Genomic DNA, 72,089 nt, shown 5'->3' with positions numbered 1-72,089 from the left:
ACATATTAGTCTTAACCACTGGCATTAAAACCACTGCATTTATAACTATTTATAAGGTGCTGCTTCAGCTGTTTGTTACATTGTTTAAAGTCAAGGATGAAGGTAATCTCTGAAGGAAGGCTGGTCTGCAATAGTTCACACCTCTAACTACAATATTCAAACAGTATTATTCAGCACATGTGTTACACTATCCTGCCTACAGTCGTGCAAATGAGATGCTTACAGTTGCACAACAGTTGATACACACAAATATGTCTGAAGCCATGAGATGTACACCATTTATCTCACTGATTTTTCACCTACTGAGTCATGGTGACTGATGCAGATGACAATGCTGCTTTTAAAGCACAAAGGTGATGTGTGGTGGGAACTTAAGATTTTTCCTTCACCTACTACTCCAGGACTATAGCTGGAGGTTCATTCAGGAGGGCTGTAAAAATCTTCAGTGCAAAGCTGAGGCCTAGAATAGCTCAAGCCAGACAGTGACACATGCCATTGGGATCCCCCACACAAGGCAAGAAAACAGTGTCTTCACCACTACAGTGACCTAAAAGGCATCATCATGACCTCCAGGGCCAACAGGAAACTTAGGTCAGGGTTCATCCACCACCGATGTTCTGTAAGTAATCTGTGTCTTACCTCCACATGCAACCTACCAGTATGTGCCATCCACATATCTAAAATACTCCCCATTTCTCTTTCCATAGCCACAGAATGTACTGCAGAGAATGTGGATCGGTGCAGGAGTTAGTTAGAGCACCTTACAGATTGTGGGGGTGAGAACACCTGTTACATACAGTTGAATTATAATACCAGTGGGTTCTATTCCCCACTCTCAGTAGACTATATTGACATCATTGTTAGTTTGGGCTTGGTGTTTGCTGTAGTTTTAGTACAAGATATACAACATTTATTATTATTATTATCATACAAGGCCATGTCAAACCCAGAGCTGTTGGACATGCTGCACTTAAAGAAACCCCAATCCCTCAGAGCCACACGCTCCAGGGATCTAAACCTTGTCATCACAATATACAAAACATGCTGAAGGGATAGGTTCCTGACTCAGAGACTCCCCAGACTCTGGAACAAACTGCCTATACATGTCAAGCAGAGAGCCTTTTTGGACCTCTTCAAAAGGAACCTTGATGATTGGATGGGAGAAAAAAAATTCACTCCAGGGATCACGTCAGTCACCCTGCTAGGCAAGGGTCCAGGGAAGTAAATAGTGTGGGAAGAAATAGCCAGGGTATTGTTATGGCTAGCCTTGTATAGGCCCTAGTGCCGATAGCCTAGTACCAACCTATGAACCTATTTCCTGACAAAATACGTATGAGATGCAGTTTTCTATTGCACGGGTACATTTCTATCACATCTCTGCTTTCTCCATATGCTGGGTCTGATGACATTATTGTACGTTTAACTGCCTCATTCAGTCATGCTGTACAAGTGATTTAATTTCTTTTTTGCTAGCATATGCCAATGGCTGCGGGTTCACTTCCCCACCCATGATTGTCTCTTTTGCTATCAATAGCAAGTGCACATGGATGTTTGCTGTCATTCTGAATAATGTGCCCACAATGCTGTCATGTAAACACTGGTGTAAGCTGTATGTTTCCTCTTTATTTGTTCACTGTTGTGGCACAAACTATTGCTGTGCTTTGACTAAACACGTCACTTGCATTGTATAAGTAGCAGTAATAGTCATCATCATCTTCATCCTCCTTATCATCGACCCCCTTTTACCCATTTCTATAAGTGGTTGGGGAGTCACATTAGCATTTGTCTTTTGGTTTGCACGTAATTGTGACTGTGCATTCAATTCTCACTTCAGTTGTTTGTTGTGCAATCATTGAGCTTGGTGATTGTTACTCTTCTAACTGCAGTACCTTTAACATTGCAAGTCAAATTTACATCAAAACTGCATTTTTTTTTCATATCTGTGGACTTCTGTCATACACCATTACTGTGTGTTTGACTGCAGCCTGCTTGGAACAAGTAACAACACCTCTTAAACTTTATCTTTCTGGACTGTATGTGTTGATAGTTGTAGGTTCAATTCCCCCCATGGGTTATCTAATGCAACAAAATGTGTTACTTTTGGAACAAATGTGTCTTCTTCGTTCAGTTGTAGTACTTGTAACATAGTCAGATTAAGGAGCTGTTTTAGCTGCATTTTTTCATTGTGTCAGTACTTTTCTCTCTCTCCCACCTTCTTTCTCACTATGCTTTTTATTATGTACATTTTTTATTTCTATATGTTACAGCAGCAAGAACTGAACCCCTCCCTCCTCAAGGCCTGTCAACTCACCAACAACATCACAACCATCACCAACACCCACAATATCTGGATTCCAGGCTCTTCACCTGCCTTCATACTTCCTGTAGCACCTGCATCAGACATTGTAAACAGTCCAGCATGAGACAATGCAACTCTTCACCCCACTGGTAGCAGTGCCAGTGGAAGTGACAGGTCAGCTGGAAGGCATAGCAGGAGGCTAAATGATGGGGGCAGAGTACCCAATCAGGCCGATTGGCGACCCTCCTCTAATAACTGATTGAGTTGTACCCCTGTCCTGTGCTGTCTCTACCTTCTGACTGAAGGCCTAGTGGTGAGGTAGCCCAGAGTAGTGAATAAACTCCCACTTGGTTTCAGCTAGCGGGGACTGCAGCTACACAAACCCACCCTATACCCCTTCCTGGTGTTCTCTTCTCCCTTGTGTAAATGTCCACTCCTGCTTGTCCAATCCTCTACATCACTGTTGTCTTCCTGTGCTTGTCTGATGTCTCCTTCTCTATTATGCACCCGTTCCCTCATTGTGTCAACACACCCCGTCAGTTTTCTCTGTCTTCTATGTTTGTTTGAGTGCCCTTGTTACATAACCTAACCATCTTACTTTCCTCTTACTTCCCTTACTACCTTCCCTAATTTACCTTCTTTTTGTGTGTGTGTATATTGTGCACATCACCCACAAAAAAAAAAAAAAATCCTACCTCCCTCCTGCTCATCCCCTAGGTTTTCACCATATATTCCACACTCTCCTTTTCATCACTTTCTTATATTCCGATTTCCAGCCTTTATTTTCGTTAAAAAATAGATCAGCACACACAATTTACGTCCCTTCAAAGCTATCACATTACTTCTCCATTTTGCTATTTCTTAGTGCATGGGATCATGCAAAACCTCATCAAGGCACATGCACAAGGAGTGAGCACTGCTTGGGCTTCGATTTCCTTGTTGCCACAACGAAGTACTATGTGTTCTTCCTGCAGTACCAGCTGCAACTGTGAATGGGATGTTTAATAAGCCTACTTCCTCACACTGTTTACCCCTCATTGCACAAGCAAGGCAAACCTCCCTGTGTGTCATCAGTGAAATACTTGCATGTACAGTGCCACGTGAATCATATAAATATATTGGGTTAGAGTTCAGAACCTTACATATGCAGAAAGAAAACAGCTACTAACAACAGCTAAGCAAAGATCTTGTAGCGTCTTTAAGACTACAGAAGGTTCACAGCTATATTAATCGGATCAATTTACCAGTCAAATATATCAAATGTGAATTATATCATTGTGCAATGAAAGGAAAGCTCTGCCACAAATGTTATCCATAAATTCTGTGATAGGCAATGCTACAGAGAGCAAATGAATATTAAATGCATCTCAGCTGTGTATGATCTATATTAACAAATACTTTACATTCTTACTAACCTAACATATCATCATAACACCTATAACTTTCAACACCTGCCCTCTCCTCTTAGAGTGGACTTGCATTTTTTTATTTTTATTTCCTAACATAGTAGACTATAGTTCTTCTCCTTTTGTATGGCTGGCACAGTGCTGCAGCAGTTAATGTTACCTCACACTAAGAGATTCGCTGGTTTGATTCTCCACTGGGGTGCCTTCTGTGCAGAGTCTACATGTCCTCCTGTGTTCATGTGGGTTTCCTCAACATTCCAAAGACATATATCGGGAGTGTTTCTCCCCAGGCATCTGCTGAAAATAGGCTTTGTCCTAGATGGACTTTCCTGGTCAACAAATGTTAAATAAATATTACTGATTATCATAATTAATTGTCATTTTTTATTTCTTTTTAGTTTTTACATCACTGGTGTCTCCTCATGCTTTATTGTAGCCTATGTATTCCACTATCAAACTGTATGTATAGATGCTTTTTTTTAATTACATTTGTACTATCCAACTTTAAGCCTAACAAAGTGAGCATGTTACCACATAAAAGGTTTGGCAGGGTTACATGTGGTGATTGTACATGAATTTTGGTATGGAGAAGATAGATTTATGTTAGAAACATAGAAAGTACACTGCCAATGACTGGCTGCATCCTTACAGATACCCACAGAAACCAACACATGGACTTCACAGTAACTGTACTGATCCTTTTATTAGAAAAATGTTTCTAGTTATTACAGATTGGTTGGACCTGAGCCTTGCACCTACAATGCCTGTGTTTGCAACTATACATAACTTAAAAGATGGGCTTAAGTATCTATGTAATACCATAAATTATATCAGGGAAAGCAGCATAGGTTATGCAAAATACCACTCTCAAAGGTAGTAAGTTATAAATTAGTAATCTAGTCATCTGAGTAAAAAGATTTCAACACAGGTTTGATTAACAGAGCAAAATCTTGAATAACTAACATGTTGGGTTTACCATTAAGGTTAGACAAGCATTCAGAACAGTGCATATAACCTAATACTTTTAAATTAGCTACCTATCCATTGGTAAGAAAGACTTAGTTAAACAGAAATGGAAACAAAAGAGATGGAAACATGCTAAGAATGAAGTTGGACACTAGAGGGAGGCAGAATATCATGAAATACAGTAAACGTACCCACTAAAAATGAAAATTCATAAGCGTTATGTGATAACATAAATCTGTGTGCACATTTACATTATGCAGGTAAGTATATTATCAGTAAGAATATACTGAATGTAAAGGGAATGAATTAATTAAATAGTTAATAATTTAGCCATTATTGCTTTATTTCATCCTGAGTTCATTGTTCATACCATTAGACTGCAGTGTCTTATTGTTAAAAGTCAATTACGCTTACAGTTTAGCAAGGTATTGTAATAGCTGTCATGAGTCCAGTGTGTACAAAATCTTTTTACCTAGCGAAAATCCTCAATGACTGGGTGCAAAATCATGCATCTAATATAAACTCTTAGTGACTGAGAATCCCATCCTTGTGATATATATATTTATATACATACATCACTTTTTTTCGCATTTTTCACATATGTGGCCAGGGTGTCACTTCATGAATGACAATCATCTAGAGCCAAGATTCACACCACCAGGCGGCCAGCCCTACCACAGTTGCTCTTTCATACCACAGCTTCACCTGCATATTGAAACCTGTGGCTAATTTAGAGTATGCAGTACACCTACTGCATGTCTTTGGAATGTGGAAGGAAACCAGCGCACCAGGAGAAAACGCATGCAAACACAGGGAGGACATGCAGACTCCGCACAGAAGACATCCCAACTAAGAAGTGAACTGGGGAACCTCCTGCAGTGAAGTGACAATGCTATATGGTATGGCACTGTGTCACCCATAGACTTGTTCCAGCATTATATCTGATATCTCTAAATACTTTCTGTGTTCTGATTTATACCTTTAGGGTGGTCTGTTTCAAGTGGGCTATAAAACATGAACAATTTAGAGCATATACTCTCTGTTGATGTGACAGCCCACTTCCATGTACAAAAATGGGAAGGGGGGGGTTGATGCTGATGCTAACACTGTTCTTTTTAATTAGAAATGTCTTACTGTTAACAAAATAAATAAGAAGTTTCTCATTCAAGTGGGAAACTGGACATGTAGAGCAATGTTCCATGTCAGGATCCACCTCCTGAGTCCACACAGAAATGCCAGACATTACAAGTCTACCAGCTACACTGTGTGAGCTCCTACTGGCTAATCTAGGTGTCATTCCCAAAACATTGCAAGAAAAAAAATTGAAGAATACGTCTTGGTGTCAGCATTCAGTACATGAAAGAAAAGCTGGTGCACATTGTGCCTCCTTGGTAACTGATCTGTATCAGCTGTAAACTCTCTTTCTTGCTCTCTGTGCAATAACTGGCCTGAGAGTGGGAAGCCTGCTGCACTCAGCCTCACTATGCTTGGCTTCAAAACCCTTCCCAGCACGTACACAACCCTCCTTACTCTACCGTTATACTTCCAAGACACACATATCACTCCCTATACCTTCCCAAACAACTCTACTACTATCATACAAACACTCCTGTTTCTAGTCTTCTCTTTCCTACTTACAATCAAACTTTTAGCATCATTTACAACTGCCATATTCCTTTGCACTATGTTCTCTCCTACTCAGATACCTCCCCAACTGGACCTCCTTCATTCCTGAGTAAAACTCCATCTTCCTTTCCTCCTGCAATCTCCTGTCATGTACTACAATGGGACTGAAGTTTCTCTCTCATTTCTTGCACTACAGTATGTGTCAGCTTCCCCTTACCTCTCGGCATTGCTTCTTTACTACCCTTCCTTGCCATATCTAATATACAATGATAACACACTCCTCAGCATATGCAGTCATCCTCATTCATATCAATGTTTCCTCATACCAACCTATCAACCCTATACCTGCCTATCAGTCCCTATACCTATCTATGAATTCCTACACCTTCCTATCAGTCCCTATACCTATCGAAGAATTCCTATACCTTCCTATCAGTCCCTGTGCCTTTCTATGAATTTCTGCACCTTCCTATCAGTCCCTATGCTTCTATCAATCCCATCTATCAATCCCTATACCTTCCTATCAATTGCACTTATCAATCTCTATACATCTTACTTTATTCCTCCCATTAATATGTGCTATCTGTAACTGCACCCCATCACTCCTCCCACCTTACACTATCAACTGTCCATATAGCCTTCCAAATCCTAAATATGTCACTACCTTACCTTCTATCACTAGCATTTCTCACTATACTCACTATGTGTTACTATACAGGTACATTAGCATGCTGTTATTGACTTTAGTTTGGGATTAAACACAGTTATTCCACAACAGCTAATCGAGAAACTTGTCCATCTAGACATCAGTAACCACATGTGCAACTGGATACTGGACATTTTGACCTTAAGACAACAAAAAGTATGTGTGGACAAGAATTCATCAAGAAACATCACAATTAACACAGGCGTACCCCAGGGATATGTGCTGAGTCTGTTATTGTTTACCATACTAAATCACAACTGTATAGCCAGATTTAACACCAGTCACATCATCAAATTTGCAGATGACACCACATAGGTTCATAGGTTCATAGGTAAGTACTAGGCTATCTGCCCGAGGGCATATGTAAGCCTAGCCAGAATGTGTTGGCTTTTGCCACCCCCCCTAGATTAGTTCCCTTTGCCTCTGTCCAACAGAGCCATTAGTTCCCTGTGCCTCTGTCCAGCAGAGCTACTGCAGTGATCCCCAGGGTCAATTTTCTGTTTCCCATCCACTCGTCAAGGTTTCTCTTGAAGAGTGTTAGTGAGGGGCTCTGCCTAATGTAGATTGGAATCCTATTCCAAAACATGGGGAGTCTCTGGGACATGAATCTATTGCTCCAGCAAATCCTATTTATCATTATGGTGAGGTTTAGATCCCTTGAGTGTGTGGCTCTTGGGGATTTGTTTTTTTTTTTAGGTGGAGCATGTCCATCAATTCTGGGTTGGACATGGCCTTGTATGTCAGGCAGAAGTCACCTCTGAGTAGGCGGTATGCAACCGAGCACAGCTGGAGTTTCTTCAGTCGGGCTGCATAGGGCATCTGTTTGAGGCCAGTAATCCTCTTGGTGAGGTACTTCTGTGGTCTTTCCAGCTGTTGCAGGTGTCTTGTAAGGTACATCCCAAATGAGGCATTATTCTCTATGATGGGTCTGATGAGTGATGAGTAGAGGGGCACAATAACCTCTTTTATTCTAGATGCGAACCCTTTTGTGATTAGGTGGGCCACATAGAAGGATTTTCTAACCACCTTGGCAATATGATTATCAAAAGAGAGATTACTAACTACTTGGGTCCCCAGATCCCTTATTTCATTTTCTGTATTTAGGGGACTACTGTGTATGTGGTAGTTCGCAGGTACTTTGTTTTTTTCCAAAGGAGATGACTATGCACTTTTTGGCATTTAGCTTGAGGCCATGATTTTGACACCAGGTATCTGTCTCAGTTAGACCCTTCTGGAGGATGTCTGTATCAGCCGGAGAGTCAGTTATGGCCCCCAGTTTGCAGTCATCTGTGAACTTGGTCAGCCATGGTCCTCCTGTGCTTGCCTGTACCTCTGAGAAGTATATACTGAACAGGAGGGGTCCCAGGACTGAGCCCTGGGGGACACCACTTGTAACCAGTTTAGAGTCGGACCTAGAGCCTGCAACTCTCACCGTTTGGGTTCTATCCATGAGCCAATTGGCAACCCATTTCATGACGTAGGGGTTTATGTTCAGGCTGGTGAGCTTGTCTATAATACCAGAATGGGGAATGGTGTTGAAAGCCTTTGTGAGGTCTAGGTAGGCTGTGTTTACCTCCTTTCCCTTGTCTAAAGCATTGGTAACTGTCTCAAAGAAGTCCACCAGGTTTAGGAGGCATGATCTGCCCTTAACAAAGCCAAACTGAGTAGTGTCCAATGTTTGGAAGTTCCTAATGTCTCTGTTAATGAGTTTCATAATGACACACTCCATAGCCTTGCAGACCAGGCTAGTTAGGCTTATAAGGGTCTGTTGTGGCTCCACCTTTGTTCGTGGGCCTCATCAGTAATGAAGATGAAGGAGCATACAGGGAAGAAGTGACTTTACTAATTGACCAGTGTGCTAGGTACAACCTTGATCTCAGCATCACCAAAACCAAGGAGATCATAATAGACTTCAGGAGAACCCTTCCCACTCTCTCTCCACTCATGATTAATGGAGAGAGGGTAGAAATAGTAAGTAACACAAATTTCCTGGGAGTCCACATTGTGGGGGCCTTATCCTGGTCACTAAACACCAGTCACATAGTCAAGAAAGCCCACCAATGCCTGCATTTTCTGTGGAGGTTAAAGAAAGTTAATCTACCACTCTCTATCATTATCACATTCTACAAGTGTGCTGTAGAAAGCATCCTAATGAGCAACTTCATGGTGTGGTACAGGGGGTGTTCAGCTGCAGATCAAAATACCCTTCAGAGAGTGGTGAAGGTCGCTGAGGGAATAACAGGCTTCAACTTCCCAGTGATACATGGTCCATATATGAGACGTTGCTACAACAGCGAAAACTTCACTGGCCCTGTTCAAGACAAATATTGACAAGTGGATGGGTAACAGAAAGTTCATCCCAGGGATCATTCCAGTTGCCCTACTGTATAGGGGCACTGTGAACTAACATCGGGTGGCACGGTGCCTGGACAATTTTTTGGGCTAGGCTTGTAAAGCCTCCAGGGCCATTAGCCTAGTACACACCTATGAACCTATGAAGGTATGAACAGGGTCACAAAAATAGCCAGTGATCCTACACACCTTGCTTATGGTCTGTTTACAAGCTTGTTGCCTGGCAGATGATATGCAGATTGCGCTGGAAAACAACCAGGTTCAGGAACAGTTTCTTCTCAGGTTCTTGAACTCTGGAAGTAATCTCAGGAAAGTTAATCATTGACATGGTCTTTTGTCAATCAAACCATTATGGCACAGTAGAAATTATGACAGGCTCACACATAGTTATCTGTTTACAATGCCAATCAAATGCAATATTTATCTGCTAGCCATTCTAACATATCAGAAAATAAGTATGCAATAAATAAATGTGCAATAATCAATCACTCAGCTGCTAAAAACTGTAGCCATAGTAATTTATAGTAGTCTGTAGTAAAATATCAGTCTAACTTAATGTTATGTATGTTGCATGTGCTACATGTAATTTGTATGTGTGTAAATGCATGTTGCATGTGCTATATGTAATTTGCATGTGTGTAAATGCATGTTGCATGTGCTATATGTAATTTGTATGTGTGTAAATGCATGTTGCATGTGCTATATGTAATTTACTTGTGTGTAAATACATGTTGCATGTGTTATATATAATTTGTATGTGTGTAATTGTCCTCTCAGCATTGAGCCTGATGCATGCAATTTCATTTAGGTTACCCTTGTGAAGTCTAAATGACAATAAAGTTCACTTTGACTTTGACTATAGTCACATTCACAGCCAGTTGGTACAACCTGACTCCCACTGTTACTTACTTACTTACCTACACCCACTAAACAATACTTAATCCAGAATACCACAACACATTTTATTAATATCTCGGCCAGCCTACTCGATGTTAATTACATTAGAACCCTGAAATACAAGTGAGCAGCACATGCTCCACCGTTACCCAAAATAATGTATAAACTCAAGCCCAAACAGAAGTGGTTCTTCAATAGCCACATCGCTAACTGGACAATAATACTGAGAGGAGGCATACATCCTAATCAAGGACACATTCATCTAACCCCAGACCCCACCAAACCAGCCCTCACACATCCCGAAAAAGCAACAGGCTACAACTCCAGCCATTTAAGACCTAAAACGCTGCACAATAGCCTAGGAAGTCTATAACAAAATTACAGAGTTCATGTCTGTATAGACCACTATTCCCCTGATTGCTTCATAGCCTCAGAAACTGGGTTAAAGCCAGTTACCAAAGATATAGAAATACTCCCACCAGGTGATAATATACTCAGAGTTGCTGTTTTCTACAGAAATATTTTAAATCTCTTCACCTACTGTGACACTGCACCCTCTTTCAACATTGCTAAACTTCTCATCTCACTCCTCATACTGAATATTCACAAATCTCTAGCCATCATACCAGTTACAAGTTACAAGTAGAACTTATTTGTCATTCAGACCATACAGGAAGAGCACAGCTGAATTAAAGCTCATGTGCAAAAAACTTTTTTTAAACATACAAATAAAAACAAACACATAATAGCAATAGCAACAACAGCAACCACAGCACAGCAACAGCAAAGTCCGATCAAAGTTGCAAATAATGATTCTGTAACTGCGGCCATCCTTCCATCCCCCACCATCCACACTGTCGCCAACTCCAACAAATGTTCCAAAGTCTCTATACAGTCTTCAGTGATCATGTCAATCTTCTCCATCAGAACACTGCTACCTTAAGCCCGAATGATTTACAGTGCCACAACAGTCCTTTCCTTCTACACCATCCTCACTGAGATTGTCAACTCCATCCACCAACACAAGCAACATTTCAAAGACCCAACCAAGGGGTGGGAGGGTGGCCTGATGGTTAAGGTGTTTGTCTGACAAATGCAAGGTGCAGGGTTTGAGTCTCACAAGGGATAATTGGCTAGGCTTAAAATGGCTCACAAGGGCAGTTAGCTTAGTACTAACCTATGTATGTATTTCCTATGTATGTAATCCTTGGCCCAACAGAACCAACCAGAGTCCAAAATCCACAAACCAGGCTCCAATTCCTACACTCGACACAACCGCCATCCTGAAGGCCTGAGAGGAACATGGCCAGCTCAGTGGTCACTGAAGAATCAACAATCCAAAACAAGGCAAATCCACCACAGCCATGCAGAAAAACACCACTACTGCATTCGCCACTCACCTAACAACAAAACGGTTTACAAAAACGGACTATATACCAACAGAAACTACATAAATATGAAAAAAAACATGAAACGCACAATAGGGAGCCAGAGTAGCCGCTGCCAATCAGGGCGCCGCCATCCTGGATTAGATCATAGGTCTATACATTCCACTTAGTAACAACATTTCCATCCTAACAGATCCTGCCCTGGATTTTGGCCAGAATAAGACTGGAAACCATCTTGCTAGTAGACAGTAACATAGGCTAGCAAAAGACATCCCACAAAATCCAACAAATTCAATTAATCTAAGTTGCTTTTCTCAGTTGACTAAGACTCCAGGCTAGAATTACCATAGCCACATCTAAAAAATCCACCCTAGACTGGATTCTAACATCCACCCCAAACAATGTTGCCCCAAGTGGCACCCTACCTGACAGCATGTGACACTCAGCTAACCTACATACTCAGATGTCACAAACAGCCCCACCAGGTTAATCACCCAAACCTCCATCAGAAAATTCAGTAACTTTAATAAACAAATATTTTCTTCCAGCCTGCTTCAGATCAACAAGGCTCACTTAATCTCTTCCCCTTCATGAAGCAGTAGACACATTTACTACAATAATTCTAAATATCCTGACAGAGCAAGCACCATTAAGAACCAAAAGAGTTAAAAACAAACCAGCTTGTTGATTAACTGAAAAAAAGAAAAGTATCTCATGCAAATTAGAGATAAAGCCAGGAAGTCACGGCTACAAACCATGTCCCAGGGTATCCCTGCAACAATATAGATACATAATGCATAAAACAGGGAAAAGAAAGCTTATCATAGCAACACCCAAAATTCTTCATCAAGCGATCCAAAAAAATGTCTAAAAATCCATAAATAGATAGCTGAATCCTGGAAAAGCAAACCAACCCAGCCCAACCCCAGCCAATAACCCTCAAAGCATTGCTTCACAGCTTAACTCAAATTTTACAAATACAATAACCTGCCTCCTGTAATGCAAATCTACTACAAATCCGGCCATCCTACCCCAATCAATAAAGCCAAAACAGACCTTCACACTTACTCCACTGCCAACATGTACAATATGTACCCACTGCCACTTACCAACTTCCACCTGAATACATCAAACTCACAGCAGATACCCTTCTCTTTATTCTAGTAAACTGCTCGATCTAAGAAAAGTATGTCCCCACCTTATGGAGAGACGAGTAAAGAAGTAAGATGCCTTACTTGTACCTTGAAGGTATTCACTGGGAAATTAACTAGTTCAGATAAAAGTATTTCCTGACTATTCTAGAAACATGATGGCTGAATCAGAGAGAGAGTTCTGTCCACATAAGTACCCAGGTGTCTTCATGGGTTCATAGGTGTGTACTAGGCTAATGGCCATGGAGCCTTTATAAGCCTAGACCATAGAAGTGTCCTGACATTGTGCCATCCGACATTAGTTCCCAGTGCCTCTATCAAGTAGAGCCACTGGAGTGATCCTCGGGGTGAACATTCTATTTCCCATCCACTCATCAAGATTTCTCTTGAAGAGGCCAGTGAGGTGCTTTGTTTGACATGTATGAGGAGACTATTCCAGAGCATGGGCAGTCTCTGGGTTATGAACCTGTACCTCCAGCATGTTCTGTTGATTGTGGTAATGAGGTTGAGGTCTCTGGAGCATGTGTTGTGGAGGGATTGGGATTTATTTAGATGTAGCATTTCTAACAGAGCTGGGTCAGACATGGCTTTGTAAGTCAAGCAGAGATCACCTCTTAGCAGATGATATGTGACAAAGAATAGCTGGAGTTTTTTGAGTCTGTCCATGTAGGATATGTGATTAAGGCCTAGGATCCTCTTCGTGAGGTAAGTTTGTGGCCTCTCCAGCTGTTGCAGGTGTCTAGTGAGGTGCATGCCAAATGGGGCATTAATCTCGAAGATTGGCCTAATGAGGGAAGAGTAGAGAGAGATGATGACCTCTTTCTTCCTGGATGCAAAACCCTTGGTAATGAGATGTGCCACATAAAATGACTTTCGGACCACAGTGGCAATGTGGTGATCGAAGAAGAGGTTGCTGTCAACCTGTGTCCCCAGATCTCTTATAACGCCTTCGATATTCAATGGGTTCCCATCGATGTGGCAATTAGTGGGAAATGAGTTTTTCCCAAAGGGGATGACGATGCATTTTTTGGCATTAAGCTTACGGCCATGGTTTTGACACCAGTCATTTGTCTCAGTGAGGCCTTTCTGTGGGATGTCTGCATCACTTGGGGAGTTAATAATGGTTCCTAGCTTGCAGTCGTCTGCAAACTTGGTCAGCCAGAGTCCCTCTGTGTTGGGCTGGTCTTCTGAGAAGTAGATGCCAAACATGAGAGGACCCAGGACCAATCCCTGTGGGACTCCACTGGTGACTGGTCGGCTATCTGACTTGGAGTCCGCTACTTTCACACTGTGGGTTCTGTCTGTGAGCCAATTTACAATTCACCTAGTGATATAGGGGTTGATGCCTAATTTGGTGTGTTTATCAATAATTACTGAGTAGGGAATGTTATCAAAAGCCTTGGCCAGATCGAGGTAGGCTGTATGAACTGCCTTGCCCTCACCCACAGCTCTGGTGACTAACTCAAAGAAGTCAACCAGGTTGAGCAGGCATGATCTACATTTCACAAAAACAAATTGCGTGGGATATAGAGTTTGGCGATTTCCTATAGCCTTGTTAGTTAGGTCCATGATGATGCGTTCCATAGCCTTACATATCAGACTTGACTCGTCAGGCTAATGGGGTGAAAATTCCCAGAGTCTGTAGTTGCTCCCCCTTTATGGAGTGGGATGACTGTAGCAGTGCGCCATTTGGTAGGGACAAAGCCTGAGGTGAGGCTGTGATTGAACAGGGCACACAGATGTATTGCCAGTTCACTTTGTAGCTCATGTAGAACACATCCAGGGATATTGTTGGGTCCCATGGAATCTGTATTCTTGGCCTTGGACAATGCAGCTTTAACCTGTGCTGCAGTAATGCTGGGTGCCTGGCAATCCCCTGGTATTGTGATTGGTTCTTTAGGAGGGAAAGGAGGGGTAATGTTGGCAGTGAATCTGTAAGCCAGTATGTTGGCAATATCTGTTGGCTCAGTATAGGAGGTACCATTGTGCAGTAACTCAGACCAAACCTGGGCATTGCCGTGGGGATTCTTGATATAACTAGAGAAGACTTTGTGGTTGGTTTTAGTGTCTGCTGCACCTCTGCCTTCATAGCTTGCTTTAGAGGTTTTGATGAGGGATCTTAACTTTTTATTGAGGCTAGTAAGGGAGTTTTTCCAGTCTTGGGACTTCACCTTTTTTTGAAACAGTTTCTTCTTTCTGTTGTAGAGTTTATTAATGGCAGGAGACCACCGGATTGGCTTCCTTTTTGTTGGAGGACAGCGTCTTGGTTCTGTTGGGTATGGCTAGTTCCATCCATTTATGTACATGTTTGTACAGTGCATTAGTGTATGATTTGGCAGTCTTGCATCTATTTTCCATTCACATGAGTGCTGTGAAGTTAGCCACCTCTGGTTTTAGGAGCCCAAAGTCAGCTTTGGAGAAGTTTTTCATGGAGGTTACCTTTGCAGGGGGTGTGGATGAGATGTGGATTTCCATGGTGATTACTTTGTGGTCGGATCGAACCAGAGAGGAGTTGACTATTGGTGTAGAGCAATGTTTGCCCATGTTTGTAATAACCAGGTCAAGGATGATGCTTCCTCTAGTGGGGGTAAGAATGAGCTGGTCCAGGGCATTAGAACTGATGAATTCCAAGAAGTGCTGGGCCAACGTACTGGTGCATGAGTAGTTTTCCCAGTTGATGGAGGGGTAGTTGAATTCACCTAGTATGAGAGTGTTGGGTTGGTCCCCTAACAGTTTCCAGGGTGCTTAGGAACATAGAATGAGAGTCTTGGGACATGGGTGGGGACCTATAGCAGGCTACAACCTGAATTGCTGTTTTACCCAATGTTAGTTGTACCTGCAGTATCTTAGATGCATTTTACTGGTCTACTTGTCTGGAGGTGTGCATATCCTTTATGAATATGGAGACACCACCACCTTTGGAGCTTCAGTCCATGTTCTGGGGCTGAAAGGTATGGAATGAGTTATAGCTTGGTAGTGCACGGGTGCTTTCTACTGCTTTAATCCAGGTCTCTGTTACAGCACAGATGTCGATGTTCTCCATTTTGAGGAGTGCTTCAAGCAAGTGCATCTTGAGATTTAGACTTATGGCATTGAGCAGCATGACCCTCAGATGGCATTTATTTATAGCTGTTATAGTGATAATTTGGTCTTTGGAACAGTGCCTAAAAAGGGCATGCTAGGGGTGACAAGAGCCTTAGCTAGTATCCAGAAACCCTGGGCTGACAAATGCAGGCCATCTCTGGCAAAGCATAAAGGTCTGTCAATCATGTCATCCCAAGCAGACAGATATGGGATTCCCTTAGAATGACACCAGAAACTTAGCTAATTTTTGAAGTCAGTCATTTTCTGCTTGTACTGCGGTATCATTCTGGGTGATGGCAGGATGCTGCTCAGGGCTAGGGTCACACCTACCTGGGCCACATAATCCGAGATCTCCTCCATGTCTCTTTTCATGTAGTCCAGGGAGGTGCATCTCAGGTCATTCACACCCACATGGACAGTGACAGAGTCATACTTGTACTTGTTGTGGAATGACCTGAGTGCACGTGTTATGTGTAAGATTCTGGCACCTGACACCTAACTGTTACCTTCTCCTTATTCAACCTAGTGAGTGGGACATCAGTGTGCCTCACTATCAAGTCACCTATAATTAATGTATTGGGCAAGCTGTTTTGCCTTAGGGGCTTGGGTTGAGGGGTACACTGTGTAGGTGAGCTATGTGTCTTGTTGTTTGTGCTGTGTTGTGGTGGTCAAGTGCATCTCTGTCTTGGAGGTCTCTGCTATTTGGGTAGATTTCTATTGAGAGCCTCCATGAAGGTGGGTGTGTGGTTTGTGTTTTTATGTGAGAGCTGTGAAGGTGGGTGTTCTGGAGGGCTATTTGTTGCATGTGGTGTGGTGCAGGTGTTAACCTTCTTCTCTTGACCAACTATTCCGGTCTTGGCTTGAGAGGGCATGGCTTCCAATTTGGATATATAAGTGCATGTCTCACAAGTCTGAGTGTTGGAAGATAAGAGGAGAGGGTTGTTTGTGTAAATGAGGAAGTTGCTACGCTACCTCAGAATGCCCAAGTTCACCAAGTTAATAAGAGAAAGCACAGAGAACTGGCCTTTAGACATGCCAGGAGGGATGGTCATTATTACTAAGTACTGGAGCTGTTTCCTTATATATTCCTTTTACAGGAAAAAGGTCACTCAAGGTGTCTGAGTCTGTACAGAGCACTGCCAAACAATTGAGGGGAAAATTAATACATAGACCCTGAAAATTTAAGGATGAAGTATTTAGACAGATATTCTGAAGTTAGAAAGTAATCAAGCAGTACTTACTGAAAAATAAAGAATTAGTTTGTCAAGAATGATGAAAAGATGGGAGTCGCATGAATGTCTACTGCCTGGCTACTACTAATGCTGGTCTCAGCACAGCTTCACTCTGCTGCGATACAATACTCCTTTGCTTCTTCTCTCACTAGAAGCAAAATGTTAGCACCAATCCCAAGAAGAGAAGCAGGCCACAGCCTGTTTGGCGATCCACAGTCTTGTCCCAGATGGTGCAAGGGTCTGCAGGCTTGAAGCCTTTTTCTGGTAGATGCCTCAAATAGCAACCAGACCAATCAAGTACATGAAGCACAGACGCTCACTCTCCAACCAGAAAGAGTCAGGAATCAATGCACTCTGCTCCTACTCTCACCAGGATCAGAACATAAGGACAGATTCCAAGCTGTCACCTATAAAGCAGTTATTAAGCTTTCTGGTGATCAGCAGTCTCCAGGAAATAATGTAACTGCATGCCTTCTCTCACCAGGAGAAAACAGAAGCATTAATCCCAAGATGACTACAGAGAGGCAGAATGTGGGCTCACCTATAACTGCTGGTCTTGCAATAGATGCTTAAAGGTAAGATGAAAAAAATTGTTTATCCTAAACACTGCAGTGTGTACTAGATGAGTTAGATGTGAAAGTAAGTAACTTAAGTTTTACCTGTCTAAAAAGTTAAGTTTTAGTGTAGAGTCACTATTTCTAAAAAAGCAAGATAGATTGAAAGGGGGTGGTCACTTTCGTATTCTGGTACTATGGAATACAGTAGGATGGCCAATACATTTAAATAGTTGAAGGGGAGTGATTCCACAAAATGATAATATTATACTTACTCACACTAGTTTGTCAAGAATGATGAAAAGATGGGAGTCGCATGAATGTCTACTGCCTGGCTACTACTAATGCTGGTCTCAGCACAGCTTCACTCTGCTGCGATACAATACTCCTTTGCTTCTTCTCTCACTAGAAGCAAAATGTTAGCACCAATCCCAAGAAGAGAAGCAGGCCACAGCCTGTTTGGCGATCCACAGTCTTGTCCCAGATGGTGCAAGGGTCTGCAGGCTTGTAGCCTTTTTCTGGTAGATGCCTCAAATAGCAACCAGACCAATCAAGTACATGAAGCACAGACGCTCACTCTCCAACCAGAAAGAGTCAGGAATCAATGCACTCTGCTCCTACTCTCACCAGGATCAGAACATAAGGACAGATTCCAAGCTGTCACCTATAAAGCAGTTATTAAGCTTTCTGGTGATCAGCAGTCTCCAGGAAATAATGTAACTGCATGCCTTCTCTCACCAGGAGAAAACAGAAGCATTAATCCCAAGATGACTACAGAGAGGCAGAATGTGGGCTCACCTATAACTGCTGGTCTTGCAATAGATGCTTAAAGGTAAGATGAAAAAAATTGTTTATCCTAAACACTGCAGTGTGTACTAGATGAGTTAGATGTGAAAGTAAGTAACTTAAGTTTTACCTGTCTAAAAAGTTAAGTTTTAGTGTAGAGTCACTATTTCTAAAAAAGCAAGATAGATTGAAAGGGGGTGGTCACTTTCGTATTCTGGTACTATGGAATACAGTAGGATGGCCAATACATTTAAATAGTTGAAGGGGAGTGATTCCACAAAATGATAATATTATACTTACTCACACTAGCCAGTAAAAGCAGAGAGGAAATGAGATATATGGTCAATTTAACATAAGGGGCAGGCAGTTAGAAAGACAGTTGTGTTTAAGAACACAACAGTAACCAGGTGGGAGGGTGGCAAAAATTTCTGTCTGACTCACAAGAGACAGAGATGTCATTTCTTTTCAAGCTTTAATACGCAGTTAAAAGCAGAACACAAGTAAAACACAGTATAAAGAAAACAAATCACAGTAGACAAAATAGAAAAAGGCAATAAAGTAATAAAAATACAACGAATAAAAAGCAAACTATCCTTTCCCTCACAGCAAACTGTAGCAGAGTCTGGATGAACCTTTCCAGTAAAGCTTATGAACATATATGTTTGAACAGGAGTCCCATCTGTAACACATGAGGTGGGAACACCATTTTTGTCAATTTTTTTTTCCATTTAGCTTGAGACACTTTTTGGTAACTGCATATTCTAGCCCTTACCAGACCTCTTTACAATCAGTGTATGAGCCGATAACAGTGCGCTGAGTACAGCCATTGGCAGATATACTAGTAAATTTGTCTCCTACTCATCCAGGGGTTAGGGACCTACCAATCCAGTGAGTTTTGTCTGTTTTCCAGTGTAGATATAGACCCCTTGTATGGGTGTTTGTTAAGCAACCGATTTGTGAACCAATGGTAAAGCTACATCTGTCAAAAGAACTCACAGAAACAAAACAATCTCATTTTATTTATTTAACATTTGTTTACTAGGAAAGTAGGATGCAGACTCACACAGAATGTACCCCAGCTGAGAATCAAACCAGAGAACCTCTTGCTGTGAGGCAACAACACTAACCACTGCGGTGCCCACTCATTATTTAGTATTATTGCTGTTCCTAGAAAGCAAAGTCCATTTCCACTCCATAACTAGTTGTTTCCTGGAAAAAGACTGAACTAGTTTTTCCCTTCTTCCACCACCAGCATACTTTGACCTAGTTCAGGCAGAAGGAATTAGTAAAATCTATGTCTTAGACAGAGATCAAATATATATTTTGCCTAAGCTATATTATCTAGTCATCTCTATTCCAGGCATTCAGAGTCATCTCCGTGAACTGCAATGCATGAATACTTTATCTATTGACAATGTTCTATTTCAGCTTGTTATAACTGTCCATGTATTTGCACTATGTATGTATTGGTTCACAATGTATGAAATGAAGCTGAGTTTTTCTTAGTTTATATGTCATTTTTCCATTCTAGACTTTTTAATAACTTTATTTAACTGTAATCATATTATATAAATGTAGAGTTTTTCTCCCTGGGCCCATAAACAAATGTCAAATAAATAAATAAAAGACAAGTTGTGATAATTTCTTGCATTATCATTATTATTAGGGTTTACCACATGTGCACTGACAGATGATGTGGAAACCATTTCTGGCTTCATGTCAGTAACATTAACCTTCACATCAAGCACTTAAACTTGCCCACAAATCATGGATTTAGATCCTTGTTTATGCGGGAAAAGCATATAAGAATAAAGGTGGCAAGGAAGTAATAAAGCATTTTGATAGTATTGATGTAGAGAAAGAATATATGTGATGGGAAGGAGGGTAGTATTGAGGAATTTGATCAACATAATACATGAGAGTATATAGATTTAATGTAATAGACAAGATGTAACATTGAAAAGATGTTTAATAAGGGGGTTATTTGAGAAGAACTGATAGGGAAAATGCTGGTGGGAGGAGTGCAAAGGATAGCAAAGAGTAGATAGGAGCTATGCTGTGGGACATTGTTGTATTAGCAGTGATGTGTAACAGTTCAGCAGAACATGAACTGGAAGGAAAGAAGAGAAGAACCAATTTTATGTCTAATCAGTGCAAGAGAAGTTATCTGTAAGGATTTATAACTGAGGAGAGGAAGTCATAAGGGGGAGGGATAAGTTATATGGATGTGTGAAGGCTGCAAGCCCAGCTAGTTAGAATTTTGTAAATAATTCTATGTCATTTGTGAATAGTAATATGATTTGTATGCTTGAACTACAAATGTAAGAAAACTGTATATTAAGTGCTGAGCATAAAGAATATAACCACAGTGTACCCTTCTGGAAAAGAACAGAGTTAACTTGCAAAACTCTAAGAAAATAAGTTGACAAGTAAAGAGTTTTATGACTGTGTTTACCACAGCTAGAAGACAGAATGTCTGCAGCTAGAAATTCTTTATATTGTCTGGAAACAAAAATAAATTACAGATTTCAAGAGTAAAATTATTTAACTGGTTTTACAACTTCCAGTTCCAGGCAACTTATGATAAATAAGTATTTTTAACACATCAGTGTTATATTTTAAGTTCCTATTAGCCTGGGAACTAAAGGCAGATGTGACAAGAATGATGTAATCTGAGATAACCCAAGCAGAAATGTTTGATAGCAGTTTAATAACTATCTTAGAGAGTGAGTCTGTGCATTTTGTATTTTTCTGTGGACCTAGAAACATCCATTCAGCACGTGTATGTGCCTTGCTAATAGTAAGTACTAGATTACAGTATCTCTCTTAGAGATAGATAGGAATATAGTAAGATTAGTTTAGATGTTTTCTACATTTATGTGAGACTGTCCTGAAATGTTGTTTTAAACTATTTCTAGTAATTCTGAACTCTGTTGTCACTGTATTGAGTCATTGTATGTTGTCTTGCTCTTTTATTATTTATTATTAAATATATTTAAACCTTTTAATTGTGGATGGTTTTGTTTTGAGATATTTAAGCTCTTAAAACACTTGCATATGTATTTGGGGACACTGTGCAGGCCATTATTGAATAGCCTTAGTTTGGTCACACTTTCCATTTGGATAATAGTAACATTGCACAGTAGAATTGGTCACCCTTTGGGAAGGGGCTTATAGTAGCTGATAAGTAAGAGCTGGTTGGTGGCAATTATTTCTACCTTATAGTCTGGGCAGAAGGGGCATAGCTAGTAAACCTGTGCCAGCCTTCCCCAGGAGTGTCTGTGTTTGTATATAAATCAAATATCAAAGTGTGTATGTGTCAGCTACTTGGTCAAGGACATGAAGCACTGGTTGGACAGAGAGGGTGCTGGAGGTTTTGGCTTGACCACTCAGCTGAGATCTTAACCCTATAGCTGTGCCAGTGGGGATCTTTAGAGAGAAGGAGAAACCAGCCCCATACTGCCTGTGATCTCTGTGCTCTTAAGGGAAATTGTACTTTACTGTGTTTGTGCTTGTTATCCTCCCAATGTGCACATCCCTCACTGGTGTCAATGAGAGGCTGCAGAGATGGAATTGCTGCCAGACTGAAAACAAACTCTCACAGGCTTGCACTTCCCTCAGTTCTGTTACCAGATGTATGCTCATTAGACAACAAATGGACTTTTTCAGGGTATAGCTCACCACCACAAACAAGGTGAGAAATTCCTGTCTGTTAATCCTCACAGAGACTTAGTTAAATAACAGGATTACTGATAGTGTTGTAATCCTGGATGATTTCACTTTGTTCAGAGCTGATAGGAACCTAGCTCTGTGTGGAAAAGCTAAGGGAGGCGGAGTGTGCATTTTTTTTGAATGATAGCTGGTGCAAAAACTGTAACATCGTGAATCAACATTCCTGTGGAAATTCTGATACTGAAATGCAGAACGTTTTTATGTTCCCAAAGAACTAAATTTTGTCTATGTAGCACCTGTATATGTACCACTGAGTGCTAACATCACTGATGAAGCACTAAATATACTGCACAATACTATATGTGAGCTGCAATGCTAGAATTCTGACTGCACATTTATGATAGCTGGTGATTTCAACAAAGCAAATCTCAGGGACCTGCTACCCAATTACTACCAAATTGTGGATTTTCCCACAAGAGGAGCAAATACTCTGGACAAGGCTTACATTAATGTAAAAGGGGCATACGGAGCTGTACAGCAACAACCAAACCTGCGTGGCTCTGATTACATCTCCATAAAACTAATACTAGCTGTGAAGGCTGCCAGCCTAGCCAGATAGAATTGTGCTGATAATTCTGTAATTTGTAAATATAAATGTTGAAATACAGGCTTGTTTTCTTAAATGAAAGAATATGCTGTGAAATGTTGAACTTAAAACAATGTAGCAACATTGCCCTCTACTGTAAGAAAGCTAAGCCAAGCATTTCATGACTGTCTTTTATGTTTATAATTTGGCTCCAGCTGGGCTACATGAAGTCTTCCTGCCTATTGTTTTAAGGCTAAAATTAATTACCAGAATTTGCATGCATAAATGTCCTTTATTGCTCAGGTTTCTACCTAGGTGTAAAATAATGTAGATGCAGTTTCTGTTGGCCTGGGAACCTCAGGAAGGGTGAAGAATGATGTAATATTTATCAGAACTGCAATTTCAATTTAAACAGAGAGAATCAGAAGGCATTAGGCATTTTTTGTCTTGATCATCCAACTCACAACACTGTCTTGTTCATATGTAAGTTATCTTAGACTTGTGTTTTTTTTAGAAATAGCTAGGAACTAGAAAGATTAGACTAAGTGTTTTCCTGTGATGTCAGAACTGTACTACTGAATTATTTTAAGTATTTCTGTGTGATCTGGGACTCATAAGTGGTGATGATAAGAGTGGGTATAGGAATGAGGTCAACTCCCTGATGGAATGGTGCAATAACAATTTGGACTGAACTTCAATAAAACAAAATAAATTATTACTGACTTCAGAAAGAATTCTGCCATGCATCTGCCCCTTAAGATCGATGTTGAAGAAGTGGAGAGAGTCTAAACTACAAAGTTCCTGGGGGTACATATATCAGAGGATCTTTCCTGGAGTACAAACACAGGCCAGCTAATTAAAAAAGCCCATCAGCAACTACACTTGCTAAGTAGGCTGAGAAAAGCAAAGCTCTCTTTGAATGCTCTAAATACCTTCTACAGAGGAGCCATTGAGAGCATTATCACCTGCAACCGTACTGTATAATTTGGTATCAGCACAATGGCTGAAAGGAAGAAGCTGCAAAGAATAATAAGAACAGCAGAAAAGATTGTGGGCACTAGTCTTCCTACCTTACAGGAGCTCTTTGAAATGAGATATAAAAAGAGGTCCTGCAAAATTCTGAGTGACACTTCTCATCCAGTGTATGGCTGGTTCACTAAACTTGCATCTGGTAGAAGGTTATGGAGTATCCGCTGCAGGCCCTTCAGATTCATGAACAGTTTTTATCCAACTGCAATGAGACTCATAAATGCAGATGTTAATCTGGATGTATCAAAACTATAATAAGCTGTTACTCTCTCATTATTTTTCTTTTTTTCCATACAGTAATTATATTTATTTATTGCATACTAAAATTAATATATTCTCATTCAAGTGCAATTCCAGTCACTTCCTTATGTGCAGTATCACCCAATTGCATCTCTATGTATAGTGCACTTTTCTTTTCATGTGTTAATCATCCAGTAGTCAGTGTTGTCCAGTGTATATAAATAGTGTACAAGTATGTGCGTCAGCTACTAGATATTTTCTTGTGTACTATAGTTATTGTTTATTCTTTAATACCTATCATGTTTGTCTTTTTGTGTTTGTTTTCTTCTGTAAAAGAGCTGACACTCGAAATTTCATCTAGGTAGCATTTGTTTCCTAAATGGCAATAAAGCTTTTTTGAATCTTTGAATTCTTTGTATCTGTGGCTGTGGTCTTTGTTTGTGACTAGGTGGACACTACTGCCATGATCTTTACCACTCAGTCACAGTCTGGAACACAGACATTTGTGGCTGTGGTCATTGTTTGTGACTATGTGGACACTACTGCCATGACCATTAACACACAGTCGCAGTCCATAACGCAGACATCTGTGGCTATGGTCATTGTTTGTGACTAGGTAGACACTACTGCCAGGACATTACCACTCAGTTATAGGAGAATAACCGTGATGGTGGTTTGAATTTCCCATAAGGCAGCATTCTTAGCAGGCCAGTGAGAAAAGCAGAGGCGGAGACAGGTCTTGCTTGCTGGCCTAAAGTCTGATAAATTTAAGACCACCTGTATATCTTAGAACAACATAATGCTTACTATTTCTACCATAATAAAACCTCAGTATTGTAGATGTGTAAAATGTTGATCAAAATGTAAAGGGAATAAAGATGTCAAATGATATTTAGTAAACAAAATGAGAGTGATTAATTTAAAACAATACATACTTTGTCTGCCTCATTTAAAACAATGCTTAACTTGTTACAGATGTATACAGGCATCTAGAACCACAACTACCAAGTCTGTTTCTACTTTTGTAGTTGTCCCAATGCTAAGCTAGTTGTCTGGATAAAAAGTTGAACTTTAAATCTGTCTCTTGAAATGATGTTTCATGTGTGGAACCTTGAATCCCTCTCATTTGACAACCTTGCCATTAGATGGTTTACTTCTTATCTGAGTAACAGACAGCAAGCTGTTCTTTGGGATAACCATATCTCTTCATTACTACCCATCTCCATCGGAGTCCCTCAAGGCTCCATTCTTGGCCCACTTCTTTTCTCCCTCTATATTAATGATCTTCACACTGTAATCCCTCAAGATACCTGTATTCAATACGCTGACGACTCTACCATTATTTGTTCAGCTTCTTCCTCCTCAGATTTAATCTCACTAACTCAAAATATTTTTAATACAGTACAAACATGGTTTACTAGATGGTACCTCCTTCTGAATGCTAAAAAAAACAAACTTCTCCTCTTCTCCCCTACCACTCGAACCTCTCCACCAAACTTCACCATTTTATCTAACAACGCCACTGTCATCTCTCCTGACTCTACAACTAAACTGTTAGGAATAACCATCGATAATAATCTCACTTTTGATCAACACATCAACAACACCATCAAATCAGTTAACAGAAAAATAGGATCCTTATACCGAATTAAACCTTTTTTAACCCCAACTACCAGAGCTACCATTGCACACTCCCATCTGTTATCCACTTTCTTCTATGCCTCACCAATCTTAACCAACCTTAAGAAAACTAACCTAAACAAACTAGCCACCTGCTATAATAACATCGCCCGCTTCGCCACTAATAACCCCTTCAGAACCCATCACTGCCATAACCTGAAACTTCTAGGCTGGCTTGAACTACAAAACTACCTTGCAACCTCACAACTCACTATTGCCCACAAAATACAGCACCAACCTGATAACACCCCTATACTCTCACAACTTTTAATCCCCTATAGCAATCTTACCTCCCTTCGATCCTCCTGTAAACTCTTGGCCAGTTCTATTAAGTCTAACAACTCAGCTGGCGACTCTTTATTCACTAATTCTGTAGGTAGAACTTGGAATCTCTTACCCAGGGAAATTACTCAGATTACTTCCTTACCCCTCTTCAAACAAAAACTTAAACAGTACTTCCAAAACCACTGGCTCTGTTCTTGTAGCTCACCAGACTAACTTCTCCTCTCCTTATTCTCCCTCTTTTCACCCACCACTATGTTTTTCGTAGTCTCACTAGCAAACACCTCTAACACTTGACCCTTGAACTTTCTTCTTTCCTCTCACTAACCATTTCCTTCTTTCCCCTCCCCCTTTTTCTCTTTGCCTTCTCTTCTCTCCCCCCCCCATCTTCTGCCTTACCTCCTCTTCCTCTCTTCCCACTTGTGTGTCACCCATCTTCCTTTTGTCCTTTTACCCTTTTTCTCTCTCTATATTTTAATACTCTTTTTATTTTTATCCTCTCTAATTGACTTGGTATTTTTTGTTATTATACAATTGTACAGCTTGTCTATTTCTGGTTTATCTTTTGATTTTATCGATTAATTAGTTTTTTTATTATCCTGTTATTTTATTGTATTTTGTGTGGAGCTTTTCTCCCCGGGCCTCTACTGAAAATGGAAATATATCCAGCTAGACTAGCCCGGTCAACAAATGTAAAATAAATGTAAAATAAAAATAAAATAAATAAATGTTGATGGCACTAAACTTGAAAATCTGGATGTCCCTTCAAAGCCTAGTATTACATATATGGCTTAGGGATGGATGGATAGACAGATTGTTTCCAAGTCCTGTAGAGGCTTATCTACATTTCACTGCTGATAACGCAAAACAAAATAACTTTTGGAACAGTTAAGTTGTCCATCATGTGAGCCATATGTCTTCTGGCTGTATTTCATTATAAGAGATTAAAAGCAGAGAAGGCTTAAAATGGGTAGTTCCCTTAATGCATTGTAACAGTAAGTTTGCAACACATTGAAAGGAATTGTAGTGAATAAAGTCAAATCATTTCACTTAAAATCCATACAACTAGTAACTATTAAACTTCTTAGAAATAAAGAAATACCCACTTAAGCAGAAGAATTCTTCAGTTAACTCAGATGTCTTGCAGTACTAAATTATTCACTCTACAAGATATCTTTCTCAAAAAGCAAATATTATCTGTACTAATTATTTTTACCCTTTTAGTATATCATTTAAAAAATGCATGTAACATTACAGGTATGCATGCCAAATGATCTTGATTGTGACTGGTACCAGTTGCTGTAAAGCATGTGAGCTTGGAACGTCTTTTTAGCCTTTGACTCATACTCAGCTAGCACAATCACTTTGGGAAACAAATACTGCAGGCTCTAAGAATAACAAATGCAACTATTGGTTGGGATGAAGATTCTAAAAGATGACTGTAAGGTCATATGAAAATTTACCGCATCCTTCAGCAACGGCAAGTCACAGCTCGTTTTTCACATTGCATTAGTAAAAACATGTTTCACACTTTGCACTAATTAAAAATCTGAACTTCCAATTTCATTTAATTTAAATTCTAAGTTCAGTGCTCCCATCGCTGAGTTTCATTTTGTGAAGTAATTTGCCAGAAAACTGGAAACTATGGATTTAGAAGTGGGACCTGTATGTCACTGTAAATGAAGCCACAGAGAAATCACAGTGCCTCACAATCATTTTGTACAATAATTATGACAAAGCTAAAATAATGCGGGAGGCAAAGGTCCAAAGTCAAGACAGATTTTAAATATTGCACTTAGAAAGCTGCTGGTATAGCAGTTTTTGCATAAGTATGTATTATTTGCTGGAGGGTATAAAGTCTGAAATTCAAATGTCTGTCATAATTCTGTGACTTTGATCCTGAACAATTTGCAGGAAAATCACAAATTTATGAGGATGAGGAACAGTCAAAATATGTGGCAAAAATTTGGACATCCTGCCAAATTCAGGACAGTTGAGAAGTATAGACAAGGGACAGTGTACAACATCTGACATGCCACAGGAGAAGCCATAAAAATGTAATACTTCCTTTCACAAAGAAAAGTTGAAGCCTGTGTTATTTGTTATGAGAGAGACGTATAGGAAATAGTGTGAAGTGAAGAAAAAATGTCATTTGTCAGACATTTATTTTTCACAAGTAAATAGCATTCACATGACATCATTGATACTATGTAACGGAGTTCAAAAATCAAGGAAGATACTATGAATTTGGTAACGTTCAGTCAGAGACAGGATGATCCATGCTATCAAAATGACTGTTTAAGAGACAGGTTGTTCTTGACAGGAAAAGATTTTTGGCTAAAGTACTAGATATGTTCAGAGTGAGCCAAATTTCTAGTACTGCCTCTATGAGTCTGTCACTTGTGTGCCTGCATTAGTTTTTCCCACATACAACAACACAATGTGGGAGGCCAACATTCATTATCTCTGATTTTAAGGCGATCACTCCATGGTTTAAACTTTTGTAAGGTGTTTCAAAGTGCCATTGTTCCACAGCCCAAACCTTTATAGACATAATTGTCCTCCTCCCATATACCTGTAGTGAGAGCATTAACTCCAGGTGGGATGAGCCATGATAATGTGTCTTTATAGCCATCCATCCATCCATCCATCCATCCATCCATCCATCCATCCATCCGTCCATCCATCCATCCATCCATCGATCCAGCCATCCATCCATCCATCCATCCATCCATCCATCCATCCATCCATCCATCCATCCATCCATCCATCCATCCATCCATCCATCCAGCCATCTATCCAGCCATCTGTCCAATTTCTGATTTACTCTACATGGGGCGGGTCACAGAAGCAGAAGATGAGCAAGACAGACCAGATGTCTTTATCCCAGTGACACTCTCCAGCTAATCCGCTAGGATACCTAGGTGTTCTCAGGCAAGCTGAGACATAAAATTTCTGCAATGCATCACAGATTTACACAGAGGCCTAATGAGTCTTATGCAGAATATCTCCAATGAGATATGCCCAGACAACATCCTCACAATGTACCATAACCACCTCACCTGCCTGCTCCCCTCACCCTCTCAAGAATATAACCTGCTATCCAAGACTGGCAATCCAGAGAGTACCGTCTCATTCCTTCAGGCAGCATTAAGGACCGTTTCATTCCTTCAGGCAGCATTAAGGACCGTCTCATTTCTTTAGGCAGCATTAAGGACCATCTCATTCCTTCAGGCAGCATTAAGGACCGTCTCATTCCTTCAGGCAGCATTAAGGACCGTCTCTTTCCTTCAGGCAGCATTAAGGCCTGTCTCATTCCTTCAGGCAGCATTAAGGACTGTCTCATTCCTTCAGGCAGCATTAAGGACCGTCTCATTCCTTCAGGCAGCATTAAGGACCATCTCATTCCTTCAGGCAGCATTAAGGACCGTCTCATTCCTTCAGGCAGCATTAAGGACCGTCTCATTCCTTCAGGCAGCATTAAGGACCGTCTCTTTCCTTCAGGCAGCATTAAGGCCTGTCTCATTCCTTCAGGCAGCATTAAGGACTGTCTCATTCCTACAGGCAGCATTAAGGACTGTCTCATTCCTTCAGGCAGCATTAAGGACCATCTCATTCCTTCAGGCAGCATTAAGGACCGTCTCATTCCTTCAGGCAGCATTAAGGACCGTCTCATTCCTTCAGGCAGCATTAAGGACTGTCTCATTCCTTCAGGCAGCATTAAGGACGGTCTCATTCCTTCAGGCAGCATTAAGGACCATCTCATTCCTTCAGGCAGCATTAAGGTATGACACCTAAACTGCATGCATTACCTTTTAATATTTTTATTTAGACCTTATTCACTCCCATAGCCTTGTCGCCATGAATTTGTTTAATTACCACAGTTACTGCATGCAGAAAAATGGATTCAGCCCAACCATGTACATCTGGTACTGCCTCCTCAGAGGATTGCACACCAATTGGATTAAGGAATATATCAACATGTCCCTTTCCACCTCTCCACCTTTCCACAGAACCTCTGAGTAAGGCAGTGTTCCTCAACCTTTTCGGAGAATAGACTGGGCAATGTTTCACCTTCCCCCCTTGTGTCATTGGGTGGACTGAGGGAACCTCTTTGAGATCATCTTTAAGTTATTGCATACGGCCTTGAAAGTATCTTCCAACATATGTGTCTTTGCTGCAGAAATTGTTTCAGCTGCTATTTTTCAGGATTGTACCTACCTGGAAATCTGAGCAGCCTCACTGCTAGCACTGTATGGAAGGCCTCTTTCCTTTACCTGACTAGTTTCCTTAGTGTTGATATATACTAGACAGTCCTATTAGGTGTACCACTATTACAAGCACTAACCACTTTCGTCCATAGATCATTGTTGCCTTTCAATGGTCCATTCAGACTACACTGCTTCTCTTCTCTTCTCTTCTCTTCTCTTCATTCTCTTCTCTTCTCTCCTCTTCTTTCCTCTCTTCTCTTCTCTTCTCTTCTCTTCTCTTCTCTCCTCTCCTCTCTTCTCTTCTCTTCTCTTCTCTTCTCTTCATTCTCTTCTCTTCTCTCCTCTCCTCTCCTCTCCTCTCTTCTCCTCTCTTCTCTTCTCTTCTCTTCTCTTCTCTTCTCTTCTCTTCTCTCCACTTCCCTTCTCTTCAGTGCTGTTAACTACATGCCTCTGATGCTGTTTTTTTTACTTCAGTGAATGGATAAAGTAACTGCTTAGGCAATGGATATGAGATTCTTCACCTATCCGACTTCTCAGTGAGCATGTTTAATGCCAAGTAAAGTATGTGCATAATTAATTGTATTTGAATTTGTATGTTTAGCAGAATGATGACTGGAGTAGCTTCAGCATCTTTTGTCTTAGAGATTTTCCAGTCAATGCAGTGCCGTCTGTCACTGTCTGGGAATTGAAGTGTAGGCACTAATGGGTATCCTTTATACTGCAGTTGTGTTATCTTGGGCTACACTCGCAAACTCCGTGTGTTTTGGCAAATCCCCTAGTGCTCCCAGTGGATCTATGCTTAAACAAAGAAGTCTACAAAACTAACATACAGTGGCCAATCAAAAGTTGTTTTTAATTAATAAAAGTGTTTTGTAGAAGGGCAGGTCACCCTGTATCCCCAGCATTGCAACTGCAAGACTGAGTAGCGTTGGAGCTAATGAGAAAGTTCCTTACTTCTACATACTCCTTCCCTGTGGGCTTGGAGGTCTTTCTTATTTACTGTTTGATGTAGGGAGGATGTGTTTTCTTGTTCCTTCCTTCTGTGCCTCTGGGGGATGTGCTTCAGGAGATATTTCTCCAACTAACAGTTTAGTGCAGTTCTTTGGGGAGGGCATTTAGCTTTGTTTCTTCTTGTGTCATTGGGAGCTTCGCTGCATGAGGCCAAATCCAGAAGCTTGGTCTCTTCCATATTCAGATTGTTGCAGGGCAGGCAAGTACACTCAGATTTCCACCTTATTTCTCATCCCTGTTTCCACAGGGAGTGGGTCATACCCACCCTCTCCCCCAGCACTGGATTGCACCAGAAGTTACTTCCACAGTCACATAAAATACAGGAAGAATATTTAATCAAAACATGGGGAGTCAACTAAAACATCTATTTCCATTTTACCAGAAAAATACAGTTGTGTAAGTCCTACTTGCTTGTAACAGTAGATGTTCCAGTGACAGCTGTAGGCTTTCCTCTCAAGATATGGTCAAGCAATCAGCTGTTACATGGAGGGAGAGGGAAGGGAGTATGGACTTTTAAAAGCTGGGCAGTGCTGGGTTACCTTGGCAGATGAACCAAAATGCTATAGACGCAGTGGGAATGATGAACATAGGATATAAGATTTAGCAGATATCATCTCAATGATCAGATCTGCAAACAGTTTTAGCAAGTGGACACACCTTGTTAATGAATGAATAAAAGAATTAAAAATATTGATCACAAATAGTTTAGCCATTATCATGCTACGGACTTGTCCACAAGCTCCTGAAAGAGGTGTACTGCTTAAGAATCTCTTTTCAAGTCCAGAAAAGCATGATTTTCTCAAACACTGTCTTATTTTTCATTGCTTTTTCACATAAAGCACTATGGTACAAACAGGGGATGATGATGATGATGATGATGATGATGATGGTAAAAAGGTCAGGGAGCAACTGGAAGGGAAAGGGACCACACAAAGACTTCTTCTTTTTCTTTTGGCCTCTCCCATCAGGGGTCGCCACAGTGAATCATCTGTCTCCATTTCTTCCTATTCTCTGCATCTTGCTCTGTCACACCAACCACCTGCATGTCCTCTCTCACCACATCCATAAACCTTATCTTAGGCCTTCCTCTTTTCATCTTACCTAGCAGCTCCATCCTTAGCATCCTTTTTTCCAATATACCCAGCATCCCCTCTCAGGAAATGTCCAAACCAATGCAATCTCGCCTCTCTGGCTTTGTCTCCAAACCACCCTGTCTGACCCTCTAATATACTCATTGATAATCCTGTCCATCCTCATCACACTCAGTGCAAATCTTAACATCTTTAACTGTGCCACCTCCAGCTTTGACTCCTGTCTTTTTTGTCAATGCCACCGTCTCCAATCTGTATAACATATCTGGTATCACTACCATCTTGAAGACCTTCCCTTTCACTCTTACTGGTATTCATCTGTCACAAATCACTCCTGACACTCTTCTCCATCCACTTCACCCTGGCTACACTCTCTTCTTCACCTCTCATCCACACTCACCATTACTCTGAACTGCTAATCCTAAGTACGTAAACTCATCCACCTTTGCCAACTCTGCTCCCTGCATCCTCACCATTCCTCTGTCCTCCCTCTCATTTACACACATATATTCTGTCTTAGTCATGCTAACCTTCATTCTTCTTCTCTCTAGAGCATATCTCCACATCCCATTACAGATCACAATGTCATCCGCAAACATCATAGTCCACGGGGACTCCTTTCTGATCTTGTCTGTCAACCTATCCATCACTATTGTAAATAAGAAAGGACTCGGAGCTGATCCTTGATGTAATCCCACCTGGAATGCATTCATCACTCCGCCACAGACCTCACTACACAAAGACTACCTGTGGCTGTATAGCTGACACTAAGGCCAGTGGTCATTAGCTCATAACTGATGGGGAGCATATTCTGATCCCTTTTCAGGGGCAGAAGTTATCCTATGAATTTCATAGCAAAAGTTTGGAATGGTGGATAGCACCAGTGTGCTGCACTAAGTGTTTCATTCCTGGATCGGATGCCTTCTGTGTGAAGTTTGGTGGCTTCCCTTCCTCCTCCTGGACTTTTTCCCCAAGGGCACCAGTTTCCTTACATATCATGAAGAGACCCTTCATTGGTAGTGGCAGTGCCAAAAACAGTGGGAATGCCAAGTTGTGTGATGACTATAGGAAACTAAACAGTCACAAACTCAGATACTTGTACAGTTCCTAAATACAGACAAAGTATTAGATCAGTGAGTAAGAGTTACGCATCTGACTACCATTTACCTGACTATGGGTTACTGGCAAGTACCAGTGACTCCCTCAACAAGGGATAGGTCAACGTTTTCATGTTTTTTTGGATTGTGTGAATCTACCAAATGCCTTTTGGGATAAGAAATGTGCCAAAACGTTACATAAGCTGTTAGACTGCATCCTGACATGAGCTGAAGAGCTCTTTCTTATAAATATGATAGCACAATCTATAGTCAGTCATGGAGGAACAGGTTCTAATTTTAAAAAGATTTAGTGCAAATTAAAAAGGTCAGGGTTAGCTATCAAAACAAAGATAATACACATGGGAATGAAAGAAAACGTCAGGATTAACTATCAAGGCAAAGAAATTATAGGGGGAATAAGAGAAGTTTGTTAACCTCATCATCAGGTGAGTGGTGGCAAATTCTGGCCAGAGCTTGCCAACATGAAGACTGTTCAGAAATGGCCTATGTTTGTTACCAAGAAGCAGGTGAGGACATTCCTTGGGACAGGGGAGTATTATAGCAAGTTCACACCTATAAATTAGCATCACAGGATCATAATATCATAGGAAATGCAAGATACAGAGTCATAAGACCATTTGCATCTTGCCAATGCCCTCCTTCATTTAACCGTCTTCTACAGACCACTTTTTACAGGGTTAGTTCCTGTGGTATTGAATGAGGGGGAATTTTAAAATAACTCCTTAGAATAAAAAGCAGCTGTGACTGGCATCAGATATTGTGATGTTGCAAGTGATCTTAATAGCTCATCATACAGGTTGAGAAATTGTGTACCTCTGAAATCTTGGATTCAGAATTGTTCACTAAAGGGGTTTGGGAAATTTTCAGGTTATAAGTTTATTCTTAGACATAACCAGGATGGAGAAACTAGAAGGGTGGTACATGTAGAACTATATTAGTCAGGGCCAGGTTAAAAATATTATGTCCCCTTGTTGAGTTGTTAACTATATTTTGCAAAGAATGAAATCTCTGGCATACACAACTTTTGAGGTATAACTGCTCCAGGTTATTGTAGGGTAATTGAAATCTCCCATTGTAAAGGCATTTTGGTAACAGGTAATTAGTCAAGGACACTTGGGAATCTTACATGGTTGTCAAGGAACATGCAAGGTGTCCCATAGCAGGGCTATAAACTGATATATTGCCTTGTTCAGGGTAAGGTGGAGTTCAAATAGTTCAGCCTGTGGGAATCTGGGAATATGTCTAAAGGTGATGTGGTCCTTCACAAATATGAAAAGACCACTGTGGTTTCCATAAGGTCTTTATGCTCGTACATGTAAAACCACAGTACGGAGAGAGTCCAATCTCTGCAATGAAACCAAACTTTGGTAACTACGCAAACATGCATGAGTTAAAGATGCAGACAAGCCTTAAGATCAGGCAATTTGTTGTTAAGACTTCTGGCATTCAGAAGAACCACATTAATATGGTCCAGTTTAGGGATGAAAGTGTTTCTAGTAATATTTGCTGAGTTGGGATGTCCATTAGCCGGACTCAGTTTTAAAAAAACACCACAGGATAGCACAAGCTTTAACGAGTATGTGGAAACCATAGGATGAGAGGTGATAGACATCATGGGCAAAGCACGTTGGGCTATCAATCATCTCATCCCATGCTGACTCATACTGAATCCTCCTAGAATGGCACAAACTACTAAGCCATTTATTGAAACCAATCAACTTTCTTTGTCTAAAGGGATCATTCTTGGTAAAGAAAGGATACTACTCCAGAGGAGTGTCATGCCTGTATTGGACATGTATGGGAGATCTAACTTATCTGTATGTTCCTCAGGGTTATGCACCTCAGGCTATTCACATCCACATAGAATACCATTGAGTCGTAATCATGTTTGCCTGGTAAGAGGGAATTTAGACCCCTTGTAATGTCATGGATTCTGGCAGCAGAATGACAACTAATTGTCCAGTCTTTTCAGTGTGGAATGAGTTTGCCTAACAATAGAATAACTAATTCCTAAGACATTAATGCTTTTACTCCTTGAATTTGAGGTATTCGAGAGTTTGCAGACTAACTTCTGGTGGCCCTTTATTCAGTCTGAGCATGGGGCTTACGTGATGGCGGTAGTTTCTTGAGGTGAAATCTTTTCCTTCCTAGGAGGCTTCAGTAGTGACTTTTTAACAGTGTCAGTATAAGTCCGTTCAGTTTTGTAGTGATGAGATGTCAGTGGTAATGTTTGATGCTACAGACCAGTTTATAAGATGAGAGAGATATCCATAGAATGCATAGATATTTTCATCACTCTCACAGACATCAGCTGAAAGAAAAGGCTAGTCAGGGTTATTTAGGTACTGTCCTGCTAGGCATTCCAAAATCTCAAAAAGGCCTTGAGTGGGTCTTATGTACTAACCAGTCTAATTACTGTCAAATCTTTATTGGACAGGTCTGTGTTTCAAACCATGGCCTGGTGTTGATGTACTTAGCCATGTCTCTTCAAAGAGTGAGGAGCACCTAATAATATATCTCAATCTTAGACTTCAGCATTGTGAGGTAATTGTGGCAGAGAGAAGGTATGGAAATCCTTTGACCCTATCTGTGTGGTAGAAAAATCACAACAGCTGCAGATCTTAGTCCTTTAAAGTGGTTACAAAAGAAATGGAGCTTTGGATTCCAGGCCTACAACATTATAATCCAGCACAGGAGTAAGAGTCAGAAATGCAAATATAGTTGGTTTGTCAGGCCAGAGAATGGATAATATTATTAATATAAAACACGTACTACTGAAGCAACATTTCTAGGGAATGCCAAAAGAAAACTTGCTTGAATTCTAGGAAAACAGGGAATAAATGTGAAGAGCTGTATAAAACCGGTATTTTTTCAATGTAAAACTATTTTATACACACACACACACACACACACACACACACACACACACACACACACACACACACACACACACACACGCACACACATGCTAGCATAATGTAGAGCTAATTTGACTATTACCTTCTGTCAAAAATGTTATGGGGTTATTTAATTAGAACTTTATGGTTATCTAAGCAAATTTGAATTGGAGGATGTTAGTTGTATTCAAAATTTTGACTCGGCAGGAAAGGAAAGCCAGAATGCTTTGCCATAGGCCTAACTGGGATTATCTGTCTGAAAGAAGAGTACTAATTAAACCCACATTTGCAAGGTTTTTGTGCTAGTATACAGCTCAGCAAGCTCCTGCCTGGTGCCCTGCAGAGTTCTGCAGCAGCAGAGAGACAAAAGAGATACTTTGGAGTGATTAAGTATCATTTTTCTGTATTTTCTTGCTGCCTTTAGCTAATTCCGCCTAAAATGTATATTTTCTAGAGTTTCTGTGACTTAAAAAGCTTGTTTCAGCTACATATTGTACTTATTTTACTGCCTGCACTTTAACAAAATCATTTTTGTGTTTAAATTACCTGTTTAACTGTTGTAGGCTACACACTCAAGTGTGATAGCCATTTCTGTGCATTTAAAGTGTTTTTTTTTTTATTGTATCTGCTTTATTTTCTAAAAAAAAATATACTTGTTTTCCCACCTTTCTAAGCTAGTTTAGTCCAGTTTTCAGGTTAGCACTGAATTCAGGGCTGTGTTACAAGTTTCTGTGTTTGCCCATACCTTACTTGGATAGAAGGCACCTTCTCTGTTCACTGTGAGAGAGGGAGCTTTGAGCAGCCTATCTGTTCCAGGAGGAGTGGTTTCAGCCCAGTAATTAGTAGTTTATTGGCCATTTTGGGCTAATTTTTATCTCTTTCATTTCCCTGCTATAAAACCCGCATTTGCGTGGTTTTGTACGCCGCGCAGTGCCGGTTAGCTAGGGTATAACTATTCCCGGCTCCGCAAAGTCTACTCTTCAGTTTTTTCCCTTGGAACTAGACAAACTTTCAACTTAAGCACTCAAATCATTCACTTCTCATCCCTGCACTTGCCGAAAACTCATAGCAAGCACTAATAAACCTTAGCACTAGACCCCCCTATACTGTAGAAAAGAAAAAGGCTCTCTATTCGACCTTACTGCCAATCTGTAAAACAGTTCACTGTACCTATCCAGGCATGTCCAAAGGGCAGTTTCAGGTGTACTCTCCAGTCCAACTGGTGAATCTGGGCATTTGAGGCAATGTTACAATTGCCTCATGTACACAGACAACCCTCTCTTCCTTCCACCAAACACTAATACATGCGAGAGATGCAATTATACAGCCAGACTGGAGGCCAAGCTTTCGTAACTTAAGACTGGACCAGGCAGTCAAGAGGAGAAGGGAATTACTTGCATCACACCACCAGTGTCACACAGACCTATGAAACCAGCACTGGCAAAAAACACACATAAAAACACAAAAACATACTCGGAGGCTCTAAATAAAAATCTGCAAAAGCAACAGAGACCTCCAAAGCAGACATCCAAGCAACCCCACCCCCCAACACAAACCATGAAACACATACTTCACAAAACCAGTGTGCCACACAATTACAGCCCTTAAGGCAAAATAACATACCCAACACACTAGTAATAGGTGACTCTATAGTCAGGCATACTGACATCCCACTCACTAGGCTGAACAAGGAGAAGTTTACTATTAGTTGCCTGACGGGTGCCAGGATCCGCCACATAACACAAGCACTCAGGTTACTCTATAACAAGTACAAATATGACTCTGTCATTGTCCATGTTGGTGTGAATGACCTGAGCCGTACCTCCTTGGACTACATGAAAAGAGACATGGAGGAGCTCTCTGATCACGTAGCCCAGGCTGGTATGACCCTGACCCTGAGTAGCATCCTGCCCTCACCAAGAATGATACCACAGTATAGAGAAACAATTATCAATTTCAACAACTGGCTAAGCTTCTGGTGTCATTCAAGTCAGCCTGGGATGACATGCTCGACAAGCCACGCTGCTTTGCTAGAGATGGCTTGCACCTGTCACCCTTAGGCTTTCGAATATTGGCCAAGGCTCTTGCCACCCCCATAGTGCCTTTTTTAGGCAAGGCTCAAAAGACAAACCCACCGCTGTAAATAGCACAAGTAACAAAAAACTGAGGGTAATGCTGCTCAATGCCAGAAGTCTAAACCTCAAAATGCACGCACTCGAGGCACTCCTCAGTATGGAGAAAATCAATATATGTGCAGTAACAGAAACCTGGTTTAAGGCTCCAGAGAGCACCCCAGCACTACTAGGCTACAACTCATAACATACACTTCGGCCACAAAACCCAGACCGAAATAAAAAAGGCGGGGGAGTATCCATATTCATCAAGGATACCCACACCTCCAGGTTAGTGGCACAGCACGATGCTTCAGAGATCATCCACGTGCAACTAACAATGGGCAAAACTGCTATTCATATTATAGTTTGCTACAGATCACCCACCATGTCCCAGGACCCCGACTCCACATTCCTGGAAACACTGGGAAACATAAAGGTCCTATCAAAACCCTGATATTGGGTGATTTCAATTATCCAAACATTAACTGGGAGAACTATCAAGTATGAACTCCCTGGCCCAACATTTCCTAGAATTTATAAACTCAAATGCCCTGGATCAACTGGTTAACACCTCCACCAGAGGTGACAACATATTGGACCTGGTCATCACCAACATGGGCGACCAGTGTTCCACACCGGAGGTCAACCCTTTGCTGGTTAGATCTGACCATAAACTAATCACTCTGGATATCCACATTCCGCCATCACCCCCGGTCAAAGAAACCACCATGAAAAACTTTTCAAAAGCAAACTTCACGTTACTTAAGACCAAGGTGGGAAGTTTCAAAGCCCCCATGCTAAAGGATAATGCTGTCCAAGCTGCAAAGTTCTTTACTAATGCACTCTACGGGCACCTACAAGAATGCATGGATCGAGCTATCCCAAACAAAACCAAGACTCACTCCTCCAAGAAAAGGAAACCAGTCTGGTGGACCCCTGCCATAAACAAGCTATACAATAGAAGGAGGAAATTAGTACAGAAAAGAGTAAAATCCCAAGAAGGGAAGACATCCCTGATCAGTATCAGTAAGAAGCTACGTTCCCTCATAAAATCATCCAAGGCTAGCTTCGAAAGAAAAATTGCCATGGACTCCAAAAATAACCACAAGGCATTCTTTAGCTATGTCAAGAATCTAAGTGGAAATTCTCAGATCTGCTGGGAGTTAGTGCAGAATGGCACAAAATACACTGAACCAACCGATATAGCCAACATTCTGGCAGACAGGTTCAGTACAAATTTCATCCCCTTCTCACCCCCAAAAGGGCCCATAACTATACCAGAAGAATGTAGTGCCCCTGAAATCACAGACACTCAGGTTAAAACAGCCCTTTCCAAAGCCAAAAATGCAGCATCAATGGGACCGGATGGTGTCACAGGCTGCGTCCTACATGAGCTCAAAGATGAACTAACCCTTCACCTAAACACGCTGTTTAAACTCAGCCTCTCAACAGGCTATGTACCCACAGAGTGGGGCACAGCAACGGTTAGTTCAACTATCGCCCTATAAAGCCTGACTAGCTTGGTCTGCAAAGCTATGGAGCGCATCATAATGGAACTCATTAACAGAGACATTGGAAACCTCCAAATACTGGACTGAACCTAGTTCGGCTTTGTTAAGGGCAGATCATGCCTCCTAAACCTGGTGGACATCTTTGAGACAGTTACCAAGGCTATAGATGAGGGAAAGGTGGTCCACACAGCCTACCTAGACCTCACAAAGGCCTTTGACACTATTCCCCACTCAGGTATTATAGACAAGCTCACCAGCCTGAACATAAACCCCTATGTCATGAGATGGGTTGCCAACTGGCTCACGGGCAGAACCCACATGGTAAGAGTTGGAGGAGCTAGGTCTGACCTGTTACAAGTGGCGTTCCCCAGGGCTCAGTCCATATATTGGCATATATTTCTCAAAGGTACAGGCAAGCAGAAGAGGACTATGGCTCACCAAGTTCGCAGACGACTGCAAACTAGGGGTCATAATTGACTCTCCAGCTGACACAGACATCCTCCAAAAGGGTCTCACTGAGACAGACACCTGGTGTCAAAACCATGGTCTCAAGCTAAATGCCAAAAAGTGCATAGTCATCCCCTTTGGAAAAAACAAAGTACCCACAAAGTACCACATAGGTGTTAGCCCCCTAAATACGGAAGACGTAATAAGGGATCTGGGGACCCAAGTAGATAGTAACCTCTCCTTTAATAATCACATTGCCAAAGTGGTTAGAAAATCCTTCTATGTGGCCCACTTAATCACAAAAGGGTTTGCATCCAGATCAAAAGAGGTCATTGGGCCCCTCTACGCATCACTCCTCAGACTCATCATAGAGTACAATGCCCCATTTGGGATGTACCTTACAAGACACCTGCAACAACTGAAAAGATGACAGAAGTTCTTCACCAAGAGGATTGCTGGCCTCAAGCAGATGCCCTATGCAACTCAACTGAAGAAACTCCAGCTGTACTCAGTTGCATACCGCCTACTCAGAGGTGATCTCTGCCTGACATACAAGGCCATGTCCAACCCAGAATTGATGGACATGCTCCACCTAAAGAAAACCTTATCCCCTCAAGCCACATGCTCTATGGATCTAAATCTCACCACAACAATAAATAGGACATGCTGGAGGGATAGATTCCTGTCCAAGAGACTTCCCATGCTCTGGAACAAGATTCCAATCTACATTAGGCAGAGCTCCTCGCTAACCCTCTTCAAGAGAAACCTTGATGAGTGGATGGGAAACAGAAAGTTTACCCAGGGGATCACTTCAATGGCTCTGCTGGGCAGAGGCACAGGGAACTAATCTAAGGAAGCGGCGAAAGCCAACACATTCCAGCTAGGTTTATAAATGCCTTCTGGCAGATAGCCTAGTACTTACCTATGAACCTATGAACCTATTTCCCAGTATTCCCGCATTCTAGGGCACTATTTTACTTGTATTTGTCAACCAGGGTTGAACACTGATTCACATGGATCTCTTTTAGTCTCAGCTGGGGACACCATTGGGTTAAGTGACTTGTTAATACCCACCTGATAGATAAATGGAGGCTGAGGAGGTTCATGCTGATTGCCAAAAGTTTAATGCAGCAGCATTTAATCAAGTCTCTGTATCCCACCTGGTGTACTCATTAGCTTTTATGGAATGATTGGAATGAAAGGAAAATATGATTGAGGGATGTGACATGAGAAGAGAGACAATCTGCTGACAGAATCAGTAAGCGTATGCCTATTAACTTTGTAAGACTTTTTGCAATGACTAACTTTTCCTGAAAGGTCTAACAGTACATGTGTTGGTTCAGGATTCATAAATTTAGTCTAACCTTCTTAGCATGCCCCCTGGTGGTTTTATAGTGTATCACTATGTAATATACTCTGTCTAGTTCACCTTTCCCAGCATGCCTTTCTAACTATGACATACCTGTGCTGCCTATCCTAAGTATCCATAATAATGGAAAGGTCAACAGAATACTTCAGATCCCAGAACACATCCTTTCTGCCACTGGTCGACACAAACAGCAGCCTGTCTGTGTTATTAGTTCCCTTAAAATCTTATACTTGAAGCATAGAGTTTCCATGCAGCAGGCCAGTGGAGTCCCACATTTCCCTAACAACAGGATCTTATCAATCTGCGTCTATTGCCCACCACCCCAAATATCATTGACCAGAATCCACAGTCATCATCAATTACCATTCTTGCATGTGTAGCCTAGCTGTTCCTGCCCCCTCCCAATAAAACTTTGGGTCTCCTGTCATCTGTTCCACCTCCTTGTTCCACCCATCAGTAACTAGAGCACCTTTTCAGTGTTCCATCAGGGAGTGGTGCAGCCCCTAGCTTGTACTCCTTGTGGCAATGATCAGCAAAACCTCCTTATTTCTACAATACTGCTGTGGAAAATCAGAGCAGCTGCCCCTGATACCTCCTGGCATGTAAGTCATGCTTGGAGTCCTTCTGTTACCGCAGATAAAATGGCATCATAAACTCAGTATCACCTTTCACTGTGCCAGTAAATTTTGTTTAAAAATGTAGTTCACTTGTATCATTGTGTGACCAGTTCACTGTATCATTCGATGCACCCCAGATGTATCACCTTCTCCAGTGTCACTCTATATCTCCCTTCAGTCCTGTGAGTCCCCCTCCCTAGGCTGTAAGACAGAACTATGTCACCAACCTACACTGATCTGTCTAGCTGGAAATATGTCTTCATGGATGTCCTCCTTGGTCTTTGCTTCCAGCAACATATTGGAATGAAAAAAAAAATCAAGCATATGATGCGGTCATGCCACGTCAGTTAATCAAAGTACAATGAGCACATATCATGACTCAGGATTTCATGTGAGCCACTCATAATTTTTAAATCAGTATTTCTGACCTTCTGCTTGTAAGGCAGTGGAAATAATGTGGTTTTTAGGTTAGCATAATTCGATGTTTCTGTTTTCGAAATCACTGTGTTGTCATCAGGTGGTCTCTTTGCTTTTATTGTTTTAATTTTTAACTGCTTCTACGTTTAATTTGCTAGGTATTGACAAACCATAGAGCAGTCTAGACTATCGTGTTCATTAATAAAATCTATTTTCATATATTTCATTGGCTTGGTAAACTAGCTTAGGGGTTGTTTGTCACAGAGCAGCGTCATGCCCCTGGATCTCACACTGGAGCTTATAGGTACGGTACATGAAAAGGCATCCAGTTCCTTCATGAAGCTGTTTACTAACAGGCTGAGTTTAATTGAGAGACAAGTTTATTTCATTAGTATTGGAGTCTTTAACTTTTGAAATTGCGATATACCATTCATATTCATTTTTGTTGAGGTTGTGTATCTTCTTGTACTGGGTACTTAGGCTACTCAATGCAAAGAGTTTAAACTAGTAAACAGTCATTTAATTCTCTGTTTGTTAGGCATGGGTCACCAACAACATAAAATACTGAGAGAAGAGAAAGCTGCTTTATTCTCTAGCTGTAAGATATGTATTGAAGCCTTTCATTTCTGTTTGTGAGGAATCCTTGTACATTCTCCAACTGTACCATATTTCCGCCATTTTATCTTATCTAACTATATACATAAAGCAGAATATTAAGTGCAAAGAAAATCAAACTGATTTAAATACATAACAGAATATTCCGTGCAAATCCAAATACTGACCAATAAGCATTTCATAGAAAATTACATTTTATTTTGGTACACTATAAAACTGAATTTCTGAAGTTACATTGTATGTATTTATTTTGTCTGAGAAAAGTTGCTCTGCATTTATCTTGTTTGTTTAAGAGTGGCTGGAATGTAGATATTGATTTCTGAAGTCTGTGATTTTAGAGTTTTAGGTCTGCTAAGCGCTTGAAAGCTTCGAGGAACTCTGAAAATGAACAAAAATATATTGTTAGACAAATTCAAAGAATGTGCACAAGTCTTGTGTTTTGCATGTAGTATCACAACTGTTGCATTCCCCTTGGATTTCTTCAAGCATTTAGTCTAGAAGATACAATATTTCTTCATCATTATTTGCAATGGAAGTTCAGTTAATGCTATCCAATATTGTTCACCCACAACAGATTTCAATATATTTAGAATTAAATGTCATTATATCTGCAAGAAATACAATGTAATATACAAAGTGCATCTTCTATTCAATAGGGAATGCATTCAGGCCACTTACCTGTGTTGTAATAATCTCCTTTTTGTTGTCTAAAGGGGGTTGTGTTTTTCTTGCTGTTGTCTGCATACACATCATACAGCATAATTCATCGGGTACCTAACAGTTTACCGTGTAATTATGTCAGACATTAATTATCGTCCTTGTAATGAATTGTTCTGATGTTCTTTTGCTAAATTAACAGAATGCTTGCTGTAAGTTACTGAAAGTTCAGGAGTTTACTGCCCAGGACTGTGCTCCTCAGTTTTGTGTGTAATGCTTATGACTGCAAACCTAGAAGTATACGCCACATCTTTTAGTATCACAGGATGGTCAGTTTCATTGCAATCCTGTTGACTTAACCTTAAGATCTTGAGAAAGATCTGGCAGTTCTAGTTACAACTTCATGTAGTAATTTAAATAAATTAAAATGTGATATGTAATGGCTGAACACCTTTGTAAAGGTGTGATATACTATCTAAAACAGAAGAAAGTCTCCCTGTAGCATTGCAGAGCATTGCTTTGTGCCTGCACAGTTGGGCAAACTGTCAAGGAGTGTAAATGGTGGATAAGTAAAACAGAACCCTAGTCTAATTTCATTAAAATTTCAGTGACTTGGAAAGGGCAGTTGCAGTGTGCATGCTATTAATAGTGAACAATGCTGCTATTGTTGGTTATAATTTGCAAGTTAGCTGCTGCCACAGTTATCTTATAATAAGTTAGGAGTGAGACAGTTACTTTTGTTCCTTATGGCTTTGCAGCATAGCAGTCAAAATATTTTATTTGTTTATTTAAATTTGTTTACCACATAAGTGCACTTGTCCAAGGACCCTTTTCACTCACAATCTGGCCATCAGGTAAGACAACATCCAAGCAGAAAACAATTATAATTGAAAGGAATAAGCAGCTAAGAACTCATAGTTGCAGGGAGTAAACAAATTAGAAATCTTTATACAAAGATGACATAAATTTGTATCTATAAAATACAATAAGACATTGGAGCAAAACATCATACGTACATTTGTTTAACCATTCTTAACTCTCCTGACCAAATGATATTACAAGTTACTGAATTTATTAAAGAAATGTGATCAAAGCATGATTGAATCCTAGCTGTGATTGAAAAAACTATGATGCAGTACTCTTGGGAGATGTAGGAACGGTATTCTCAAATGGTGGCTCATAAAGTGGGAACTGTAGTGCTGAGAAGCTGGTTGCCAAAGATAAAGATGAAACTTAACTATTCAGAAAACGTTATTAATGAAACAATTTTCAAGCAAAGCGATTGGCCTAGAAGAAGGGAAACAAAGTCAAAATTCTGGTAACTTTATTCAACAAGAATTGCATTTTTGTTCTTGACACATCTAACCAGACAGTGGTGGAAATGGGCTATAATATCACCTCATGTTTTCAGCTCAACAACTGTAAAACTTGCTTCAGCATGGCGTAAAGAACCAGATTCTAAGAATAGTTATAGAAGCTACTGTTGCTGTAGGCGGCTGGCTGTGCAAAGTGAATTGTGTCATTAGTTATTTAATAGGTGTGAAGTGTTTCTTGATGCCATGAAGTGATTGGAGGAATTAAAGATTTCATGTCACTTCCTTTCTAGCTATGCTTTGTGTACAATGCCATTTTGGAATGATGCAATGCAAAGATAAGTCAACTGCAGTAAAACCATGTAAGAGTCCAGAAGGCAAAGGTGTAAAGATACATAACTATAACATACCGGCAGGTCTATAGCCAACAAAAAGAAAATCTGCTAGATCCAAACTCCTCTAAGTGAGCACACTTGCTCCCATTATATTTTTGCCTCTCAAACAGGTAAAATCATCTTAATAAGAATAAGTCTTTAGGGTCTCTGCAGCTACAGACTCACCTATTAATGTGTGGAACAGGCAGACCATTTGCATCCGAAGTTAAAGCTTCCCAAAGGAGCAGCTACAGCCTCCATTGCTTTATAAGTACACACAGAGAGACTGTACATTTTCATGCTAATTGTTACTTTTTAAGATATACATGTGGACTTGCTTAAGTTGAAACTTTTCCTGGAAAATGTAATTGTTTATTATAATGCATGCTAATTGTTTGTCATATGCAAATACTGTTTGCAGCATTGTGTGTGTGGGGTGGGGTGGATAATAAAGACATTTTTAACACTAATACAACATGAGCATATGTCTGCTGCAGGAGTTACTTGAATGTTTCCAATGACTCTTTCTCCTCAGTTCATTTCTAAGAGGTCAGTAAACTGGGTCTGTAGTATAAATGCCTGGGTCTTTGCTCCTTCAATACAAGATTTAACAGCTTTACCGTTATTAACAGTATGACCTACAATATATTTTCCTGAATTGGTTTGAGCTATATTGTGCAAGCTATTACTTGCTTTAAATCTTTACAGCAGCAGTCTGGTTATATACATTGTTATAAGTGATCGGTGTTTAGGTAAATTTCTTGTAGTAGTGCAGCGATTATGCTCTAATATCATGAAAATGACAAATCAGTTGAGCCATTCAATAGTGTCCGACACAATCTTAACAATGGTTATGCAACCCTGCTTAAGTTGTTAAGATCACGTATTGAGCTATGCAGTTAAACCTGACAGTAATGACCAGCAAACAAAAGTGGCAGAATTAAAAAAGGATTTATTTCTGCCTGCTGTCTGTGCCAATAACATGTCCCTGACTTTCTGCAACATAAGAGAATGCGTTACACTGTCATTCCTCCAGCACTCGCTAAGTGCTTTATGGCTTTGAAACCTGGCAAAACACACGACACTTCTTTTTCTTTTTTCTGTAACCAATAGTACATGGAGCAGATAAAGCTCCATGCACTACAAAGAAATAAGATCAGGTCTCTGATTATAACCCGTTATTATGTGTTCGATATGGATATCGAGACTGACCGCCACAGTGAACTTCTTGGCATCCTTCTCTTGAGCATATAATAAGCCGGTTATGATTGGCAACCCAGTCATAATCCTTTGTATTATCTAAACCCCCTGCTAGTCCTTATTTGTTGGTCTTTTTCTTGTGTGCATGTTTCAAATCGCATGGCATATTGTCTGCAAGCTAGTTGCTTCAGAGGTCATGTCAGACAAGCCAAGTAAATGCTATATCAAAACATTAAAAACAAAATGTTATGTTTGTTTAACATGGAATACTAAAGCTTGAGTTCTCCTATTAAACACAAGAATGTAACTAAGGTCCTGCATAGCTATCTGAGTGCAGAAAGATTTTATCAATAAGGCTGATAGCCCTTTAGTCATAGTCCTAAGTCTTGGGAAACAAATCATGGGGTACATTGCCAGAATAATATTGTTTTAGGAAGAAACTCTGTGTGTGTTGTGCACATTTTTAAAATGTATAATGTGGCCACTCTTTACTTTGAGTTACCACATAAATGATAGACCCGTACTGTGAGGCTTAAAATAAATGGTAGAGGGAGACAAATGCTTGCTGCTGGGTGAGGGGTAACAAAATATGTTTACTTGATTTTTGAATGGTTTAACATTCAGCGTTACTTAGTATGGCTCAGGAAGCTAATACTAATGTTACAGATATCAGGTTGACAGCTGCTGATGAACGTGGTTGTTGGGGCTGAGGTATTCACCCTGTTTGCTGCACTTAAAGGACTGGAGTGTTGCTCACTGCTTATGACAATAGATTTAAGTGTAGGAAGCGGTTATATTTCATTTCCAGAAGGTTTCCATTGAGGAATAATTGTAGTATTTTAATAAATTTATTTTCTCTCATGCAAGCTGTCTGTTGAACACCCCCTCCATTGACATACTCAGCCAAAGAGGTTACCATCCAGGAATCTGTGAGGGAGATACTGTACACCTAACTTCCTCACTCACCTTTACACTGCAAACCTAACTTTCTCTCTCAGCTGACAAACCAGAGGACTGCTCTTCGGCCAGCTGGCTGCCTTGCCTTGGTTAGAGGTAATTACAGCTTCAGGATAGTTTGCTTCAGTTTTCATATACTGGGGAGTAGAAGCAGCACCTAAGTCACCTTTTGTCATTAGCTCCTTTAGGTATCAGTTTGCTAATCATTACAGAGTCATATGGATGATACTCAGGGCTTATTCCTCCACGCTACAGGGTCAGCTTAAACTGCAGAACTTTGAAAAGACTTTAATATATGTGAGCATGAGCTTGCTAAAATGGGTCTACTTCACATAATCAAACATCCAAATGTTTGACTTTCATATGGCTGAGAAGATATGATCGAACATCTGAATGTTCGAAAATGTGAAAATAAAATAAATAAAAAAAAACAGTGCTAGCAGGGGGGCAAGTCCCCATGCACCCTCCACATCCCCTGCTATTTAAATATGCCAAATCCATGATCGCACTGCATTGCGGTAAAAGGAAATCATCCCGTTCTGCACTCTATGGGGATCCCCATTCAGACCGTTCGAACTTTTAAAAGTTCAATCATATGGTCTCTAGGCCATATGAAAGTCGAGCTTTTAAAAGTTCGACCATCTGAAGGGGACCCACTAAAATATGTAACAGTAAAAGAATGTCATCTATATAATAACTACTGGAATATATATTTTGCATTTTTTAAACACAGTGTGCAATATATTTATATGCCAGTAGAGCTGAAGTACAGTTCGTCTGCATTTCCATCCAAACTGTACATCTTGCAATAGTCAAGTTTAGCAGGCTTATGTTATGGTGATTGGTCAAGGTAACTAAGATCGGACAAATCGTCTCCATCTTGCAGTGTTTCATTACAAAGATAAGCTACATGAGACCAATGAAAGAGATTCTTCTATTGTTACTTGTTCAATAGCATTGTTATCATGCCACCATGATCCATTGTTATCATGCCACCATGGTCTATTGTTATCATGCCACTGTGGTCTATTGTTATTGTGTTACCATGGTCTATTGTTATCATGCAACCATGGTCTATTGATATCATGCCATTGTGGTCTATTGTTATCATGCCACCATGATCTATTGTTATCATGCCACCCTGGTCTATTGTTATCGTACTACTATGATCGATAGTTATCATGGCACCATAGTTCATTATCATGCCACCATAATCTATTGTTATCATGCCACCATGGTCTATTGTTGTACAACCATAGTCTATTGTTATCATGCCACTGTGGTCCATTGTTATCATGCCACTCTGGTCTATTGTTATCATGTCACCATGGACATTGTTATGTCACCATGGTCTACTGATATCATGCCACCATGGTCCATTATCGTGCCACCATGGTCCACTGTTATCATGCCACCATGGTCCATTATGCCACCATGGTCTATTGTTATGATGTCACCATGGACTATTGGTATCATGTCACCATGGTACATTGGTATCATGCCACCATGGTCTATTGGTATTGTGCCACCTTGGTCTACTGATATGCCACCATGTACTATTGATATTGTGTCACCCTGGTCTATTGTTATAGTGCCACCATGGTCCATTGTTATTGTGCAATCATGGTCTATTGATATTGTGGCACCATGATCCATTGCTATCATGCCACCATGATCTATTGATATTGTGCCACCATGGACTATTGTTATCATGTAACCACAGTCTATTGTTATCATGCCACCATGGACTATTGTTATCATGCCACCATGATCTATTGTTATCATGTCACCATAGACTATTGTTATCATGCCACCCTGGTCTATTGTTATCGTGCCACTATGATCCATTGTTATCATGGCACCATGGTCCATTATCATGCCACCATGGTCTATTGTTATCATGCCACCATGGTCTATTGTTATTGTACAACCATAGTCTATTGGTATCATGCCACTGTGGTCTATTGTTATCATGCCACTCTGGTCTATTGTTATCATGTCACCATGGACATTGTTATGTCACCATGGTCTATTGTTATCATGTCACCATGGACTATTGGTATCATGTCACAAAGGTCCATTGGTATCATGCCACCATGGTCTATTGATATGCCACCTTGGACTATTGTTATCATGTCACCATGGTCTATTCATATTGTGCCACCATGGTCTACTGATATCGTGCCACCATGGTCTATTGTTATCATGCTATCATGGTGCCACCATGGTCTAATGATAAGACACCAGGCTCCAAAGAACACGTGCCTGAGTATGAGGCCTCTGGGTCCAAGTTATTGCTGTGCATTAGCATAATGATTAAGGTGTTTACCTCACAGACACAAGGTTCAGAGGTTTGATTCTTACCTTTGGAGAGAAATTGGCTAGGCTTAAAATGGTCTGCAAGGGAAGTTGGCCTTGTACTAAACTACAAAACCTATCAGATGTGGCCCATTGTCCATTCACATGTGCGCACACATATATATGTATATCTATATATTTCTATTTCTCTCTCTCTCTCTCTCTTTATATATATATATATATATATATATATATATATATATATATATATATATATATATATATATGTATACAGATATAGATAGATATAGATATACATATACATACAGATATACATATAGATATACATATATGCATATCGTTTACCGTCAAAATCCTGAAGGCGCAAGAATGAACATTGTGTGGGTGAAAGGAATTTTTCAAAGTGACACAATGCCAAATTGGAAGAATACAACATCATAATAAGGAACGCAAAGCTTGATTCATTATTATGAGTTTGGCATTGTGAAAGGAGATCTCAGTACAGTGAGGATCAGGAAACTTACCCCTTTTTTCACTGTAGTGTGATCTCGGAGTTGGTATATATAATTTGCAGGGGGTGTGGAGGGGCACAGCCCTCCCCACATAGCGAGTGCAGGGGGACCTGCATCCTTATGGACTTTTGAAACTGGAAGTCTGGTACATTGAATGTCATTCATCATGTTTATGATGTTTGCCATGTAGGCTAGATTTTGGTTTCATTTTCAAAATTTTCATTCATTATTTTGATGGCAAATTGTTTTGCCTTTGAGATTTTGATAGTAAACCTATACATGTACATGTAGAACAGGCACATACACCTATCTAACTATCTGTATATGTATGTAATACATACTTGCATCAACATGCACACACACACACACACACACACACACACACACACACACACACACACACACACACACACACACACACACACACACACACACACACTCACACTCACACACACACACACACACACACACACACACACACACACACACACACACACACACACACACACATAATGCATACATTAAATTGATATATTTGTTTATGTACGCTTTCTTCTTAAGCAATTAAATGAGCAAATCATTTCACAGAGCTTTCATCATACTATAAAGCACAGTGTTATGAATACAAGAGGAAAGTAGTCGTGCTCTTATTTTATTTATTTTATTTTATTTATCATTATTTACTAGCAAAGTCCAACTGGGACAGAGCCCATTTTCAATGGAGGCCCAGGGAGAACTGCTACAGATGCATGTCTTATCGTATACACTCGAGATGCACGTATCTTATATTATACTGGGCTCAGATGACTGCTGTTGGTAAAGTATGACCCCATTAACTGAGGGAGCACCAACATTTCCATGTGTGAGGAACAGTCACATTTGGAAATGTTTATCTTTTCTTGGAAAGGAAAGTGTTATTAGTGTTCTTTGCATGGGGAGGGGGGCATGAGTTGACTCTAATGCTACATACAGTTCTTGCTTTTACAACATTGTCTTTTTCACCACTGAGCCACTTCATTCAGTTGTAGTTGATAATGTGTCACTTAAGAAAAGTTGACTTGATAAACAATCCCATTACAAATGTGACATCACAACTAAACTTCCTTATTTTAATAACCAGCTGTCCCAAACTACTCACCTTGCCAGGATACTTGCCCATCCTTATTTGTATCGACCTTTTCTATAAGCTTTACAATATCGTCCCTGGAGACTGCTGGATGCACTTCATGCACTCCTTGATATATTTCATCGACCGAGAGGTTTCCAGATTTGTCCTGTTAATAAATGTTATACACGTCATGAAATAGTGCTATTTACTGAAACTAGACAATTGAACATAATATGTCAAATTCAAACATACATAATTATTGCTGTGTTTGAGCACTTATGAATGCCATGCTATATTTTATAATTAATTGTTGTCACTTATGCTAACCTCTTCCTTACAGATTTTGTATCCCATACTGCTATATAATTAATATTAGACAGCATCAAGTCTTTCATATCATCACTTGTTTGTGTTTCTTCTCAGATGTTCTGAAACAGCATTATCAGTTCCACAATCTGCTTATTAATCCTGAAAAGATGAATTTTATTGATCTGAAACCAGCTGTTTGGCCCTTGCCAGTGTAGTTTTATAAATGAATTACATAATCTGTTTGTTACCTTTCATTTAGATAACTGCATTTTTGGTTGCTTTTTGACCAGGTATATGAGATAGCATGTGATTTAACCAAGCATCTCTCCCTGGCCTCTTTTTTATGACCTCCAAAGACCACTGCTGGGTTAAATGATGTGCTCAAAATCACACAATAGGCAAATGCTGTCTTAGAAAATCACATACAGGATTACAAGTTGAACATTATTTGCCTAAACTGTTAATTTATATTTGAGTCACACAGATTGTAGAAGACAGAAGTAAAAGGACACATAAGTAATGCACCCCCGCAGTGTCTGGCTTCATAACACCCTTAGGCAGGCATTATTTACACATTAACACATACTCTGTTGGGCATAACTGCTTACTTAAGTTGGCAAAGCTATCAGTAAAATAAGTATTAAATATAGTGGCAGACTGAAGAGCAGATTTGTCTGGAGAGAGCAAGGGATATTTTTTTTTCTCCTGGGTTTCGCAGTGAATTTATTTATGACCAGAATTTGTTTTTTTTTTTGGGGGGGGGGGGGTATTTTTTGTGGTCCTTTTGTAATTATGCATAGCTGTTTTTTTTATCTTTATGTACTTGTTTTTTTGGCCTGACTGCAGAGATATCTAAGGTGATTGGATTTGTCTGTCTCCCTTCTTTCCATGCCTTGTCTCTGTCTCCCATTAGTTATTTGCTCTGCCTTAATAAACAAGGAGCATGGTGGCCTGTTATACTTCTTTTATGAAGGGGAGCTTCATTATAAGGATATTTAGAAATGTATTAAAGTAGTTTACTGTACCCTGTAATGGTAAACTCTTTAGGGTAGACCAGTTCATACATTTTAGCATGTTAATGTATGAGTGTTTATTGAAATTTCTTAAACTACAGGTCATTGTATAATAATATTGCTTGGATATATAGGTAGTCATTCTATGTGTATAAGCTGGGAGGTGGTCACATAAATTATTGGGTTATGTACTTGTTTGAGTAAATTTTCTAGAGTCTGCTACTAGACTTTAATCAAGGGTACAGCTGTGGTGTGCATTTTTTTTTTCAAATCTAGTTGATGTAGAGATAATAAAATACTTGACAGGAGGGTTTAGGAAGATTATGGTCAGGAATAGGGTGTGAGAATATGCATGGGAGGGCATATAGGATGATTACATTTAGGTGGCTGACGAGGTTTGTAGATGAGTCAAAGGGGTGGAGCAAAGCATGTATGCATGTGAATGCAGTGGGGGTAGTTGGGAAATAGGGGCAGCGAAGGGGAGCGGAGTGAGCCTGAGCAGAACAAGGGTGAAAGGATCCAGTAAAACCTGGCAACCAAGTAAATCCAGATAGCAAAGCTCCAGAAAATCCAGAGGGGGAGGGTGGCCTAATCATTAAGGGGTTTGCCTTACAAACACAAGGTGCAGGGTTTGAGTCTCACATGGGATAACTGCCTTGGCTTACAAGGCCAACTAGCCCAGTACTAACCTATGTGCTTCTCTATCTAATAATCAAAATGCAGTCCTTAACTTTTCTTTATATTTTGCAAAAGTCATTAACTCGTATACCTACAGTAGGTGAAAAGCACGTATAATTTATATATATATTGTTTGCATCTAATATACTGAAAAAAGGTAGTTATATTATAGAGTCTACTATAGATGTTTTACTATTTTTAATAAAAGACTAGGTAGAGTGACTACACCATTTTCTAGGGGACAATATTGGTGGAAGATTTTTTTTTTATTTAAGTACTAATCTTTGAGGGGGTGAGTCCCAGGACTCTGTGCATCAGAACTGCAGTACTATTAACAGCAGCAACAATATCATTTTTCTTTTAATTACATTACAGGACATTCCATTCAACCATCCATCCATAACCCCTTTTCCCATTTTTTGGACATAGGTTCAGAGTGTCTCATCAACAGTGACAGTAATGTAGGACTAAGTTTGTTCTTACATAGCACACATAGCACACACACTCACATCTATGGCCAATTTAGAGTATCCAATCCACCTACTGCATGTCTGTGGAATGTGGGAGGAAACCAGCACACCCACAGGAAACCCATGTGAACATGGAGGACATTCAGACTCCACACAGAAGGCACCCAGCAAGAATTGAACCAGAAAACCTCTTGCTGTGAGGTGCAATGCTATCCACTGCACCACTGTGCCACTCAGTTTAACAAATAATCTACAGTTTTTATAAAATGCTTTAAGGTTAGTGACATATGCAATGACTGTATACTGCCTTGTGTATCTCTTTTGAAGTGGAACTCTTGTCTTTCACCTGATTAAGCTTCTTAGCTTTTCATGATGAATGCCTCCTTAATTATTTATTTATTTCCAGTCTGATAACCGGGGAGGTCCACTGGGCCCAGAGGGCCCATTTTCAGTGGAGTCTCGGGGAGGCCTCCTGACAGCATAGGATATTTTGATGCTGAACAGCTGATAGCACAGGAGGTAGGGAAGGGGCAAAACTAGATACTCTACATGACGGGCAGAAATGTACAATAGTTTAGCACAGGAAATGCAAGATTTGAGAAAAATATGATATTGCAATATGGGAGGGAAAAGACTGTATATGAGAGACTATGCTTGTCCCAGTGACTACTGAAGGAGCTAATGTTTTACAAAAACAAATGTCTCTAGGCTAAAATCTCAGATGGCAAAGAGATGGCATACCTATGTATAACAGTCTAAAATACAGTAATTGCAGTAAATTGACATAAACCTTCCACCACGCTGTCTTTCAACAATTAATATGACTAATTTGTATATGACAAAAAGCAGCATAACATAGGTGAATACTAGGCTAAGTGCTCTGAAGGCTATTTTAAGCCTAGCCAGTATCCTGAAGTGAGAATCAAACCTTGTATATTGTGTCTATGAGGTGAATGCCTTAGGTATTGTGCTAAGTATGTTTGTTCTACATGATAGCTTAACACTTTACTAATGTGACTATAGCAGAGTGTAATGTGGCCAAGTCTTTAAATGCAACTCAAGTGACATTAAAGTACATAGAGTCAACATCTGCAGTAATTTGCCCTTGGTAAGCTCTGGTGGCAAGTATAGATTGCAAGCATGTATTAGTTTAAACATAAGTACCCAGCAGCTTAGAAACTGGTGTAAGATGAATAATAATAAAAAGTAAAATGAATACATAGTATCATATATGATGGAACACAAAGAATATAATTGGTTCTTCACTACCTTTTAAACAATGATGGCATCTTATGGAACTCTGTTAAACCATGGGGATATTTTAAAAGCAGTAATACACTGCAAACTGCTATTAATAACAGGCTTGCCTTGTGTGCTGTAGTGGACAATTCAGACGGCTATCTCACTGAAGCCATATAAATCCTAAGGCAAGTGGGACTACAGTGTTGTACTTGATAATGCTGCATGGCATATGGCATTTTGGGCGCATGGCTAATGTAAACTTACCTTGATGATTGCCAAAGAGCCTTGTTGTGATGTTAAAATATAATGGTAACAACAATTCACAGATGTTGTCTAATACACTATCTTCGTGCAAAACTGGAACCACCAAAAAAACAAGAAAACTAATTGCCAAAAGAACATAAGGATGAAAAAGTTAACGCTAAGAATTGTTTGCAGGGGCAAGCCTTGGCTGTACTCCCACATACCATCTAAACTTAAATATAGTCAACTGCATGGTTGCACCAAGGAAACATGGTAGAAATCTCCAAAAAGAAGATAACTGTTGCCAGTGCACAATTCGAAATCAGATCAGCAATGATTTTTTATTGAAAATAGCAATCAGCTTTATGTTCCCCGGTGTCTTTTTCCACATGTAATTAACACCCAAGGAACTTTGACATGAACAAATGTGCAAGAAATGAAAATACCACACCTACTTTTTCAGATCATTTATGAAAATTAAATTAGTATCACTAGAATAATATAAAAACGAACATCTGTTAATTACAAATTTTCCTAAGTTGGGGTCTTATTGTTTCAGAAATGCAATGAAACTGCTCTGTGACAACATGAACTTTATTATAATAATCCACATTAATTTTTGATAAGAATCATGCATACAAAATTGTCATCACATGTAAATGGGTAGATTTGATATACGTTGTATAATATTCTACTCATTTGATTTAGTTTATACACAGATGGATTTTATGTGGTTCATTATTTCTTAATGCAGTTGAATTAACGGTACTTGTATAGCTGTGTTTAGGCCTTAAATGATGCTTAGTAGTTTAATTACAACATTGGAATACTATGAATGCTATTTTAATTTTATTGACATCTAAATATGTGTGTGTTTGACAGATCATTATAGAGAACATAGCATTTACAGGCAGACTGTAACATCTTTCTAAAGAAAAAATATTTGATGTAGGCATAATGCACTTTGTATTTAGACATTGTAAAACAGACAGTAAAAATTATTTATTTTATTTATTTGTCTTTGTTGACCATAAAAGCCAAACTGGATAGAATCCATTTTGAGCAGAGAGCAAGAGAGAACAGCTCTGTCACAGTACATTTATATTAACAAGTGGATTTCTGACAGTTCTCAGAAAAGCAACAATTATATTTCTCAGGGGGGAAAAAAACATAATTACAAGACAGATATATACAGTAAAGTATTTACATCAACAATTATATGTCTGTATAAGTCTTGTAGCTCTAAAATCTTGCAGAAAGTAAATGTACTGATACTGCAGAAGCGAAACTGTAAAGCTGTTTACATTTCACTAGAGAAAGGTTTGCTAGGAGTTCAAGTTACATAAAGAAGTTAAATATAAAATTATGTAGGAAGAGATCTTTTAGTATTGTACAGGTTTGTAAAGGGTTCAACAGATATAATGAAGTAAGTTTTAAAATTATGTTGGAGGGAAGATATCAGTAGTGTACAGGAGGTAGTGGTAATAGTGTATGAGTGAGAGAGCATGGTATAACATTAGTTCTGTTAAGGCTGCCTGCACCAAATGGATGTCTCTAGAAGGTTTCAGGCTTAGGTATACAGGAGATGAATGAGAGGGGTACACCAGTGGATCAGGACAGTTAGAAAAATAGAAGGATGTGAAGTGTTTTTTAAGATAGGGATGAAGACTAGTGTAGGGGTGAAGAGTGGTGGATTGATTCAAGTAAAGGAGGACAAAAATTTAGTGACATGTAATAAGAAGTTTGTACTTTCACTAGAAGTCTCAGCCTGGTAATGAACATGAGCATAACTAGGATTAGGTAAGGATTTGTTTGAGCTGGATTGTACAGCTTGGGAGTTTTTAGTCATTTTATTTGTGCAGGGCTAGTGTTAGAGAGTTTGGAGATGTGACAATTATAGTGAGTCCTCCGATGAATTATTTGCTTTACCAGTGCTTAGTAGAAATTTATTAACACAATGGATGTCCCTTGTGGGGGTTACAGCAATAATATGTATTTTTTAATGCCGGGGCATTTTTCAGTATACTATATCAATTTCTATGCCATAGTTAGCTGCAAGTATTTTATGTAGCTGCTAAGCTGTAGCCAGTTTAGTTTTTCAAAGACTTGGCAGTGGTGATTTTGTTGTGCAGTGTCAGTAGCAAATTTATCTACTTTGTTATAACAGGAGGCCAGTTTGGATTTTAGTGTAGAGCTTAGGTTTGAAAGTATAGGTGAGGCATATAAGAGGGTAGGAAGAAAACAGGATGAGGCTAGTTTTTTTTTTTTTTTTTTTTGCTGGGTCTGTAATGTACAATTTTTTAATGTAAAGGGAGCCAAGTTTCTGTTGGATCTTTTTAATTGCTGAAGAATATGTTGATCAAATTTAAGATTGTTATCTATTAAGATGTCCAATAAGTTAGCATGTGGTACTACCTCAGTTTTAGCGTTATTTACAGATCATAGGATCATCAGAGGTTACTAGGCTATTGACCCTAAGGCTTCTACAAGCCTATCCATGTTATACCCTTGTTCCCTTATGGACCAAGATATATAGTCTATGTTTGCACACACATCTAAGATCAGCACTGGCTGTCCCTGTCTAAGAGGGATACAGGTGAAACCCCTGGTAAATTTATGGTTTCCCATCCAATTGTCCAGGTTATCCTTAAATGGGGTCATTGAGGAGCTCTGTTTTACATGAATTGGGAGTTTCTTCCAGAGGAGTGACAACGTCTGGGAGACATATCTGTCTCTCTAGTAAGTCCTGTTAATATCACAGTCTAGGTTAAGATCCCTAGAGCAACTGAGTCTTGTCCAATTGGATTTGTGGATGTACAGCAGCTTCAGCAAGGCAGGGTCTGAGACTGCTCTGTAGACCAAGTACAAGTTGCCTCTAAGCAATTTATACAACACTGGTTAAAGTGATAGGGCCTTCAGTCTGTCTGTGTAAGTCACATGTTATAGGCCCTGAATTTTCTTGGTGAGAAACCTCTGAGGTCTCTCCAGATCTTGCAGATGTCTGGTGAGGTACATACAGATGGGAGCATTGTACTCTATTATTGACCTGATAAGAGCCAAGTACAGGGGAGTTATAACCTCCTTAGCGTTGGATGCTATACGCTTGCATATGATGTGTGCAATGTAGAAGGCTTTCCTTACTACTGTGGACACCTGATGATCAAAATTAAGGCTGCTATCAACTTGCATTCCTAAATCTCTCACCACTGGGTTTGAAGTTAGGGGGTATTAATAATATTGTAATTAGCAATGATTTCTCCTTTGCCAAAGGGGATGCTAATGAATTTTTTTTTTTTGGATTTAGTTTAAGCCTGTGGCTTTAACACCAATCATTTGTCTGTGCAAGCCCATTTTGTAGTATGTTGACATCTTTTGGGGATTCAATGATTGCACCCAGTTTGCAGTCATCAGCAAACTTGGTAAGCCATAGGCCATCTATTTTCACCTGGACTTCTGAAAAATAGATACCAAACAGTAAGGGGACTAGCACAGATCCTAGTGGAACACCACTGGTAACAGGTCTGCCAGTATAGGTGGTATCCCCACTTTTGACTGTATGTGTTCATTTTGTGAGGTAGTTGGCAACCTATCTAGTGATTTAAGGGTTAATTCCCAGATGGGTGAGTTTCTCAATGATGCCTAAGTGAGGGATTGTATCAAAGGCCTTGGTGACATTCTTGAAGAAGTCCACCAGGTTTAGCAAGCAAGATCTGCCCTTAAAAGAAGACAAACTGGGTTGGGTCAAGAGTGTGAAGGTCACCTAAATCCTTGTTGATAAGGTTCATGATGATTCTTTTTATGGCCTTTCAGATAAGGCTGGTTAGGCTTATAGGTCTATAGTTTCCATGGTTGGCTGAGAGACCCCTTTTGTGCAAGGGGATTATGGTTGCTGTTTTCCACTCAGCTGGGACAAAGCCAGTGCTTAGACTGAGATTGAAGAGCTCGCTCAGTGGTTCCGCTAACTCCTGTTTTAGGACAATTTAATAAGCAGCCTGGCATGTTGTCTGGTCCCATAGTAGCTGTGTTTTTTTTGGGGGGGGGGGTTTAGACTGCGGCTATGACCTACTCTTGAGATATTAGGCAGAGGACTGGTGACAGGTATGTTATGGGGTATGATTGGTGATGGGGGGGTGAAGTTTTTGCCAAACCTGTCTGCTAGCAGATTGGTGATGTCTTCAGGTTCAGTATAAGTGGTACTGTCCACAGCTAGTTCGGCACAAAGCTGGGCCTTCCCTTTTAGATTTTGGAAGCAGCAAAATAATGTGCTTCATGGTTTCCCTTGGCTAGGGATGCTAATTTACAGGACTTTACAAGATGTCTGATCTGCTTGTTTATGCTTTGGAGGGAGTTCTTCCTTTGCTGGGACCACTCCCTCTTGTTTATTGACAGCAGTTTCTTTCTCTTATTGTATAACCTATTTATGCTGGATAACCACCAGGGTGATTTATTTTATCCTGACGATCTTGATTTGATCCGGTCCGATAAGGCCTTGTCTATACATTTATATAGGTGTTTATACAGGATATTTACCTACATCTCAGTATAAGAGTCATTGCTGTCAGTGTTGGCAGGGGGATCTGAAACCACTGATGCCATCATTCAGTATGCTATAGTTTGTTTAAAATTAAATTGACATACAATAAGAAGGTGAGAGCATGGGCTTTACTAGAATTCCATAATGGCTGGGTTGTTACTTTAACATGTTATCTTTGCTTGGTTATCGACATCTTTTGATTTAATTATGGCCAGAATATGTTAAAAAGAGAGGAGTTTCTTCCTGAAGAAATACTGTTTCCTATTAGTAATAAATACAACAAAGTAATAAAATAGGATGGCACAATAGCAAACCTGCTAACATTGTTACTTCATAGCTCCTGATTCTCCATTTAATTTCTCCTCTGGGCTGTTGTGTTTTTGAAGTCAGCAAGTCTTTCTTGTGCATGTGTGGGTTTTAACTGGGCATTCCAGTTTACACCAAAATCCCCAAAGCATCTATTACTGAATTGCTGATCCTCCAAGCTTATCTGTAGGTGTGCACACCGTGTGTGTGTGTGTGTGTGTGTGTGTGTGTGTGTGTGTGTGTGTGTGTGTGTGTGTGTGTAGATATATATATGTGTGTGTGTGTGTGTGTGTGTGTGTGTGTGTGTGTGTGTGTGTGTGTGTCCGTCCACATCCCATGATAGATCAGGTTTTTGCCTCATGCCATTAAGTGCCAAGATAACCAGGATTCCTTAATGATCCTGACGTATTTAACGCTCGTATCAGAGAACGCTGGAATCAATGAAAGAATTTCATAAAGCAGAATTCCAGATTAAAAAGTAAAACCTTTCATTGAATCAGATTTGTTGACTACATTCCTGCTTTCCTTCATGTTTTATAATCTTTTAAAAAGTACACTTACCTTATCCAGTAGTACAAAACGTTCGCGTAACTTTTTCTCATCAGCAGACTACAAATAAAGTTATAAAAAGTATGTTATATGTTTGTTTCTTTCTAAAAACACACCTATAGAATTACTATAACATATAAAACGTAAACTGATATTTCAGATTACTGCAATATGATATCAATGGAATTACCTTTTAGGAATGTAAGCCACACTTCCATGAAATGACATCAAATGAATACAAACTTTTCCTGCTAATTTACTTAATATATATATAGGTATATATCTATAACTAATCTGTATATCTGAGTATACATAAATAAATCTATATCTAATATATATCTAATCTATCTATATCTGTCTATCTGGGACTATATTAAAACATCGAAAGTGCAGTTCATCGAACTACACTTTCACAAACCCTCTTTAGCAAAAGTGCATAACAACGAACATGCACTTCCGCTAAAGTAAACAAAACAAAATTATAAATTACACACAAAAAATGTAAACACTATTATGCAGGGGGGCAAGCCCCCCTGCCCCTACACCCCCTTACTTTAATATTCTAACTCCGAGATTGCACTACAGTGTAGAAAAGGGTATATTCCCTTATCCCCACTGTACCGTGATCTCCACAAAAGATTTGTTAGTTGTACATCAACAGAATATGTTGATGTACACAAACCAACAAAACAAAAAGGTGAAACCAACAAACACCAGCAGCCGATGTAAAATCCAAAATCCTTTTACTTGTTAGCGCTTTCATGCAGTAGGTTACATGCACTTCTTCAGACAAGATATTAATGAACTTACTGTGAGTATAAATACACTCTCAGTTAAAGTCAATTAATTAAATAATTACATCTGGCCCTAAACAATTATTCACTTAATCTAAATATTTCAATCATAAACAAAGCTAGAATACTACACAAACAAAAAACGCATACAAAATCCTTAAAATACATTATATTGCATACGACTTGTACTTAATCTATGTAAAATGATAATAATATTAATAATAACAATAATAACAATGCATGGTTAATTGTTTAACTGGTAAACTCAGCAAGTGGTCAACGAAGAATTTTTACCTGGAATAATAAAAAAAGCCACATTGGAAATACCAAATATAATATATAGATATATCAATAAAAATATTCATAATAGTATTGTTAATAACTAGATATTCAAAACCATTAAGGTGCATCACAAATATATACACATATCTCATTACCTAACAAGGGCTTTTTGTTTAAGCAAACATTTGATAGAACACGTCTCATTGATCCCCGGGTAGACATAGGCATTAGTTTTGAGTTGCCACAGTAACTCACATTCCTCCAATTTAAGGTGCCATGGCCCACCCCTTGGATTAATTTTTATTTTTTGTACTACATTGAACAAAAAACTATGAGTTTTATTCTCAATTATATGTTTCGCCAGGGTGTTAGATGCCACCCCTTTAGAAATTGCGTACAAATGCTCATATATACGCTGTTTGAGGTGGCATTCTGTTTTGCCCAAATAGAACACAGAACACGATGTACAAGCAGCAAGGTAAACCACTCCTTGACTAGAACAATCACATTTATCATTAATGTAATATTTCACTCCACAAATTGAAAACGTGGCCCCAGTTTTAATATATTTACAGTAACTACAATGACCACACTGATGCATACCCTTATTGGCTCTATATTCTTTAACGGGGAGCTCAAGTAATGTTTTTAATGAAGGCGCTTTCCTAAATACAACAAGGGGTTTTGATTCTAAAATAGTACTAGAAAAGGAATCTTGTACTATAAACTCCCAGTTATTATTAAGAATGCGTCTAGACTCCACTGCCAGTTCGTTGTATTGGGTCAAAAAGCTACTAGTAAAGTTAACTCGTCTGTCATTTGTATTTATAGGAGTATCTACTACATCAGTCATATTCCCAGTTTCTAAGACATAGGTGTTATAACCCCTCTTTAAAATGGGTCCCAGAGAACCATTACTTCTCTTTTGTCTAACCTCTCTGATAACAGAATTCACTAGTTTGCTAGGATACCCTCTATTTGAAAACATTGCTGCCAATAGGCTGCATTCTTCTTCAAAGGCATTCTCTTTAGAACACATACGAGAAGCGCGTACTACCTGGCCTTTCACCACCCCTTTCTTCTGAAAGAAGGGGTGGCAGCTAGAAAAATGTAGGAAGGAGTTACTGTAATGAGGTTTCCTATAAATACTAGTATCAAACCTTCCCTTCTCTAAGTATGTACAACTAACAAAACATGCAAACTGCATGTTTTTTTGTTTTTTACTTTGTTTCAGTGAAAGTGCATATTCGATGTTATGCACTTTCGCTAAAGTCAGTCGTGTAAGTGCAGTTCGATTAACTGTACTTTTGATGTTTTAACATAGACCCATTTATATATATATATATATATATATATATATATATATATATATATATATATATTGGTTTATTCTGATTAATATGCAGGAACATCAAAATGCTACTCACTAATGCTTACATATTAAAACACATTCACTCAAAAAACAAAACTATCAAGATACCAAAGTTAAAACATCACGAACACATTCAAAGCTCACAAAAAAAACAGTAATAAGACAAGTTAAAAAAATGTGCCACCTACCAAAAGATCTCAAAAGGGAAAAAAACTTTCTTTCTGGAGTCTTACAAGAAAAATATCAACATCATAATCAGACCAATTTTTTCTGAGTAGTGATAGCATTACAATTTTTTTTTTTTCTGAGGTAAGGTTAGGCTTACAGGCATATATACCATAACTTAGAAAAAAACTTTTCTGTAACACTATTGCACATCATATTCACCAGCTTACACCCACAACACCCAACCTATCCCTTTACCTAACCCTAACCCTACTCTGCATATGATCACACACACACACACACACACACACACACACACACACACACACACACACACACACACACACACACACTCTCTTAACCATAATGCTGAATGTTTTGGCTTTCAAAGGTAATTGCACTTACCTCCTTACCTGCAAAACATAACCTTCCCTTTGATAAAACCAAATAACAGCCAATTCTGTATTTAACAGTCACACTAACCATACTTTCCTACTCAGGAACACTTTCTGCAAAACTATCAATTGACCACATCACACTAATCTATATATATTTCAAAATCAAAGACCTAAATTTTGCTTGCAACATAAATAGAACAAGTTGGAGAGACAGATATGTTTCTCAGACAATTCTCATTCTGTGGAATAAGTTCCCCATCCATGTGAAGTAGAGTTCTTTCCTAATCCTATGGAAACAATTCCTGCGTGCAACTTGGACCAATGGATGGGTAATCAAAAATTCACCCCTGGTCTCAAACCTAGTTGTCTGATAGATAGAAGCAGTCAGTAAATAACCCTATATAAATAGAACTTGTGGATCACATTTAGGTTGTGCAGCTAGGCTTATAAGGGCCCTAATGGCCGTTAGCCTAGTTTAAAACTATGAACTCATTAATGGTATTACATATTGTGTCACCTTTCAGTTATCTAACACACTGTGAAAATCATCCTTCTAAAAATCAACAATGGGAGTGGGGGGTGAATTTACGTATGAATAAAGTTATACTGTGTTATTACTGTTGTACAATGTCACTTGAATCTATCGGAGAAAAATGTATTATTTTTTCCTAAGGTGTGTACAGACTGTATATAGGCATTGCAATTTTTATAAGCTGGTCAGCAAAATAAACAGATAATCAAATAATCAAATGAATTAAGTAAACTAGTTTTATTTAATGTCATTTTATGTTCATGCACAAAGTTATATTAAACCATATGCTATAACTAGCTACACCATAAATAATTGTAGAACATATTATCAGTAGGGTGCTGAGATGATACAAGGTAACAGATTCAAATACTCTGATGGTTAGTGCAGAGGATTAAGGTTTTGTGCTGTTACAAGGTAACAGATTCAAATACTCTGATGGTTAGTGCAGAGGATTAAAGCTGTGTGTTGTTACAAGGTAACAGATTCAAATACTCTGATGGTTAGTGCAGAGGATTAAGGTTTTGTGCTGTTACAAGGTAACAGATTCAAATACTCTGATGGTTAGTGCAGAGGATTAAGGTTTTGTGCTGTTACAAGGTAACAGATTCAAATACTCTGATGGTTAGTGCAGAGGATTAAGGTTTTGTGCTGTTACAAGGTAACAGATTCAAATACTCTGATGGTTAGTGCAGAGGATTAAAGCTGTGTGTTGTTACAAGGTAACAGATTCAAATACTCTGATGGTTAGTGCAGAGGATTAAGGTTTTGTGCTGTTACAAGGTAACAGATTCAAATACTCTGATGATTAGTGCAGAGGATTAAGGTTTTGTGCTGTTATAACAGATTCAAATACTCTGATGGCTAGCCTAGTGCAAAGGATTAAGGCTGTGTGCTGTTACACAGACATGTAATCCAGAAGATGATTAAGAAGGCAAGCCCAAATTTCCAATTTTCCCTAAAACAATCGGGTTAAGTAACTTGTTCATGGTCACATTGCAGGCAAAAGAAGATGGAACGATTTAAACCCTCTCCCCTTGGCACAAAAAGCAGCTCATGAATGGGTCCCTACCAAACTGTAACTTCATTTCTATAATACTTGTAAATTAATATTTATTGCCTTTTTGAGGAGCAGCAGTGACATTTCTAACTATCTTTCTCCAAAATTCTGCATTCAGTTAAACTCTCTTATTTAGACAAGCCACATTTTATTGAATGTCAACTTTTCTCTGCCACATTTCCTTCACTGAAATGGTATCAGTTGATTCTGTAACTACATATTGTCTCCACATTAATGAATTATAATATTTTAAATCATTTATACCCATCTGGAATTGTAGATGTTCTCTATCCTTCTTAAGAACATGAGACCTACTTCTAACCCATTCCCCAAGTTGGTTCACGGGTTCAGATATGTAAATAATACTGTTTGAAGAGCACGCAGGCTGGATATGCTCTTTACCCTGATTATAATACCTGTACACCTGTTATTATTTGGATCCTTTCATTCCTACTGACTAGCAACCACTTCTTTTAGCCATTCTAAACATTCTGTTTCTCATATCAAATGGAAACAGTATTAATATCCTTCTGTCATTCTTCAACCAAATGCCAAATTTCCGAGTCACTAAATCTGTTAGCCAATATAAAGGAGCTTAGCAAAGGTGAAGCTCTTCACATCTGCAGTATCCTGTCCATGTCCTCTGTCCGTATTAGCTTCAGCTAGCCTAAACCATTCTACAGTTTAAAATCAACGCAACTCAAGTGTGACTTCAGTTTAATTTTTATAATTGTTATAAATATTTATCAAAAAATGGAGAGTAATTTGTCTGGTTTCCATTAATTTTGAGCAAGTGACAGACTGCAACATTTGCACCTCACTACTATCCTACTAACATAACAAACTCTGCAAAAGAGAAAAGCTGAAGAAATATTTATCACATTCTTGATCCACTCTGTTTTTTTTCTACCCTTTTTCAGTTTTGATTTAGACAAAATGGATGGGAAACTTCAAATTTTGTCCAGGATTATGCCCCTAACCCCTAACTTCCTAACCCTTATGGACAGAAGAAAATTAGTTGGATATATCAGTGAAACTACAGTAGCTACGCCTCAAAGGGCTTGATTGGTTTATTACCCAGTAGCAATCTATGAGTCTATACATATATTTCAGAATGTCTGACAAAACTGATATGTACACAGTAAATTGGCTTGCTTTATTTAATGTGTCTTCTTTATGTAGACCTCTGATCATTTGCATTGCCTTAAACATTAGCTTTAAGCAAACATTTTTGAAATCATTTCTTAAACATGGTGTTTTAAATCAGTTACTCTCCATCAAGCCCTGTTGTTAAAATGTGGAGCTCTGTGATAACCATTCTGTCAACAGCAGCAGTTTTAAAATATCTATATTCTAATTTGTAAGCATTCAATAATAAAGCAATGACTGTTGCATTCAGTGACAACACTCACCATTATCGGGCAGTTGTAATAGCTGCTCAAGCTTCTTGGATGAAATGTTTCAAAGATTAACTGCTTCAGTTAGAATACTCAGCTTTAATTTCATCTCATTTTTATATCTTAGGAAAAGCTCCACCTTGTAAAGGCATGTCATTAGCCCTCATCATTGTGTCCTTATCTGTGGTTAGATGTATATTGTAACTGACATGGCAACAATTCCTGCATAAGGAGTGGCATTTATTAGTGTAACAAATCTAACAACAGATAGGTCAGAAGCAAAGGTAACAAGATATATTGGAATGTATGAATCATTAGATCAATATATGGCATGACAGAATGGTTATGTGTAGCCCCTCTTAGTACCTGTACATACCTGTACATAGAAATATACACTGACTATTATTTTTCCCCTCTGGGAGACTGAGGCAGGGGCAATCTGAATGCAGCTTTTGTGTCCTATGTACATAATTTGTTGTGGTTATCCTTGCCATATGACAGGATAAAATTAAATCCAAATTTGCATTTAATCTTTAGCAGAAATGTACCCTCAGACCCCACTTATAGATGCAAACATTGAAAGGGTTCAGTGTTTCATCAAGGAAAGTGAATATACTTTGATCTTCTGACATTTATATTCACATATCATCTCTGGTGTTTACAGAAATGTTTGATTATTTGTTTATTAATTAATTATTTATTTAACATTTGTTTACCAGTAAAGTCAACTTGGAGCAAAGACAAAGACAATTTTCAGAAGAGGCCCTGGGAGAAATGCTCCTGATGCATGTCTTTGTGATGTGGGAGGAAACTGGAGCACCCGGAGGAAACCCACATGAATCCAGGAAGGACATGCAGACTCCTCACAGAAGGCACCCCAGCCGAGAATCAAGAGAGATAAAATATATATAAATGAATTAATGAGCATCTGTATTTTTCTAATGCAACATGAATGTGGGGTGCTGTTTTTGAATAAAATGTTTATGAACCTATGAACCTACATGACCAGGTATTTCCTGACATTTCTATAATATCACCAGGGAATTGCTAATCATGTTACAATGGAACAACATTCCCCTTTCAACTGGGAATTGCTAATCATGTTACAATGTAACAGTATGTCCCTTTCACCAGGGAATTGCTAATCATGTTACAATGTAACAGTATGTCCCTTTCACCAGGGAATTGCTAATCATGTTACAATGTAACAGTATGTCCCTTTCACCAGGGAATTGCTAATCATGTTACAATGTAACATGTCCCTTGCTTCATTACAAGTTTCATTTGGCATGTCTCTACAGACTGTGATTTCATGTTTATTTCCTGCTGAAACATTAGTAATATGGTGTGCTTGTTACAATTTTAGTTGACATCATTACAAAGTAGCATATTGCTTTGTAACAGAGAAACATAACTGGCACTCAAGTGCCATTCATGCATTTTATCAGATCTTTGGACGAACAAAAATGTATTTTTGAAGAAATGCTTTAGAAATATTTTTTCTTTCCCAAGTTCACAGTTTTTCATTATAAACTTAATGCCCACTGTACTGACAAGCATAGGTCATGAAAGTGAGGGACTCTTAACTGAATGTTTATTATTTACTTGAATTTCTTCACTTCAATTGTAGAGAATAACACTATTTTAATTTCACTTCTGTCGCCTTAAGTAAAATATAATACAGGACTGCAGTAAAGATAATGACTGCATGACATCATTGTGATTTTTGCAAAAAAAACTCACTGCTAAGGAATACAACACTGGACTGATGTGAGACTGTGTTCCTTTACATGTCTATGTAAATCTAAAAACATGCAGTTATTTAATTCTAGCCTGCAGAAAATACATGAGCGAGAATAATCACCTATGCAATACTAGAAAGCAATTCAGATCTTCTGATTTATGATAGGAACAGATCTGGAACTTTAGAATTAGTGTGATATAATATTCATAGTCATTACATGAACACATTAAGGCAATCTGTGCTGTCTGTGAATGAGTGCAAGCAAATCATCATTCATAGAAAAGCCTCAAGCCTGAAGCATACAGTTTAATGAACAGAGATACTTCTAAGAAACCATTCATTGTAAAAACATCTCTAAATAAAAAGGTATGACACATCATAAACTATGAGTAAGCTGGCTATTAACAAAATTCCATAACAACCATTGTTTCAGCCTTATCTTATATAATGCTTGTTTTAATAAAAATGTAGTCAAGCAGTTATATTGTCTCATCTAGGGTGATATAATCTTGATACAAGTAGAAATTTTGAGAAGATTGGGGGTTAGTATAATGGTCAAGGTATTTACTTCATGGTCACAAAGTACAGGGTTTGAATCTCACCTTTGAAAGAGAAATAGCTTAGGCTTAAAATGACCTGCAAAGGCAGGTGCCGTTGTACTTACCTATAAATGTATGCAAAATCATCATCATCTTCTTTCGGCTGTTCCTGTTAGGAGTCACAATAGCAGACCATCTGTTTCCATTTCTTCCTGTCCTCTGCATCTCGCTCTGTCACACCAACCACCGGCATGTCCTCTCTCACCACGTCCATAAACCTTATCTTAGGCCTTCCTCTTTTCCTGTTACCTGACAGCTTCATCCTTAGCATCTTTTTCCCAATATACTCAGCATTTCTCCTCAGCACATGTCCAAACCAATGTAATCTTGCCTCTTTGGCTTTGTCTTCAAACCTTCCAACCTGGGCTGACCCTCTAATATACTTATTCCTAATCCTGCCCACCTTCATCACAATAAGATAGTTTATTCAAATCATTCATTCCTTCACTTTATAAATGAGTTTATGAACTGGTTCAGTTCAAATACGCATTTTGGCTATAACCACAGGCAAGAGCACAAGAACATTACATCTCAAATATCAAGTAGAATGACAAAATTACCAGTATAATTGTTTTGTACAAAGAATAATGGCATTTTTGTACAGCAGTGACTGCGGTAGTGGTGCTGTGGTAGTGTTGTCGCCTCACAATAAGACGTTGTCCTGTTCAGTTCTCAGCTAGAGAATCTTCTGTGTGGAGACATGCGTGAATGGGCATACCTTCATTGAAGGTTGTGCATCAGGGCCGGCAACTCAGCATGTAAAAAATCTACTGCCAATCATTAGCAGACCGGAGTTCCGCTGTGGCGACCCCTAACCAGGAAAAGCCGAAAGACACAACAACAACAACATGTACAGAAGTGATGCAGTGTGTGTTTATGTATACGAATGCAGAGTACTAAGGATTATATCCAGGTCAGTGAAGAGAGGATCACAGCAGTATAGTAACACAAGGATCAGAGCAGTATAGTAACACAAGGATCAGAGCAGTATAGTAACACAAGGATCAGAGCAGTATAGTAACACAAGGATCAGAGTAGTATAGTAACACAAGGATCAGAGCAGTATAGTAACACAAGGATCAGAGCAGTATAGTAACACAAGGATCAGAGCAGTATAGTAACACAAGGATCAGAGTAGTATAGTAACACAGAGCAACAAGCATCATCGCAGTAGAGTAACACAAGGATCAGAGGAGTAAAGTAACACAATGATCAGAGCAGTATAGTAACACAAGGATCAGAGCAGTATAGTAACACAAGGATCAGAGCAGTATAGTAACACAAGGATCAGAGCAGTATAGTAACACAAGGATCAGAGTAGTATAGTAACACAAGGATCAGAGGAGTAAAGTAACATAATGATCAGAGCAGTATAGTAACACAAGGATCAGAGCAGTTTAGTAAAACACGGATCAGAGCAGTATAGTAACACAAGAATCAGAGCAGTATAGTAACACAGAGCAACAAGGATCAGAGCAGTAGAGTAACACAAGAATCAGAGCAGTATAGTGACACAGAGCAACAAGGATCAGAGCAGTAGAGTAACACAAGGATCAGAGCAACAAGGATCAGAGCAGTAGAGTAACACAAAGATCAGAGGAGTAAAGTAACACAATGATCAGAGCAGTATAGTAACGCAAGGATCAGAGCAGTTTAGTAAAACACGGATCAGAGCAGTATAGTAACACAAGGATCAGAGCAGTTTAGTAAAACATGGATCAGAGCAGTATAGTAAAACAAGGATCAGAGGAGTAAAGTAACACAATGATCAGAGCAGTATAATAAAACACGGATCAGAGCACATTAGTAAAACAAGGATCAGAGCAGTTTAGTAAAGCAAAGATCAGAGCAGTATAGTAAAACACGGATCAGAGCAGTATAGTAAAACACGGATCAGAGCAGTATAGTAACACAAGGATCAGAGCAGTATAGTAAAACACGGATCAGAGCAGTTTAGTAAAACAAGAATCAGAGCAGTATAGTAACACAAGGATCAGAGCAGTATAGTAAAACACGGATCAGAGCAGTATAGTAACACAAGGATCAGAGCAGTATACTAAGACAAGCAATTTTACTTTCAAATCCTTACTGATTACTCCCCTCACTGACTCAAGACACCTACTCTCCACTCTTCTTTGTCTCTCCAATCTTCACCAATCTAAAAAAAAAAAAAAACAGATCTAGTAAAATTAGATGCTTGTTACAATACGATTTCCAGATTTGCTACCAACTCATCATATAGATAACATCACTGCATTGCCTTATGTCAACTAAACTGGCTTAAGTTACCTAATTAGTTAACTTCCACCCAACTTACAGTGGCTCATGGAATAATATACCAGCCTGACAAGTGTCCAGCACTCTGTAATCTACTTCAGCCACAATCTAGCAGAAGACACTCAAGATCTTCTGACAAATTCTTATTACAAGTTACAAAAGCTAACGATTACTTTGGAGATGCTCTCTACTGTGATCGACTCTCCATGATTTGGAACTTAACCCCCCAGCACATCCTAACCACTACCAATCCCTCACAGCTCAAAATACCTCTAAAGTCCTATCTAACTCTTGGCTCTTGTCTAACTCCTGGCTGACATGCAGCTGTATTGGT

At 39.4% G+C, this 72,089-nt stretch overlaps 1 protein-coding gene across 1 annotated transcript; it reads right to left on the bottom strand.

Moving 5' to 3' along the window:
* Positions 1-43,530: 43,530 nt before the first annotated feature.
* LOC122813559 (calhepatin) lies at positions 43,531-67,239 on the bottom strand. The gene is made up of 4 exons (XM_044085952.1): positions 67,151-67,239; positions 61,151-61,198; positions 51,825-51,960; positions 43,531-43,732 (listed from the first exon to the last, which is right to left on the bottom strand). The coding sequence occupies exons 1-4, from the start codon at positions 67,151-67,153 to the stop codon at positions 43,689-43,691; spliced, it is 231 nt and encodes a 76-aa protein (XP_043941887.1). The 5' UTR covers positions 67,154-67,239; the 3' UTR covers positions 43,531-43,688.
* Positions 67,240-72,089: the final 4,850 nt, after the last annotated feature.

Source organism: Protopterus annectens, chromosome 1.part1 (genome assembly GCF_019279795.1).
Source record: "Protopterus annectens isolate FY-2018-M chromosome 1.part1, PAN1.0, whole genome shotgun sequence".
Lineage (NCBI taxonomy): Eukaryota > Metazoa > Chordata > Ceratodontiformes > Protopteridae > Protopterus > Protopterus annectens.
This window is presented reverse-complemented; position numbering and strand designations above follow the sequence as displayed.

Bases quoted from the DNA above. Each gene is read 5' to 3' on its own strand.
- LOC122813559 (XM_044085952.1), bottom strand. The intron at 51,961-61,150 runs GTAAGTGTACTT...ATTTATTAACAG, and splicing joins GTTTTGTACTACTGGATAAG to GACAAATCTGGAAACCTCTC. The intron at 43,733-51,824 runs GTGAGTAGTTTG...GTTCATTTTCAG, and splicing joins TGGGCAAGTATCCTGGCAAG to AGTTCCTCGAAGCTTTCAAG.